The 72089-nt window shown below is 40.2% G+C and overlaps 4 protein-coding genes and 2 long non-coding RNA genes across 6 annotated transcripts; all 6 read right to left on the bottom strand.

Annotated features, from left to right (window-relative positions):
- Nucleotides 1-20593: 20593 nt before the first annotated feature.
- On the bottom strand, nucleotides 20594-21347 carry LOC146556293 (uncharacterized). Its single transcript, XR_014888937.1, has 3 exons — nucleotides 21184-21347; nucleotides 21049-21105; nucleotides 20594-20616 (listed from the first exon to the last, which is right to left on the bottom strand). It is a non-coding gene; the product is annotated as an uncharacterized LOC146556293 (long non-coding RNA).
- A 13848-nt stretch (nucleotides 21348-35195) lies between these two features.
- Nucleotides 35196-36107, bottom strand: LOC146556292 (olfactory receptor 6N2-like). The gene has a single exon (XM_085248920.1). The coding sequence runs from the start codon at nucleotides 36105-36107 to the stop codon at nucleotides 35196-35198; it is 912 nt and encodes a 303-aa protein (XP_085105046.1).
- Nucleotides 36108-40897: 4790 nt separating this feature from the next.
- On the bottom strand, nucleotides 40898-41929 carry LOC146556291 (olfactory receptor 6N2-like). The gene has a single exon (XM_085248770.1). The coding sequence runs from the start codon at nucleotides 41843-41845 to the stop codon at nucleotides 40898-40900; it is 948 nt and encodes a 315-aa protein (XP_085104896.1). The 5' UTR covers nucleotides 41846-41929.
- Nucleotides 41930-50561: 8632 nt separating this feature from the next.
- On the bottom strand, nucleotides 50562-52009 carry LOC146556290 (uncharacterized). The gene is made up of 3 exons (XR_014888898.1): nucleotides 51152-52009; nucleotides 51017-51073; nucleotides 50562-50584 (listed from the first exon to the last, which is right to left on the bottom strand). It is a non-coding gene; the product is annotated as an uncharacterized LOC146556290 (long non-coding RNA).
- Nucleotides 52010-53820: 1811 nt separating this feature from the next.
- On the bottom strand, nucleotides 53821-65601 carry LOC146556289 (histone-lysine N-methyltransferase set-1-like). The gene is made up of 6 exons (XM_085249679.1): nucleotides 65499-65601; nucleotides 65253-65415; nucleotides 64942-65134; nucleotides 57535-57591; nucleotides 57219-57324; nucleotides 53821-53846 (listed from the first exon to the last, which is right to left on the bottom strand). The coding sequence occupies exons 1-6, from the start codon at nucleotides 65599-65601 to the stop codon at nucleotides 53821-53823; spliced, it is 648 nt and encodes a 215-aa protein (XP_085105805.1).
- Nucleotides 65602-68529: 2928 nt separating this feature from the next.
- On the bottom strand, nucleotides 68530-69441 carry LOC146556288 (olfactory receptor 6N2-like). Its single transcript, XM_085248772.1, has one exon. The coding sequence runs from the start codon at nucleotides 69439-69441 to the stop codon at nucleotides 68530-68532; it is 912 nt and encodes a 303-aa protein (XP_085104898.1).
- Nucleotides 69442-72089: the final 2648 nt, after the last annotated feature.

Raw genomic sequence — 72089 nt, 5'->3', positions numbered from 1 at the left:
ACGACACTTATCAAGAAGGCTAAGTCAGAATATTATTTATCTGTTACTACAGAAAACCTCAATAACCCTCAGAAATTTTGGAAAGTAATTAAGTCCTTATCTATAAATAAAATATCACAGGCTCTTCCAAAATTCATTTTAAAAGATTCTGTCCCAGTTTATGACCAGTGTTGGTCAAGTTACTTGAAAAAAGTAATCAGTAACTAATTACTGATTACTTCCCCCAAAAAGTAATCCAGTTACTTTACTGATTACTTATTTTCAAAAGTAATTAATTACTTAGTTACTTTTTAAAAACACGATTTACAACCTGAATAGGTGATAAAGCGATAGATCTTTCAGCCCAATTCTACTTTTTCTGCATAATCCATCACACAAAATGTAATCAAATGGAAAAGTCCCTTTTTAAAACTTGTTTTATTAGTTTTAATCTTTTAACTTTATGCATCAAGCTATAATTTTATTATATGCAACATTCTCTGACTGGAAGAAATTTGTTTAATATTTAAACCTATTTTCTGCATATTCCAGCACATAAAATAATTTTTTTTGTGTGTTTACACTCACTCTTTCAAATAGATGCAAGTAAAACACAACAGAAAATAAATAAAGTCAAAGACTAGCGGTCCTTTTGCTCTATTTTCACCTGTAAAGCAGGAGCGGGGTAGGCGGAGGTTTATCCTGGTGCAGGTGTGCCGCAGCAGTCAGTTAAAGAATCCGCGAGTTTCCCTGTGAGTTTCCCATTACGTTGTAGCGTACTCGGTGCTTGCTTGGACGTTTAGGGGGGGTTTTTTCGCAGTAGAAAGAAGTTTTCTTCCCATGCACAATGCTAATGGACGCTAATGTTTTTGTCACTTTTTATGGAATCAAACTCAAAGTAAGGTCAGTACTTCCACGCTTTCATACTCTCTCCCACGCTCGATATATGATCCACTGTTGATCTGCACACAGCTGTTGTCACGAACGTGGCACTTGCTTATGCTGGGCAGACACTGTGCGATTTTTTTCAGTCGCGCGATTCAGCTCCTGCTCAAACTGTACGATTGACTCGCAGGAGTTAGAAGTTCATAGGTCACGATGCAGGGTCTCACACTATACGGCCCGATGCTCTGATGCGACCTGAGTGCTCACACTGTGCGTCCATAAAATGAAGGTTATAACAGAAATTCTGTCGCTCGCTCTCCCTCTCTGTCTTTCACTCACACAGACACACCACCACCATCAACTTTGCTAAATTGCTAATGAAAAACATTGAGCAGCAGTGTAGATCCAACTATTTTCAAGGTTGTTGTGTCGTGATAATTTTGTGAGGCCACATCGAAAAGGCTCGGATGAGCTTTCCAAAGTTCTACAAGTTGTACCTCCATCGCTTGTGTCCAGATCACATGCTGCACTGCCGTGCTGTGCCGTCTTTTTCACTGACATTTGTGTTTGCGCGTGCGCAGTGTGACAAACTGCGGTGACACCCTCACAACGGTCGCGAGGATTTCAAACCTGTTTGAAATCCTCGCGACCGTCGTGAGCGATTGATGATCGGGAGCTCGTCGTGAGGTGTTAATCGCGTCTCGTTACCCCATGTATACTACACGATGCACGACGAAGGCCAAAATTGGGCCGATCGCCAAAACGGTCGCACGACTCAAAAATCGGCTCAAAATGGGCCAAAAATCGCACAGTGTAAGCCCAGCATTACATCACTGTCATGAGACATTCTCGCAAAAAAATCACGGTTTTAGTAACGCAGTAACGCAGCGTGCCTACGGCAAAGTAACGGTAATCTAATTACCGTTACTGCCCATCTCTGTTTATGACATAAAGCTCTTAAAGCCTTAGATCACAGGAAACCCCCAGGGCCAGACTTAATAGAGCCCTATTTTCTGAAAATAGCAGCTGATTACATTGCACAACCTCTTACGATCGTTTTTAATCTTTCAATCCAAAATAAAGAAATTCCACTTGTTTGGAAGTCTGCTTTTGTTACGCCAATATTAAAAGGAGGCGACCCAGCCATTCTGACTAATTACAGGCCAATATCAAACTTGTGTGTCTTGGCAAAAGTCCTCGAGTCTCTCGTCAGTGAGCAATTAAAAGAGTTCTTGTACTCTAATGAAGTTCTCTCAAAACTGCAATCTGGGTTCAGAAAACAGCATAGTGCAGTTACGGCTGCCACAAAAGTGATAAATGACATACTTGTTGCTCTTGATAAAAAACAGCACTGTGCTTCTCTCTTTATCGACCTGTCAAAAGCTTTCGACACTGTGGATCACGCCATTTTAAAGCACAGGCTTCTTTCTTTGGGGCTGTCTAGACATGTCCTCTCCTGGTTCACTAACTATTTGAGTGACAGGACTCAATGCATTAAATGTGAAAATCTGTGCTCAGAACTTTTGAATATTCATACTGAGGTGCCACAGGGTTCAATTTTAGGACCTCTGTTGTTCATCATGTATATAAATGATTTGGGACAAAATGTGTCCAATGCTAGTATGCATTTTTATGCTGATGACACAGTTATTTATTCCTTTGGCTCAAACCTTGAAAAGGCAATAGAATCTTTGCAGAAAGCTTTTGACGTGGTTCAGCACACACTTCTAGAGCTGAAATTGGTTCTCAATGCTGAAAAGACAAAGCTAATGTTGTTTTCAAACATGAAGAGATTTCCTCAAACTGTCCCTTTGGTGTCCACTCTTGAGGGAAACCTCATAGAAGTGGTGCATACGTATAAATATCTTGGCTTTTTAATTGATGATTCTCTGACCTTTAAATCTCACATAGACAATCTTGTGAAAAAACTCAAACTAAAATTGGGATTTTTCTTTCGAAACAAATTTTGCTTTTCTTTTGAGACAAAAAAGCGTCTTGTAAATGCCACATTTTTTATCTGTTTTAGATTATGGTGATCTGCCTCTTTACGGTTTATTACAAACTGTAGGGCCTTGACCCATTGTTGTGATCTGTACGCTCGAGTGGGATGGCCTTCGTTGTCCTCCAGGAGGTTTGTTCACTGGTGCATCTTTATTTATAAGGCCCTGCTTGGACAAATGCCCACCTACATTTGCGATCTGCTCACACGGAGAAGTACTGTTTCTTACAGCCTGCGTTCAAGTGATCTTTTTTTGCTCAATGTTCCATTTGTCAGAACTGAACTGGGAAAGAGGGCTTTTACTTATGCTGCCCCTTTCACATGGAACATGATGCAAAAAGACTGGAAGATAGCAGATCTTATTTCATTAAATGCTTTTAAGTCCAGATTGAGAGAGCCAGAGAAAAATGTTTTTAAAATGTAATTGTTACTTATAATATCTATGTAACTTTGTAATTTCAACATGTTGTCGCCTCTTGGCCAGGACTCCCTTGAAAAAGAGGTTTTTAATCTCAATGGGACTTTTCCTGGTTAAATAAAGGTTAATAAATAAAGAAAAAAGAAAAAAGTTATATTTTTCACTGTAACAAACACAAACATTAACAAAACATTTTCATAACCTGAAATGCAAATATAAATGGTAAATTTTTAAAACGTATGCACAAGTCTTGCAAACCACAAAGTTATTTGTAGCTATGTACCTAAAAATGCAGCCAAGGCATTTTTTTAAATCACCATTTCAAACTATTTACAGAACAGTCAGACATTCTGCATCAAATAAGATGCCACACAAATTATTTGTTTCACTCCAAAAAATTATTTCTGTTCACTATAAGATAAAGGAGCCATCACTAGCCTAATACCTGTAGATGGTGTATCACTGCAGTCTGTCTTTGGTGGCTTTTTGGCAGCAAGTGCGACATTCAGCAGTTGCCTCATTGTTCTAACATACAAAAAAACAAAACAAAACTATTGGTTACACTACACACTAACTATACAACACACTAGCTACACACTCCAAACAAGCTAAAAGTCACAAATCTCTCACATCTCCATCTCTCATTACTCCATAAACTTCCCCCTCTTCAATGAAATGCCACATGTTGCCATACCATTTTTTGATTGTTTGGCATTGTAAATCTTTACACCAATAGGAACTGGTGGGTTTTTGTGTTTTTCTTGCAAGCAGAGAGTGGTTTAAAGTGCTTTCCTTAGAAAATGCTGTTTTCACAGTTTCTTCCTGCAGTAGACATAGCGATAGTATTCAGGAAAAAACATTGTGTATAATTTTTTAATCATAACTCTGGTTTTACGTGGCCTATCAACGTAATTTAAAAACAGGTATATACAGGGAGTGCAGAATTATTAGGCAAATTAGTATTTTGTCCACATCATCCTCTTCATGCATGTTGTCTTACTCCAAGCTGTATAGGCTCGAAAGCCTACTACCAATTAAGCATATTAGGTGATGTGCATCTCTGTAATGAGAAGGGGTGTGGTCTAATGACATCAACACCCTATATCAGGTGTGCATAATTATTAGGCAACGTCCTTTCCTTTGGCAAAATGGGTCAAAAGAAGGAATTGACAGGCTCAGAAAAGTCAAAAATAGTGAGATATCTTGCAGAGGGATGCAGCAGTCTCAAAATTGCAAAGCTTCTGAAGCGTGATCATCGAACAATCAAGCGTTTCATTCAAAATAGTCAACAGGGTCGCAAGAAGCGTGTGGAAAAACCAAGGCGCAAAATAACTGCCCATGAACTGAGAAAAGTCAAGCGTGCAGCTGCCAAGATGCCACTTGCCACCAGTTTGGCCATATTTCAGAGCTGCAACATCACTGGAGTGCCCAAAAGCACAAGGTGTGCAATACTCAGAGACATGGCCAAGGTAAGAAAGGCTGAAAGACGACCACCACTGAACAAGACACACAAGCTGAAACGTCAAGACTGGGCCAAGAAATATCTCGAGACTGATTTTTCTAAGGTTTTATGGACTGATGAAATGAGAGTGAGTCTTGATGGGCCAGATGGATGGGCCCGTGGCTGGACTGGTAAAGGGCAGAGAGCTCCAGTCCGACTCAGACGCCAGCAAGGTGGAGGTGGAGTACTGGTTTGGGCTGGTATCATCAAAGATGAGCTTGTGGGGCCTTTTCGGGTTGAGGATGGAGTCAAGCTCAACTCCCAGTCCTACTGCCAGTTTCTGGAAGACACCTTCTTCAAGCAGTGGTACAGGAAGAAGTCTGCATCCTTCAAGGAAAAACATGATTTTCATGCAGGACAATGCTCCATCACACGCGTCCAAGTACTCCACAGCGTGGCTGGCAAGAAAGGGTATAAAAGAAGGAAAACTAATGACATGGCCACCTCATTCACCTGATCTGAACCCCATTGAGAACCTGTGGTCCATCATCAAATGTGAGATTTACAAGGAGGGAAAACAGTACACCTCTCTGAACAGTGTCTGGGAGGCTGTGGTTGCTGCTGCAAGCAATGTTGATGGTGAACAGATCAAAGCACTGACAGAATCCATGGATGGCAGGCTTTTGAGAGTCCTTGCAAAGAAAGGTGGCTATATTGGTCGCTGATTTGTTTTTGTTTTGTTTTTGAATGTCAGAAATGTATATTTGTGAATGTGGAGATGTTATATTGGTTTCACTGGTAAAAAAAAATAATTGAAATGGGTATATATTTGTTTTTTGTTAAGTTGCCTAATAATTATGCACAGTAATAGTCACCTGCACACACAGATCAATCAATCAGTCTTTATTCATAAAGCACTTTTCATACAAAAAATGTAGCACAAAGTGCTTTACATAGTTGAAAACAGCCCACCCCACCCTCCAACTCACTCCCCACACTCTCATTAACATAAATGATGTGAATACACACATATCCCCCCCCCACACACACACACACACACACACACGTGCGCACACGTAAAGAGTAAAAATTGGGCTGGGCTCGCATGAGCCAAGTGAGGAAACACTATAACAGGGAGCCGTCTGCACTGGGAGCCGGTCACAGACCACAGCCTCCAGGCTGGGCACACAGCAGGAGGGAGGCAAAGGAGCCCCCCAGCCAGGCTGAGAGGACCCCCAGAGACCCAGCAGCCACGGTCGATCACAGTCCCGGTGCAGAAAGCCCCCTCCGAGGAAACACTGGAGATATGACACAATACGATGTATACAGGGTAAAATGATAAAATAAATAAGAACGGGATACAATATAAATATAAATATAAATAGAGTAAGAAGATTAAAAAATTAATAACAATAAAATCAATAAATATTAGGTAAAGCCTAAATTAATAATAGAATAACAGGATAGAATAAATAAGCATAAAATTAATAAACGCTAAGTAAAAGCTAAATTAAAAAGGTGGGTCTTGAGCCTGTTCTTAAAAACATGTACGTTCTCTGCAGCCCTGAGGTCCTCCGGCAGGCTGTTCCACAGACGAGGACCATACCACTGAAAAGCTGCCTCTCCGTGAGTATGTGTTCTTTAGGGACAATCAAAAGGCCAGCACCAGAGGACCTCAGGGTCCGCGAGGGTTCATATGGTAAAAGCAGATCTGAGAGATAAGAAGGCCCAAGACCATTAAGACATTTAAAAACCAATAAAAGATCCTGAAACACACGGGGAGCCAATGCAGCGATTCTAAAACCGGTGTAATGTGGGCCCGCCCTCTGGTCTTCGTCAGCACACGAGCTGCCGAGTTTTGCAAAAGTTGTAAAGTTGAAATATTCTTCTTAGGAAGACCAGAGAGCAGGGCATTACAGTAATCAATGCGACTGGTAATAAAAGCATGCATCAGCATCTCTGTGTTGGCCCAAGAGAGAATAGGGCGGACTCTGGCTATATTTTTTAGATGATAAAATCCAATTTTGGTTACATGTTTAATATGTGGGATAAAACCAAGCTCAGAGTCAAAAATAACACCCAGGTTTTTCACTTGTAGCGAAGGACATAGTGAAAATGCCTCTAATTTAGACAACAGTTTCTCTCTCTGAGCCTCGGGACCGACGATTAAAACTTCAGTCTTGTCCTGGTTAAGCTGTAAAAAGTTTTCTGCCATCCAAGATCTTATATCTAAAATACAGTTAAAAAGGGCATCCATTGGTCTGGTGTCATCAGGAGACATAGAGATGTACAGCTGCGTGTCATCAGCGTAACTGTGAAAGTTCACTCCATGCCTCCTGATGACACTGCCGAGAGGGAGCATATATAAATTAAAAAGTACAGGGCCTAAAACTGACCCTTGAGGCACACCACATGTCATTTTATGGATCTTAGAGGAGCATGTGATTATGCGAACATGCACCCGGTCAAATCTTTCTGCTCACCGGATCTGGAGTACCTGATGGTTAAGTGCCGGCCATTCTGGCTACCGAGGGAATTTACAGCAGTGATTATTACGGCTGTTTACATTCCCCCACAAGCCGACACTGACCGAGCACTCAGGGAACTGTACAGCGCGATCAGCAGCGAGGAAACCGCACACCCAGAGGCAGCGTTTATCACGACCGGGGACTTTAATAAGGGAAACCTGAAGAAAGTCTCACCAAAACTCCACCAACACATCCACTTCAACACTTGTGGAGACCGGCTACTTGACCACTGCTACACCTCTTTCCGGGATGCGTACAAAGCCCTCCCCCGCGCCCCATTCGGCCAATCCGATCACCGCTCCATCCTGCTCCTGCCCGCCTACAGGCAGAAGCTGAAACAGGAAGCTCCAACCCGGAGGGCGGTGCACTGTTGGACGGACCAATCGGAGTCTGCGCTGCGGAACTGTTTTGATCACGCGGACTGGGAAATGTTTCACGTGGCTGCTAGGGACATTGATGAGTACACAGACTCAGTCTGCGGATTTATCAGGAAATTCGTGAAAGATGTCGTCCCATCCAGAACAGTTAAATCCTTCCCAAATCAAAAACCCTGGATTAACGGAGATGTTCGCGCGGCACGGACCACCGCCTTTGCCTCCATAAACACATCGGACTACAAACACGCACATTACCAACTCCGGAAGACGATCAAAGCAGCCAAACGTGAGTACAGGGACAGGGTGGAGCAACAGTTTGACAACCCTCGGAGTATGTGGCAGGGACTAAACACGATCACAGACTTTAGAGGGAAACCCAGCACACCGCAGACCACGGCCTCTCTGTGTGAGGATCTAAACGTATTCTACGCTAGATTCGACACAGCGAACACCATGAGACCGGACAGTGTGCGCACCACGGATGACGTCAGTGCGCACACTGTGTCTGAGGAGGATGTGCGGAAGTGCTTCAGGAAGGTGAACGCACGCAAAGCTACTGGTCTGGACGGGATTCCCGGCCGCGTCCTCAAGTCATGCGCGGCTCAGCTGGCTGGAGTGTTCACACACATCTTCAACCTTTCCCTCTCTCTGTCTGTAGTCCCAGCCTGCTTCAAAATGGCCACCATCGTCCCTGTACCCAAGTCCTCCACCATCTCCTCATTGAACGACTGGCGACCTGTAGCCCTGACCCCCATCGTGAGCAAATGCTTCGAGAAGCTGGTCAGGGACTTCATCCGCTCTGCACTACCCGACTCACTGGACCCTCTACAGTTCGCATACCGCCACAACAGGTCCACTGATGATGCCATAGCCCTGACACTACATACTGCCCTGTCACACCTGGAGAAGACAGACACGTATGTGAGAATGCTGTTTGTAGATTACAGCTCAGCATTCAATACCATCGTTCCCTCGAAGCTGGACAGGAAACTGCAGGATCTAGGACTGAGCAGCTTCCTCTGCAGCTGGATCCTTAGCTTCCTGTCTGACAGACGCCAAGTGGTCAGACTGGGCAGCATCACCTCATCCTCCATCACACTGAACACTGGTGCTCCACAGGGGTGTGTACTGAGGCCTCTCCTATACTCACTCTACACCTACAACTGCACAGCCACTAACAACTCCAACATCATTGTGAAGTTTGCGGACGACACTACAGTGGTGGGTCTTATCACCAATGGTGATGAGACGGTTTACAGGGAGGAGGTCAGCGCCCTGACCCACTGGTGTCAAGACAACCATCTCACCCTCAACGTCGCAAAGACAAAGGAGTTGATAGTGGACTTCCGGAGGTGCAGAGAAGTACACACCCTCATCACCATCAACGGCGCTGCTGTGGAGAGAGTGAGCAGCTTCCGGTTCCTTGGTGTACATCTGGCTGAGGATCTTACGTGGTCAGTACACACAAACAAAACAGTGAAGAAGGCGCAGCAGCGCCTCTTCTTTCTCAGGAGACTGAAAAGATTCGGCATGAGCCCCCGCATCCTCAGGACCTTCTATCACTGTGCCATTGAGAGCATCCTCACTGGATGCATCACCACCTGGTATGGCAACAGCACCGCCTACAACTGCAAAGCTCTCCAGCGAGTAGTGCGGTGCTCTGAACGGATAATTGGAGGTGTGCTTCCCTCCCTCCAAGACATCTACAGGAAGCGGTGCCTGAGGAAAGCGGGGAGGATCATCAAGGACTCCAGTCACCCCAGCCATAAACTGTTCAGACTACTTCCATCAGGAAGGAGGTTCTGCAGCATCCGGTCCCGTACCAGCAGACTGAGAGACAGCTTCTTCCACCAGGCCATCAGACTGCTGAACACTTCATAGACACCTCACCTTCACTACTGGAACTTTAACATTATGCACTCCATACTGTACAGTAATGCCACTGTTTTGCACATGTCTCAACTCTGTATATTTTTATATATTTTATTTATTGTTTACTCTATTTAACTTGTAAAATATGTGTACACACACACACACACACACACACACAGAAAAATATTTAGTATACACATCCAGGAATGCATATACTATTATATATTGTACATATATTTATTAGTTTCAGATGTAGCCATTCTTGTATTTTGCTTGTTTACATTCTTGTATTTTGCACAACTCTGTTGCTTGTGAAGCTCGCACACAAGAATTTCACTCACATGTACTGTACCAATGTACCTGCACATGTGATGTGACAATAAAAGTGATTTGATTTGATTTGTATCCATACTCACCATAAAAGTTCTGTCAGAGAGATAGGAAGTGAACCAGTTGTGTACAGCACCAGAGAGGCCCACCATGTGTTTCAGTCTGTTTAAAAGAATAGCGTGGTCTACTGTATCAAAGGCTGTGCTTAGATCCAGTAGTAGAGCTTTTGGGCGTCCCAGTTACATCTAAGATCATTTAAAACCTTTAGGAGAGCAGTCTTTGTGCTGTGGTTCACCCTAAATCCAGACTGGAATATCTCCAGGATCTGTCTATCATTCAAAAAGTCATTAATCTGAGTAAAAACAAGTTTTTCTAAGATTTTACTTAAAAATGGTAAGTTGGATACAGGTCTGTAGTTATTAAAATCATTACAATCCAAATTGCTCTTCTTCAGAAGGGGCCTCACCACCGCCGTTTTAAAGGCAGCAGGGAAGACACCCAACTGAAGAGAGCAATTCATCATGTATAAAAGCTCAGCCTCAAAAAATCCATAAAGTGTTTTAAAGAGTGAAGAAGGGATTGGATCTAAAAGACATGTGGTGGGTCTCACTGTGGAGAAAACTTTCTGAAGGTTCTCAGCATTAACCAGGACAAAGCTGTCCAGTGTCTCCTCAGCTACAATCGAGCCCTCAGATGTGTTTACAAACATATCGCGATTAGATAAAATATCAGATCTGGTGGCGCTGATTTTTCCCCTGAAGTGGTCTGCAAACTGCTCACAGAGCGAGTCTGTGGGGGTTCTTTGGGAGCTGTTAAAATCAGGGTTAAATAAATGATCCATGGTGGAAAAGAGGACCTTGGGATTATTTTTGTTATTACTGATTATTTTGGCGAAGTATGAATTTCTTGAATTCCTTAATGTATTATTGTACATTTTAAGTTGCTCGGAAAATATTTGATGGTTGATAGTATTTTTATTTTTCCTCCATCTCCTTTCTGCTGCCCTGCAATTTCTTTTGAGTTTTTTGACTTCTTCGTTTCTCCAGGGTGATACATGTTTTACGTTAATCTGTTTGGTGGTGAGTGGAGCAACGGAGTCAAGGCTTTTCTTCAGTTTGCTGTTGAAATGATTAAAAATCAAATCACAGGGTGCAGGTAAAATCACAGGGGGGCATTCGTCTAAAGCCCTGGTAAAATTTGCAGCCACTTCAGAGGCTAGATAGCGCCGCCTCACAGTTCGCACCGAGGTCTCCCGCTGAATAAAACCGGTGATGTTAAAAAACACACAGTAGTGGTCAGAGACAGCCCAGTCAACAACAGAGGACACGCTGGTGGACAGCCCATGGGTGATGACCAGGTCCAGAGTGTGTCCTCTGTTGTGAGTCGGCTGTGTGACGTGCTGGGTAAAATCCAAACAGTGAAGAATGTTTAAGAATTCTTTTGATGCAGGGTCAGAAGGATTATCTATGTGCAGGTTAAAATCACCGGTTAAAATTATCATATTATATTTTGAATGTATGTTTGTTAAAAATTCTGAGAATTCCTTGATAAAAGCAGCGCTGTCTTTAGGTGGTCTATAAATTGTGACAGATAAAACTGGAGGGCTGCTGAAAACAATAGCATGGAATTCAAAAGTGGTAAAATGATCAAATAAAATTTGTTTGGAGGTGAGTGTGTTGTTGGCTAAAGATGCAGTCCCACCACCTCTCTTACCACTTCTAATAGAAAAAGAGAAATTAAAATTTGGTGGGGAGGCCTCAGTGAGAACAACTGGTGCATCCGAACCCAGCCATGTTTCAGTTAAAAATAAACAGTCAAGTTTATTATCTAAAATTAAATCATTAATAATAAAAGACTTGTTCAACAGAGAGCGGACATTTAAAAGTGCCATACTGCCAGGTGGATTTTTGACAATAGAGTTGAATGGATGTTGATATTTTTGAAGAGGCCGGAGGTTATTAATGTCTTTGGAGTTACTGGATTTATGATAATTCTGTTGCTCTCTGTTTGTGATTATGACGGGTATTGTGTTGACTGTGGGAAAGAGAGGTCCGAGTCCAGAGTTTTGTGTATTACTGTTAAAAGTGGAACAAATATAGGAGCTGGGACCATGGGAACATCAGTCAGTGGCAGACAGATCTGCAGGTAATGTCAATTTGGGGTAGTGACAGGGCGATGTGCGGGAGTGCTGTACGCCAAATGCCAAATTGGCGGACAGCAAATGGCGTCCTCAGGCGTTGAGGTGGAGCCCGTCTGCCCCAAAAAGATGCCTCCTCTCCCAGAAGGCATCAAAATTGTTAATAAAACCCACTCCGTGGGAGACACAGGCGGAGGAAAGCCAGGTGTTAAGGCTGAGCAGCCGGCTGAAACGGCCTATCCCTCTGCCACAGGTGTGGGTGGGCCCGGAGATAAAAGCACTCACCTGCAACTGACCAAGGAGGCTGAAGAGTTGGAGGAAGTCCAACTTCAGCAGCTCAGATTGCTGTTCGGGGATGTCATTGGTGCCGATGTGGATGATGAGCCGGTTAACCTGTGGGTGGGATGCCAGAATGTTGGGAATTCTGTCCACTATGTCAACAACAGTGGCTCCCGGGAACGACAGCGTGAGCGCCCCCCTCATCCGCACGTTCCTGACGATGGAATCCCCGAGGACCAGCGTGGAGAGACGAGGTACCACCGGGGGTTGCTGGTATCCCCCTAAAATAGCTAAAACTAAAAACAAACTAAAAACTAGTTTGTTTTAAAGAAGTCCAGACGCTTTTCTTTGCAAGCTCCTTTGAAAACTAAAAACTACTTCCAAAAACATTGAGCTTTGATATTAATGAATTTTTTGGGTTCATTGAGAACATGGTTGTTGTTCAATAATACAATTATTCCTCAAAAATACAACTTGCCTAATAATTCTGCACTCCCTGTAGTTGACATAGCATTGTGTTGCTATATGATCTTAAATTGGTCATATGATTGGTTTACCATGGCTACTTCTTCCTCAGCCAATCAGCGTGGGGGAAGTGAATCAAACCGGAGCCCTTAGAGCTGGAGGGTAGTGCAGATTGTACAGAGTTGGCCAAACAAAACAGACTCCAGCTACTTATGTTATTGCCAGATCAGACCATATGGAGGTTATGTTTTTCCAGCCAGGAATAACCTAAGATGAGGGGTTTGTCAGGCGAGAAGAAGGTGAAGAAGGAGATGGATTCACAGTGGCAGACGAGACTAAACAAATGGGCCAATATTATGCAGCGGACTGCTGCATAATATTGGCAAACACCAGTTTGTGCAGTGGTAGGAATGGGAGGTTCCATGGAGTCAGAGGCCTACATGGTTGAGTAATTTGTAATCAATGAGGTTCTGTTCAGCACGGGATCAAGGAGAGCAGAAACAAACCCAAGCATGGAAATCCTCTCTCTCCTCTGGAGTCAAGCACAAATGCTCGATTTGCATGTGCTGCAGCTCTAAAGAGGAACAGGAGGACACTGAAACTGAAACAATAGCTGGAGATGAGATAGTTGGGGCAGACGGGCTAAAAGAATTCTACCAAGGTCTTAGAACTCTTTTCTGCCTCCCTGTCTCCCAGCCAGTTGTTGATTGTGATGGGAGAGAGATTAGCTCCTCAAATATAAAGCCTGGAGAAATACTGTGTAAAGCATAATCTGGCCAGCCTGCCTCAGTGGCATTGGTGTGAAACTCAACTTAAAACTCACCTACTCAGCAGTTTCCCTGGTGGAGATTAAGCAATTTTTTTGGCTGAACTGAATCTCAGACACAGGATGAGCAAATGCGCTTCAGGAAAACATCATATGGAGAGGTAGAAATGAACAAAACCTTAACAAGCCTCGGCCCATGACAGTGCTCTTTCCCTTAATAAATTGCTTACATGGAACAGCTGAGTGGCATCACTGGGGAAACATTGTCCTGACTTACAGGAGAATGTTTCGGGTGTGTGAAAAATAGTGTCACATAATACTGTGCCAGAAACCATGAAGTTCGCATTGGGAAATAACTGGGTGGTGGCTTTACGTGAGTCAGACTGGGATTGGGCCATAGCTGGTGGATCCTATGCAGAGGCAAGGGGTTACACTAGAATACATCTCTTGAACTAAAGCGGGTAGTTCCTCCTGCTTATCAATGATAGTTTGCCATTTCTTATCTAGGACCTGGAGAGCCTGTTTAAAAATTATGGTACGTGTTGGGTCCGCTTGGTTTATCCCTTGCCAGATTATATTATCAAGGCTGTGCAGCCAAGTGTGCAGGTTGGACCCAAAAGCAGACACAATAGACTGAAAATTCCAAACAGTGAAACGTTTATTGAAGACAGTGATCTCAGGGATAGGGGATAGGGGATAGGGGCAGGGACACAGCGAAACAGACACAGGGAGACAAAGTTTAGCACAGGAAAGGTTAGGAAGATTACATAATAAACATGGAAAATTTTTTTAATTAGAATCTTACTTTTATTGTCATGTTTCTGCATAGACAACACTGCCTTGAGTTTCCACCCAGGAACTATGTCTTGTTTTATGCCTTGTCAACACAACGGTATGTTGCTATTTTTTATTTTTTATTTTTTGCCTGTCCCGTTCAGCACTGAAGCAATCAGAATTGTTGTCTGAAGGCCAAGAAAGATGCCCAATGGATATATTATTCCTTTTTTTTTTTTTTGCCTGTCCCATTTGGTTATGGATATATTTTTCCAAGTGGATCATTATGGCTTTGCCAAACTGGTCAACTTGATATTTATTCATTTTAACTTTTAGTTATTACAACTATTTGATAGAGGGTGTGGGGAGTGTTACAGGTTCAAATATTGAGGGTGAGCACAAAAACAACAGAAGAGTTAAGTCAAACGATGATTTTTAATGAACACACGCATGGAGAGATGAACACTGCACACACCAGCATCGATCTCCGCCAAATGATACACAAGCAGTTGTTTTTATAACATCAGGGTATTATTTATGACGCCCCCTCATGCTTCAAAGCAGATACAAGGCCTATCTCCCCTCACCACACTCCCTGCCGGTGACTGATGCCCTCAGGGGTCGGTGCATTGGTGGTTCTTGGTGTCCGGGGCTGGGCACTCAGGTATGTACCAGCTCACTCCCGGTGGCTACCTGGCGGGGCCTGGCACCTGTTGCTCGGTCAGGCCTCCTCCTACTTAAACATAAACAATGAATGTCAAAATATAAGAAAACTCAAAAACACTGGACAGGACAGGACTGTTTCTCCAAATAATTTTTGGCTCTGTGAAAATAGTGCACTGTGTAAAAACAATGGGTGTAATTGACAAACAGCACAATACTCATTTACCCTCTGGGATAATATCTGATAATCGCATGGCCAATTTAAGATGAACAAGTAGAAAGCAGGAACCTCGCTGATTCTCCGCTGTCAGTAACTTTGACAGTTTGATTAACTCCACCAAATTAATAGATTGAAGCCAACTTAATGAGGCATCAAAACATGTCGTGGACACATCTTACTGTAAATAACACTAAGATTTTTTATATATTGTATCATTATGTGATAATGACACTTTTAAACTAAGCAGAATAATATAAAAGCAAAATTGTTCCTATTCACATTTATTATATTTGAGTGTACTGAGTGTCATCTCAATACATATTCGGGATTCAAGTATTCATTTTAGTTGGCTATTGCAGAGCACAGTCTGCTAGCAATGATTGTTGCTGGGTATGGGGGAGGGTTAGGGTTAACACCAGAGGCGGAGGGAGACACTTGATACACCCGGGGTAGTATGCATGTGGGATTGGTGGGGGGGGGGGGGGGGGGGGTGTTAGAAATGACTGAAAGAATAATAGGCTCTGTTTTGAGTTTTGTTCAAAAGTTATGCAAAAGTTATGCAGGCTTGTTGTGCAAACAAGCCTGCATAACTTAATAAATATGGAATTTGAAAAATAACAAACCTAAAAAGAAACTCTAGGTACGAGATACATGAGTACCTATGATACGGTGATACTTTTGGTAAACAACCATTTGACTAACATGTCTGTCTCACCTGGCTCTTGTTCCCTCTCTGTTCTGTCCTCGTTCTCCATCTCCCTCTCTCTCCCTCTCTGTTCCTCTCTCTCCCTCTTTGTGCTGACAATCAAGCCAAACACCAACATCATAGAGTTGAAACCAGATATTTACAAACTCTTCAGATAAAAACACAAACACTTTTTTAATTGTAACATAAAATCAGGCTAAATGTTTATTTTTTTTAGGTTGATAAATATAAAAAGCACATTTGTTAACTTTAAGAGTAAAGAGAGAAACTATCTGTATTTCTTAATTGTAAATGGCACCAAATTGTATTCAAAATTGAGCCACACTTATGGAGCTCCACAGTTCTTTTCCTGGTGTTTTGGTTGATATCTCTTGATTTTCCTATGTCAAAGAAACAGGCTCTGTGTTTTGCCTTATATGCATCCACAGGTGTGCCACCAGTTTACTCACATGGACTCTACTAACCTATCAGAAGCTTCTTCAGCTCAGAATGGAATCGTCTGGAGTTTTCTTATTAATTAACAATAAACTTAGTGTATATGTACTCCTAAATTTGATGAAAGTGATAAAAAACATAGACAGCTCTCTTTATTCTGACATGTAACTAATTCAAAAGATATTTCAATATTTATTTATCCAAAACAAAACAAGTTTACTCTAAATTGATGTTGTACAGTAAAAAAATGTTCTTGTTTTATGTTTTCCATAAAGTGTATGTAAATATCTGGTTTCAACTGTGAATATCCTGCTGTGTATTGAAATTCCTCTTGTTTTGCATAGAAATATACTGAACAACATACAAAGCATAATATATAAAATAACATCTACCTGAGTGTTTTCTTTGAAAGAAGCCCCTTATGTCCATTCTTGTATTCTGAAACCAATTTATTTAGCCGTGGAGGGTAACAACTGAAAATATGAAATAAACACAAATGTAAGCTAAGACTCTCTAAAGAAACAACATTGTTGTTGTTCGGCTTTTCATTTCGCCATTTGTTGATTCACTTGAAGAACAAGTAATGTAATATGGGTCAAGTGATCAGTTTGATATCAATCTTTCGTGATACACTGTCATATTTACATTGTTTGTACAGTATGAATGATTTGCTTTGGTACCTGGTCAAACTTCAGTTCTCCTCTGTCTGCCTGGCTCCACTTCTCCAACAGCAAACTCGCAGGCAGCAGCTCCCCACAACCGAGATGACAGACCTTGCCGACCGTACATACAATACACAAACATCACATTGGGGAGACAGGTCAGGCTAGGTAGCAAGGAAAAAAACATCAAAATGCGTAACACAAAAGGATAATACAGGAATGCACAGATATTAACACACCATAGCACAATAAACACAGACAAGCAACAAGTGTTCCAGTGTGTACATCTGATCTGGGACCGCTGCAATCTTCGACTGCGCCTCCAGCTGACCCGATGTCCACATCAGAGGGGAGGTAAGCGTTGGAGGTGGCGTTGGATCCGGGGTAGGGAGGGTGATGTGTCAGCGAGTGCTTATCAGTATCAGTATATGTATGTGTGTGCGTGTCCATAGTTCAGCTGAGACCGCGTCCTTCGCCCTGCCAGGCCCTGCCAGGCCCTGCCAGTGTGCACTATGTGCTTCAAATATTGTGTGTAGTTTTTGTTTTATACAGTTGTCAGCCAGGCATCTAACTATGAAAAAATTACACTCCAAAAGACCCTGAGCTTCTGAAAAAACAACCCGGGCTTAAGCCCAGTAAGCCACCCCGCCACTGGTTAGCACATGTGATAACTTTGACTTCAGAAGGTAAAACTTGTTCAAAATCTGTGCTTGAATCACATCTTGTTTATTTAAAATCCATTATACTAGTTTACACCATAGTCAGGTACGCTTCGAAGGCTACTCTTTAAATCTCCTATTTCTGATAATTAATACCAAACTTTTTAATACAAGGCAAGTTTAATTGCTCTCTTAGGCCAAAAGACAAAATGGCTTGTTGACCACTTTATCCTTTTGACAGTTACGTCTGTGATAGTTACAACTTAGTGACACATTGTGGAGGCCATTGAAATAATAAATTCTCTCCTTCTCTCTCTTCTCTCTGGTGTGAAGACCCAAAGGTACTGGATGTTTGTTGTGATATACTACATTAGATCAGGTTCACGGATCCTGCTAATGACAGTGATACATGGGAAAACATCCCAAAAGTCCTTCATAGTAGCTACTGTGAGATAATTAGTTGTTTAGAGACTGGCTGTAGTCAGGCCACTCCTGTGAGGCTTGGCCTGTTGTTTTACACAGTGCAGGTGGGATGCAAGCTCACTAATGATACTCATTACAGTAACCTTATATCACCTATGGACTGTCAACTTAATTTCTGTCACCTAATCCTGAAGTAAAATTGCATAAACATACAGTTGGAACTTACTTTTTTCTTCTAAGACCACACACACACACACACACACGGGTCTATGTGGTATGGAGGGACTATCCTACGTCAATCCGCCCGGTGGTGGTTTAAGTGGACTACCCTTTTCAAAGGACTTAGAGCCAAGGGAGTGAGGTTAAAGTGTTCGAAAAAATCTGAAAAAAATTTGGGTCACTTCAGACCTCATACACTCCCTATAGAAGTCTAGATACACTGATACACACCAACCAGACTCTATTGTGTTTTCTGGAGACATTGTCCACTTGACAACAATGTGTTTTATGAGGTCCAAAAAAACAATATTGGGTCTTTAAAGGGACAATGATGTAATATTTAAATAGCTCATCATTACCATAAATACACATCTGACAGGACACAGGATTACTGGAACATCATTTTATTAGTGTTCTTGGATCTGAACATTAATTTTAACCATAAATAAAAAAAGAAATCTATGGACAAAAATGCCCACGCTTCCCACAGAAATATAAAAATATAGAAAACAGAAAAATTAAAAACATTTAAAATGAATTTTAATAGTTTAAAGGTAAATATTAAGGGGAGAAAATATGCATTTATAATTTTTTATTTTAAATATAACCCGTCAAAAAAAAAACCCTAAATAAATTAAATGTAAAAATTATGAAATACAAACTGCTTCTGTATTTAACAAGAACTTTTTTTTTTTCTTTAAACAGAACATCAGTGTTAACAACAATTGGCAATCTGACCAAGATGTAAAACCACATCTGGCTAAACAGTTATTTTAGTTCATTTTTTTTCTGCCTTCTTGCAGTTAATCCTCTGTTTCTTACAAAATCTCTTATGTTTTGAACTGTTCTTCCTGCCAACACCGGATCTTCTACCAATTTGCAATGACTGCATTCATTTTTGGTGGCTAGTTTCCCTTCGTTTATGTGGTCTTTAAAATGCCTCATCACTGCAGCAACCTCAGCCTTGGACCACATGTTTTTGGGAGCTCTTCGGGAATTGTTGTTGCTCGTTGTTGTTTGATGTTTCTCAAGTACTTAAACTCATACTGTTCGCAGATGACACCAACATATTTTTCAGTAGCGATGATTATACTGATCTTGTAATGACTGTAAACAGGGAGCTAAAATTAATAAAAAAATGGATGGACATAAATAAATTATCATTAAATATAAATAAAACTAAAGCAATGTTTTTTGGTAATTTAAAATATAATATAGAATTACCAATTATCATTGAAGGTGTACCAATTGATAATGTGAGTGAAAACAAATTTTTGGGAGTTATAATTGATAACAAAATTTCATGGAAACCCCACGTCAGACACATAAAAACCAAAATTTCCAGAAGCCTCGCAGTTTTGAACAAAGTGAAACAATTCCTTGATAAAGATGCACTTCGTACTCTGTACTGTACCCTGGTTCTTCCATATCTTACATATTGTGTGGAAGTGTGGGGAAATACATATAAAAATACAACTAATCCATTAGTCACAGTACAGAAACGAGCACTGCGTATTATTCACAAGGCTGGTTATCTAGATCATACTCACAAATTCTTTCTTCAGGCAAAGTTACTTAAATTCCAGGATCTGGTTAATTACAATACATCCATAATTTTGTATAAAGCTTTTACTAAACTTTTACCGGCAAATTTACAAACTAGATTTGAAATTCGAGAAAAGGTTTATAATGTGAGAGGCTTTGGAGAATTCAAATTACCCAGAACTCGAACAACCCGTAAAGGCTTTTGTGTGTCTGTATGTGGTGTGAAAATCTGGAACAGTCTGAGTTTACAATTGAAACAATGCAAAAATATTCATAGATTTAAATTTCTCTACAAACAGTTGGTCTGGTCACAGTATACTCAATAATGGGTTTTAGTGTGCTCTGTAATGTCTGTCCTCTTACCATTGCTGGTATGGATTCCAAAATAAAAAATAAAAAAATAAAGTGTGCGTATGTATGTACATATATGTACTTGTGTGTGTAGATATATATGTATGTATATGTATGTGTGTCTGTTACTTGTAGTTATTACTGCCTGTTACCTGTGGTAATGCAATTTATAATTTATATATTCTGTATTCAGTTATGAAGGCTCTAATTGTTGGTTGCGAGCTGCCGCTTAGATGCTTGTATCTGCCCGGGGCTGTTGATGGGTCTGTATGCAATGATGGGCGTAGCTGTGGGAAGTTTATTGGTTTTTTTTGTTGATGAGTGAGTATAGGGGTGGGATTTAATAAGTTTTCTTCGTCCCACTCCTTTTTCAGGCAAGTTTTGTTTTTTGTTTTGTGTATTTTATGTTCAATATAGGTATTTGTTGTGCCTGAAAATGAATAAATAAATGAAATGAATTGTGGGATTGAGCAGCATTTTTCTCTGGAAGATATATAAAGTAGTAGTAGTTAAAACAAACAAAAAACCAAACAAAAAAAACAAAAAACATTTGCTTGTTAAAAGAATGGATGCTACCCTGTATTAACTTCTGAAATGTGTTGCTACCATCAATATCAAAACGAGCTAAAATTCTCTTTGAAAATTTATCAAATTTCTAAAATGAGACAACATTTAGTGTTCCGCTGTGAATAAAAGACTAAATAAAAAGTTGAATAAAAGTCTCTTGATGCATGCTCAATCATCCAGGTAAGTAAATCCCAAAATGTTGATTCTGTTAATCTGGACGTAGCGTTTTCAGTGGGAGAAACATTTTGTCACTCATCCAAGTGACTTTTTGCCACCACTCTGCAGTTTGCCATATGTTGCAAAGTGATGAAACAATAATACGCTTAGAGAACCAACTGCACCCCTTACCTTCAGAGGGAGCAGCAGTCTCACTTGCTGCAGGCATTGTGAGTGGTCCTTCATCTGCTGATTACACAATTTGATTAAGTTTTAATATTTGTAACAAACATTTTATCCACAGAAACCAAGCTAGTGGTAACTTACCACAATCTACAGTGTCTTGGAGCTGCGCTGTGTTTGTGGAATCAGCTACTGCATGTACAGGCTCACTGGTGCCACACGCCGACATTGTGAGTGCTGTGTCATCATCATCTGATTCACTCTCACTGTCCTTTGTTTCAGCATCACTTAATGCAATTTCATCTGAGAAATTGTGGGGGGGGGGGAAAACAAAACAAAAAAACAAACAAACACAACCCCCCCAAAAACCTCACATTAACAACAAGATATGACAAAATACAGAACAAATACTGGAAATTATAGTACATAGTTTTACTATTTAAGGCCACCACTCTGCAGTTTGCCAAATGTTGCAAAGTGATGAAACAATAGACTTCAAGAACCTTAAATCATGGACATTTAACAGAATGGTCTGTGCTTTTAGGTTTTAATTCTGTTGATAAAGCATAATATTCAACTACTGCCCTAATATTTGCTCCTTTCAATACAAACCTTCTATTTTGATCTCATCCAGTGATTTCCCCTGGATCTGGGAAAGATGTCCTTTTTCCAGTGTTAAAAGCAGTTTGGAAATCTTGGCCAGCTGTGTTGTGGGAACTGGTAATCTGTAGAATTCGCGGTGAACGCGGATATCATGACCCAGGAAATCTGCAACCTGATCAAGTTCGTTGTTTTTCAAATTAAGGACTTGTGAGAGTGTGGCAACATGTTTTCTGAGCTGTGTCGATCTTAGATACTCAGGCTGCTTTGCTCCACACTGGTGTGCATGAACACGCAAGGAGTCCATTCCTCTGTAATGACTCATTGATCGGGGTCTTGCAAAGAGGTAGATATTAGTGGCACAAATACCACAGTCAGGCCTCCTACTAACCAGTAGTGACAGAGCATCCAGCATGCTTGGTGTTAGCAGAACCGGAACATTTCTGTCCCTTTTCCCCATTATTTCTATTCTACAGAAATAGTTACAGAGTCTCTGTTCCATTTCTGAGAGCCCCATGGCAACATCTGTGTGGAGTGCTGTTTTGTCTCTTTCAAGAAAACTTTTGAGGCGCATCTTTGAAACCTCTCCAGAACGTCTTCGGTTGAACACAATGATTTGTGAGAGTGTAACTTGTGCAAGTTGGGCATAATTCTGAGCTGTGGCTTCGTTCTCCAAGCTGCAAAAGGCACTTTCTGCAGATTTTTGAAGGTAGTGATGGAGAATCCGAACATCTTCTGTAAAGGGCAATGTTGATGGCTTGTTAAACTTTGCCTCACTCAATGTGTTCAAGGCACGGTGAGACACCATCTTGGACCATTTGGAGACATACAACTTCTTGAACGCATCAGTGGACTTGATTAGGGCTTCATCCTCTGTCATGAGGGCACGACAATGGATAATGTCAGACATTTTATGCAGTGTATGTCCCAGTTTCAGCGCAAGGCTTGGAGTTTTGTATGACAGTGTCTCTTCATCAAAACCTGAAACTTTCTTTACTGCTTGCACAACTCTCTGGAAATTAGCAGGCTTAATAGCTTCTTCCATGTTATGCACTGAGAATTCTGTGCGCAGACACAACAACAAACGTCCCGCTTCACGAAGCTTCTGTCGTATATAATCATACTTTGTAGGGTCTTGTCCATGTTTATTGTAGAGGGACTGGGCAAAGTGAATAACAGTAAAGTCATTTCGCACAGCTGAGGCAATCTCATCTTGTTTCATAACAGCAAGAACCTTCCAGACTCCACTTGACACCTGCGGATAACACTGAGACTCCAGAGTTAAAGCCAGGCCGAGTACTTTGGTTCTTCCAGGTTCTTTATCCGTGTCATCTTTTGGTTTGTTCGGACATCTGCGGACATGTCTCCAAAGATCCTTGCGAACATACATCCCTTGACAATAAAAGCAATGAGCGAACTTTCCCTCTACTGCTTTAATCTTGGGTCTTCTCTTCACTTTCAGTGGTCCCACTCCACCATGCAAAACTGCAGCATTATGCTTAAAATTTCCCTTATTTCTCAATTTCTCTAACAGACTTTTACGCTCGTTTGAGTCTCTAGGCAGGGAAAATGCATGCACAACATCAGGAGCCGTTTTGTGCGTTTTCAGGTGGCGGGAAATTTTAGCTTGTGGTTTGCCACAAAAATAGCAGTAATTTCTTTTACTTAAAGTCATTTTTTCTGATTCAGTTTCGCAAAGCTCACTTTTATCTTGTGGCTTGTCCTTTGTCAAGTTGTGGATTAAATTCATTGAATCTGATTGTTCATGCGCTTTGGAGATGTCATTTTGGCATAGCAGACCTTTTGATGTGCTTGGCAATAATGAGATGTCTTCATCTGAATCTTCATCATATGACTCTGAATCTGGCACATATTCTTCTTCTGATATGCTGTGGTTGCCATCATCATCGCTTGATATTTGATCCTGAACTGAATGTGGCAATCCATCCTCCCCTGAATATTCAGAAATTTCTTCTTTCTGGAATGTAAGAACAAAAGTTATTTTAATTGATCAATACTTTAGACAGGTAAAAAATAAACTGAAAAACAAAGTCAAGCCAAATATGAATGGGATACACACCTGTGTTGACTGGTGGCAATTCTGATTTGCCAATTTTGCAAGGCAAGATTTGTGCCAGACCCCTAAACAAACTGAAACACGGGCGATCGTGGCTCAAGAGTTGGGAGTTCGCCTTGTAATCGGAAGGTTGCCGGTTCGAGCCCCGGCTTGGACAGTCTTGGTTGTTGTGTCCTTGGGCAAGACACTTCACCCGTTGCCTACTGGTGGTGGTCAGAAGGCCCGGTGGCGCCAGTGTCCGGCAGCCTCGCCTCTGTCAGTGCGCCCCAGGGTGGCTGTGGCTACATTGTAGCTTGCCATCACCAGTGTGTGAATGTGTGTGTGAATGGGTGGATGACAGGTTGTGTAAAGTGCTTTGGGGTCCTTAGGGACTAGAAAAGCGCTATACAAATACAGGCCATTTACCATTTTACCATTTAATTTAGCTTTGCAGTTCTATTTAAGTGAAGTAGTTTTTTGTCAAAGCATTGCAGTAATGTCAAATGCTGAAAAAAAAAAAAAAAACCAAACTGTTCACACTTAAGGATATTTTAATGACTACACATACACTGCTAATCCCCCCCCCCCCCCCCCAAAAAAAAGGACATCCCAGATGTGAATGAAGGAATTATTCTTATTAAATACTTTGTTCTTTAGGTAGTTGAATGGCATGAAAGTGTGTAGTTGAATGTGTGTGGCCTCCAGATGCCTGTATGACTTCCCTACAATGCCTGGGCATGCTCGGGATGAGGTGGCGGATGGTCTCCTGAAGGATCTCCTCCAAGACCTGGACTAAAGCATCTGCCAACCCCTGGACAGTTTGTGGTGGATGGAGTGAGACATGATGTCCCAGATGTGCTCAATTGGATTCAGGTCTGGGGAACAGGCGGGCCAGTCCATAGCATCAATGCCTTTGTCATGGAGGAACTGCTGACATACTCCAGCCACATGAGGTCCAGTGTCGTCTCGCATTAGGTGGACCCCAGGGTCAAACGCACCAGCATGTGGTCTCACAAAGGGTCCGAGGACCTCATCTTGTTACCCAATGACAGTCAGGCTCTCTGGCAGGTACAGAAATGCCACCCCTCACCATTACTGACCCACTGCCAATATGATCATGCTGGAGGATGTTGCAGGCAGCAGAACGTTCCCCACGGCATCTCCAGACTGTCACGTGCTCAGTTTGAACCTCCTTTCAGCTGTGAGGAGCATAGGGTGCCCGTGCCGAAGTTGCCAAACTTTGTGTTTTCTGGCAAATGCCAAGCATCCTGCATGGTGTTGGGCTGCAAGCTCAATCCCCACCTGTGGACGCTGGACCCTCAAGCCACCCTCATGAAGTCAGTTTCTGACCATTTGAGCAGACAGATGCACATTTGTGGCCTGTTTGAGGTCATTTTGCAGGGCTCCTCTTGTTCCTCCTTGCACAAAGGTGGAGGTAGCGGTCCTGCTGCTGGGTTGTTGCCCTCCTATGGCCTACTCCACATCCAGGTAGCACCTCCATGCTCTGGACACTACACTAACAGACACAGCAAACCTTCTTGCCACAGCTCACATTGATGTGCTACGCTAGATGAGCTGCACTACCTGAGCCACTTGTGTGGGTTGTAGACCGTCTCATGCTACCACTAAAATGAAATCACGGCCAGCATTCAAAAGTGACCATAACATCAGCCAGAAAGCATAGGTACTGAGAAGTGGTCTGTGGTCACCACCTGCAGAACCAGTCCTTTATTATGGTGAATTGACTATAATTTCCACTTGTTGTCTACTCTATTTGCAAAACAGCATGTGAAACTGGTTGTCAGTGTTACTTCCTAAGTGAACAGTTTGATTTCACAGAAGTGTGTTCTGACTTGGAGTAACATCGCATTGTTTAAGTGTTCCCTTTATTATTTTGAGCAGTTTATGTTATGGAATGGGGGATTGAGGACAATCCCAAGTATACCATTTTTACAAGGTCCTGCACCAATGAGGTAATACTACATTTCTTTAATTAGACGTGACCACCCATTAATTAAAAAGGGAGCAGTGTTCATTTCAGCTAGTCTTAACTTGTTGAACTCTATTAATGCTTTTTACTATACACTGTACCTATTCACTAAATGTCTCACCTTTGCACTTATAGCCAAGCCACTTGAGGGAGGAAACCGGTCCCACACACTGAATGCACTTGTCCAAAGATGATATTGTTGTGCACACCAGACGATGATTGTGACACTGTTAGCAAAATATTGCAACATTTATTTGTTTTGGACAGTTGGAAAGGTGAGGTGTTTTCAATTCAGTTGCAGATATCAACTAATAAACTTCGTCCATGTAAATCACATCACACCCAGGTGACTGCCAAACACACACACACAGCATCCATAAAGAATGATGATAGATTAAATTATTAGTTCATTAAGTGGTACACTGGATTATATTTACCCTTTCAGGCTCTGGATGTTTCAGGTCCAGATCATTGTTTGGAAAGCTGTTTGGTTGCGGCTTTAGGCAGCTCAGTCTTCTGAATCTGGCTGGTCTCAGTCTTCGTGTGTAACAGATAGAAAATGAAGACAAAAGAACAGTAATCTGACAGTTACTAAAAATGCATCACTCAAGAGGATGAATAAACCATTTCACTATCGGCAAATAGCGTAGGGTACACATCGTGCATGAGAAACATTCATTAAAATCTGTCCTAGGTCAATGTTACCTCTTCAAAATCTTGCACTGAAGAAGAATGCATGGCTTCTGAGCCTTGCTGAGGCATTTCTTCATCAAGATCCTGCAACAAAGAAAAGATGGCACAAAGATTAGACCAAGTGCTCTTCTTGCAACTGTACTGGGCAGGCCTGTGCTTCTGTTTTTAATTTGCATGTGTGTGTGTGTGTGTGTGGGGGGGGGGGGGGGGGGGGGCTTTCCGCTCAAGAAATGTTTTCTTCTGAAAAAAATACTGGGTACAATAATTAACAACTGATTCCTTTGCAATCATCCATCCTCTTCCACTTATCCTTATCAGGATTGTGGGGTGGCAGGTTTGGGGCCTATACCAGCTACCATAGGGCAGTACAACCTGGACAGATCACCAGTCTAACATGGAAGGACAAGCATTTGCATTCACACCAAAGGGCAGTTTTGAATCACCAGTTAACCTAACCCCATAAGCTACATCTTTGGACTGTGGGAAGAAGCCAGAGTACACAGCCAGAGAGAACCCATGCACTACAGCAGTAAAAAGTGCCTAAAACAAGTTAAGAAGTTGTATAGTACTATCTATCTTAATGTTCAAGCCTGAGTTTCAAACCATTTCAACATAGACACAAAGCACATGTAGTCAGTTCTGCATGCTGTAGGTCAAACTGTCAAAAAATACAAGAAGACCCCTCCTAAAACCAGAGTGATGTCACCATGAAGCAAACTTTGACAGAGTCCCCCAATAACAGTGTGGTCCTCCTAAGTCACATTTGGGTGGTTAACACACACACACACAGATGTTATCCAGACTTGCACTTTGAAACAATGAAAAGGACCTACAAGCCACGGTCCATGTAAATCACATCACACCCAGGTGACTGCCAAACACACACACACAGCATCCATAAAGAATGATGATAGATTAAATTATTAGTTCATTAAGTGGTACACTGGATTATATTTACCCTTTCAGGCTCTGGATGTTTCAGGTCCAGATCATTGTTTGGAAAGCTGTTTGGTTGCGGCTTTAGGCAGCTCAGTCTTCTGAATCTGGCTGGTCTCAGTCTTCGTGTGTAACAGATAGAAAATGAAGACAAAAGAACAGTAATCTGACAGTTACTAAAAATGCATCACTCAAGAGGATGAATAAACCATTTCACTATCGGCAAATAGCGTAGGGTACACATCGTGCATGAGAAACATTCATTAAAATCTGTCCTAGGTCAATGTTACCTCTTCAAAATCTTGCACTGAAGAAGAATGCATGGCTTCTGAGCCTTGCTGAGGCATTTCTTCATCAAGATCCTGCAACAAAGAAAAGATGGCACAAAGATTAGACCAAGTGCTCTTCTTGCAACTGTACTGGGCAGGCCTGTGCTTCTGTTTTTAATTTGCATGTGTGTGTGTGTGTGTGTGTGTGGGGGGGGGGGGGGGGGGGGCTTTCCGCTCAAGAAATGTTTTCTTCTGAAAAGAATACTGGGTACAATAATTAACAACTGATTCCTTTGCAATCATCCATCCTCTTCCACTTATCCTTATCAGGATTGTGGGGTAGCATGTTTGGGGCCTATACCAGCTACCATAGGGCAGTACAACCTGGACAGATCACCAGTCTAACATGGAAGGACAAGCATTTGCATTCACACCAAAGGGCAGTTTTGAATCACCAGTTAACCTAACCCCATAAGCTACATCTTTGGACTGTGGGAAGAAGCCAGAGTACACAGCCAGAGAGAACCCATGCACTACAGCAGTAAAAAGTGCCTAAAACAAGTTAAGAAGTTGTATAGTACTATCTTTCTTAATGTTCAAGCCTGAGTTTCAAAAAATTTCAACATAGAAACAAAGCACATGCAGTCAGTTCTGCATGCTGTAGGTCAAACTGTCAAGAAATACGAGAAGACCCCTCCTAAAACCAGAGTGATGTCACCATGAAGCAAACTTTGACAGAGTCCCCCAATAACAGTGTGGTCCTCCTAAGTCACATTTGGGTGGTTAACACACACACACACTCAGATGTTATCCAGACTTGCACTTTGAAACAATGAAAAGGACCTACAAGCCACGGTCCATGTAAATCACATCACACTCAGGTGACTGCCAAACACACACACACAGCATCCATAAAGAATGATGATAGATTAAATTATTAGTTCATTAAGTGGTACACTGGATTATATTTACCCTTTCAGGCTCTGGATGTTTCAGGTCCAGATCATTGTTTGGAAAGCTGTTTGGTTGCGGTTTTAGGCAGCTCACAGTCTTCTGAATCTGGCTGGTCTCAGTCTTCATGTGTAACAGATAGAAAATGAAAATACAGTGCATTTTTGAAGACGCTTTTGAAACATTAAATAGCGATAATAACAAATAGCGTAAGGTACACATCGTGCATGAGAAACATTCATTAAAATCTGTCCTAGGTCAATGTTACCTCTTCAAAATCTTGCACTGAAGAAGAATGCATGGCTTCTGAGCCTTGCTGAGGCATTTCTTCATCAAGATCCTGCAACAAAGAAAAGATGGCACAAAGATTAGACCAAGTGCTCTTCTTGCAACTGTACTGGGCAGGCCTGTGCTTCTGTTTTTAATTTGCATGTGTGTGTGTGTGCGCGTGGGGGGCGGGGGGGGCTTTCCACTCAAGAAATGTTTTCTTCTGAAAAAAATACTGGCTACAATAATTAACAACTGATTCCTTTGCAATCATCCATCCTCTTCCACTTATCCTTATCAGGATTGTGGGGTAGCAGGCTAACACTGAGCAGTGCTGATTTTCTAACACTGGAATATTTCTAACATTTTGAGTTATTTTCCAGTGTTAGAAAATCAGCACTGCTCAGTGTTAGCCATTGTTAATCTTCAAAACTGACTAGGTTACTTTTAAACATATAACACTGTCAAAAGTGTTAATTTAACACTCAACAGTGTTGTATTTAACACTCAGAGGTGTGGACCCTTATAGACACTCTCCAGTGTTAATTTAACACTGGAGATTTTGCTGTGTAGAATCACATTAAACATCAATCACTGTTAAAATTTAGAAACCGAAAGCCATTTTTTATTTCTGCATACCTGCTGATATTTTTTTAGTGCTTTTAGAGGGCTTTGATGTGGCAGCCATCACAATTGCCTGTTTTCCATTAGTACCTACCCCTGTTTTTCCAGTAGGTTATAGTACCATGTAGTTTTTCAGTAACTACTGCACCAAGGTTCCAAGTGATCCAAAGTGATCAGAAAATTTGACATAGACTGAATGCCACCAGGTGGCTGGTCAATGGTGTCACTCGATAAGTTATGAGTGCGCCTCCTTCGTGAAAATCCAAGCCATCATTTTTGAAACTCTGAAATGTTTGAAATAGCGACCAAAATTAACAGCGTGATCCCTGAATTGAACACTAAAGTATAGACTGAGCAGGCATTTTGTCACCTTGACGTCCATGCTTGCTGTGGCATTTATATCACTGGATGCTCGGCTGCATTGCTATAGTGACCCCAGGCACAGTAGGTGATACTCAATTTCAGTGAAAAACTAGATGCCCTAAGTCACGTTAAGCCAATTTGAGTAGGTACAAATGTAAAAATGGCTTACGGTATGCAATTTATCAGTTCCAAAAAGTACAATTGTAGAAATACCTTGCATCTCCAGAGCCAATCCGAGTCACCATAATTATAGTCTATTTCTTCGCCTGGACTTATGTCTCTGCTTGCAAATAAGCATAGATGGGGCTTTCCATTGATATTTAATATTTTCATCTTAGCACTTGGACTGATGTGGTTGTCGTTGACAAGTCTGCCTAATGACCCATCTTCTTGAGATGCATCCACACTGTGGGGTTAGGCAAAAAAGTATTAGCTTAACTAGTTAGTTAGGAAGCTTTTTTTTTCATAAATCAAAAGCAATGTGTAATTTAATCTTAATCAAACTACACTGATATAATACGCACCACCAGAGTTTTCCATCAAACTTGAATTCAAACATGAACACCTTCAGGCTGTCATGATAAACTCTGGGTCTCCGCTCACATTCTTCTTTTGTTATGAGTTTACCTCTGTATTCCAAAAGGAAGTCTCCTTTTTGGAATGGAACAGTCGTGAAAATGCCCCGACCTGAATTGCAGAGGCATACCAAGTGAGTGACAAAAGACAAAGTGACAAACTCCAAATCTAATCCAAACTAAAGACCAACTTACCTTTGAAGGCATTTATGTAGTGGATATCAAGTCCCAGTTTGTCCCTTCCAGCAGAAACATGACAGACTGCATCCTCCCGTGGAGGAATGCGTCTCCTTCGCATGTTCTCCTGTACGTTTTGATTGGCTGCATTACCAAAGCATATAAAGTATTACGATTATCGTCATCATTGTCATCATCATCAGTAGTAGCAGAACTAGCAGTAGTGTAGTTTACAGCATAAACACAGCTGACTTATTCATAGTCCTAATTTATGCCTTCTTTTAAAATGTTAAAGGCCTAGTACTCAAAATGGCGACATGTGACATTTCTGTAATGGCGACTGCAGAGAGTGATACAAGTACTGAGAAAGCTTAGGCATCAAAACTGTAAGAAGTTTTTTCTTCAGGCATATAAATAAATACACGACTAAATACACTTATACCCTTGCTTTTATTTTAGGGCTGTCAGCAGAATGGACAGACATTGGACAAACTGCCCGAAATTAGCTAACAGCGACATCAGGGATTTTGACTCAGACTGCGCTGGTTTAATTGTTAATCGCGTTAGTCGCGATGTCGGCATTAACACGTTTAAGCCACAATAATGCTTTAACACCGAGTAAATCCTGACACGGGTTAGCCCGCTTTATCGCGTTGACGCGGTTAGTCGTCAGCCCTATTTTATTTACTCAATGACAAACGCTGGGGCCGTTTTACTTCTTCAAAGACTCACTAACAGTCCATAAAGCATAAATTAAACCAGTTTAATATAGGCCTGTGCACCTATAATTTCATATAGTATTAAAGTCATGGTGCATTTTACATTAAAAAAGGCTTACCTTTGTGTTTTTAATCCGTCTTCGTATTGCCGTCGACATACACTTGTTAAAGGGCGCGCGCGCGAAAGTTGTGGCGCCGTTTCCTGTAGGTACCGCCTATATATATAGCCTACCAATCACAATGACTTCCGGCCGTGTGTATTGAAAATGTGTATTCAATTGCAGTACCTACACACATCCACTCTAACTCGAAACGTCGCTGTGCAATACACTGGAATACACAAAAATCAGGTGAGGGGTATAGGTGGACTTTTAAGAAAATCAGAAAATCTTTTAATTATAGTTTAATAAATGAATTTACACTACAGTTTAAGCAAATACAGGTCAAAAGATAAATAATGACCTCATAAGAAGTAGAAAAAATTATTATTTAGACACTTAAAAATGCATTTACAAGTCATGTTTTAGGGGGACACATGAATACACAGCAAAAAGTCGAAATGTCCCCGGAGCCCAGGTACAGCGCAGGTCAAATGTCAATCCATACCACATAGACGCACTCACACACACACACACACACACACACACACACACACACACACACACACAAACCACAAGCGCACACAATATAACCTTACATAAGAATATATAACCTTTGTTTGGCTCCAAAATTTTACAGCCCTACAGGAATAAATCTAAAAAAATCATCAATTCATCAGTGGAAAAAAATAAAAAAATGAAACTAGTTGTAAACCAATTACATAAAAAGAGCACTGATCGAAAGAGCGTCCATTTAATATTGGAAAATTATTTGGTGATGAGTATATTATGAGTATTATGAGTGATAACCTTAGTGTGTGAAATTTAAATTTACTGCATTGAGGTAAAGCAGGACAACCACAGAGATGAGTTGACTGTCAGAGGCCATTAGAAAATAATTTGTAACCTTCACCAAAGCTGTTTCTGTCTTGTGATGAGCTCTGAAACATGACTGAAACTGTTCAAATAAACAATTTCTCTGACGATTAACAGTTACATATTTTACAACTATTTTTTACAATTACGACAATTTTTGAGATAACAGTAAGGTTGCCTATTAGTCTATTATTAGCTAAAACATCTAAGTGAAGAGATGGTCTTCTAAGTACTACTTCCAGCTTAGAGGTCTGTGGTACACAACCGATTAATAGTGTAATACTGAAATATATCTAACATTCATTTAGAAACTTCTTTTTATTATAGTTATTTTTAGACTGTTTTTTCCTGTATTTGATTATGTGAATTTAGAAATTCAGTAAAATATATTTACTGGCTATATTATAAAATGTATTTAATTCAAATGTTTACTTTCATGTGAGGTAATTAAAACAAAATCCTTTAAACTACTCTGAAGAGTTACAAGATTTGACCATTATATCTCCATAAAAAAACTGCTCATTTCGCAATAGTCACACCACATAATGAAATTCAGAATCACATAAACCTACATATAAATCAAACGGAAAATACAGTGGGGCAAAAAAGTATTTAGTCAGCCACCAATTGTGCAAGTTCCCCCACCTAAAATGATGACAGAGGTCAGTAAGTTGCACCAGAGGTACACTTCAACTGTGAGAGACAGAATGTGAAAAAAAAATCCATGAATCCACATGGTAGGATTTGTAAAGAATTTATTCGTAAATCAGGGTGGAAAATAAGTATTTGGTCAATAACAAAAATACAACTCAATACTTTGTAACATAACCTTTGTTGGCAATAACAGAGGTCAAACGTTTACTATAGGTCTTTACCAGGTTTGCACACACAGTAGCTGGTATTTTGGCCCATTCCTCCATGCAGATCTTCTCGAGAGCAGTGATGTTTTGGGGCTGTCGCCGAGCAACACGGACTTTCAACTCCCGCCACAGATCTTCTATGGGGTTGAGGTCTGGAGACTGGCTAGGCCACTCCAGGACTTTCAAATGCTTCTTACGGAGCCACTCCTTTGTTGCCCGGGCGGTGTGTTTTGGATCATTGTCATGTTGGAGGACCCAGCCTCGTTTCATCTTCAAAGTTCTCACTGATGAAAGGAGGTTCTGGCTCAGAATCTCACGATACATGGCCCCATTCATTCTGTCCTTAACACGGATCAGTCGTCCTGTCCCCTTGGCAGAAAAACAGCCCCATAGCATGATGTTTCCACCCCCATGCTTCACAGTAGGTATGGTGTTCTTGGGATGCAACTCAGTATTCTTCTTCCTCCAAACACGACGAGTTGAGTTTATACCAAAAAGTTCTACTTTGGTTTCATCTGACCACATGACATTCTCCCAATCCTCTGCTGTATCATCCATGTGCTCTCTGGCAAACTTCAGACGGGCCTGGACATGCACTGGCTTCAGCAGCGGAACACGTCTGGCACTGCGGGATTTGATTCCCTGCCGTTGTAGTGTGTTACTGATGGTGACCTTTGTTACTTTGGTCCCAGCTCTCTGCAGGTCATTCACCAGGTCCCCCCGTGTGGTTCTGGGATCTTTGCTCACCGTTCTCATGATCATTTTGACCCCACGGGATGAGATCTTGCGTGGAGCCCCAGATCGAGGGAGACTATCAGTGGTCTTGTATGTCTTCCATTTTCTGATGATTGCTCCCACAGTTGATTTTTTCACACCAAGCTGCTTGCCTATTGTAGATTCACTCTTCCCAGTCTTGTGCAGGTCTACAATACTTTTCCTGGTGTCCTTCGAAAGCTCTTTGGTCTTGGCCATGACGGAGTTTGGAGTCTGACTGTTTGAGGCTGTGGACAGGTGTCTTTTATACAGCTGTTGAGTTCAAACAGGTGCCATTCATACAGGTAACGAGTGGGGGACAGAAAAGCTTCTTACAGAAGACGTTACAGGTCTGTGAGAGCCAGAGATTTTCCTTGTTTGAGGTGACCAAATACTTATTTTCCACCCTGATTTACGAATAAATTCTTTACAAATCCTACCATGTGAATTCATGGATTTTTTTTTCACATTCTGTCTCTCACAGTTGAAGTGTACCTCTGGTGCAAATTACTGACCTCTGTCATCATTTTAAGTGGGGGAACTTGCACAATCGGTGGCTGACTAAATACTTTTTTGCCCCACTGTATATACTTTAGTCAGACCTACAATTTTTTGGTGATGTCAATCCATATGTTTTCAATATGCATTCTGAACCCTATTTCATTTATAGAGGGCTGCAATACAGATAAAAAAAACCTCGGCATGTTAATTCTCTCGCTTCCTTATGTACTTGTCCTCATGTCAAACTACTTCCTCCATATTTTCAGTTATCTTCATACATAGTCTCAGCTTTTGGATTTGATTGTGAGAACCAATAAATATGAAATCACAGTATAAAATTATGAACACATTTCTTTATTCAGAAATCTATATGGGAAAAGTGATATCAGACAGGTAGGATCTTGCTATTTTCTTACTTTCATTTAGAATTTTAAATAATGATCCGCTCTCTGTTGCACAAGGAAAAGGCCCAGTTTTTGAATCTCACACTATGACCACAGAAATCTGTGATATTATAATACAAAAGAGAAAAAGCTATATATTTTTGGTTTTCATTCAATCAATCATTTCAAATGTCCTTAAACTGTATATGAAGAAACAATATTATGAATAGGAGTAATGATAGTAATATTTTTTAATGAATAATCCAAAAATTACTGAACAGAATCACATGCTTTGAATAGCTGGAGAAGTTTATCAGTTTTTACACTGAAAAGAAAATGTCTCAGAAATGATAGGTCTTATTAAAGACCTACCAAAGATCAGATATCATTTAACACCTCTTAAATAAACACTAAAAAACAATTTTTAACAAAAGACTATAAAAGTCTACAATAGTTTACATTAGTTCAAGAGAACAACCTTTTGAGGTTTTTAGAGATTTCTTTCATTTTTAGTCCATATATTATTGGATTGCAAAGAGGGTTATATGTTATAAATTGCAATGTCATTATAAAACGTGCAGTTTTAGGAAACTCTGATTCCAGTCTAACTATAACCATATCATAAGTAACCAAACAAGAATAGTTAATTAGAACTAGCACATGAGGCAAACAGGTTTGTGCAGCTTTTTTTCTGACATTTCCACAACTCTGACAGGCAACTATAATTATCTTTATGTATGTAAAAAGTATAAAAAGCATGGGGAAAAGTGCACCATTAAATAGAACAACCATACCATATATAGATAGTTCTTTTGAAGTTACACAATAAAGATGATTTACAGAATTGTTACAAAATATACCTTTCAAAGTAAAGTTACAGAGTGGTGTAATAGAATTTCTTAGTACTGGCACTACAATCTGAATAGCAGGTAAAAACCAGGACATTATCAGGAAAATACTGACTCTTGTTCTTCTCATGATAGTTGGATATTGCAGAGGTTTACATATAGACACATATCTGTCATAAGCCATAGCTGACAGCAGTAAGAATTCTGAACTGCTTAAAACATAAAACATGAATACTTGAAAAAGACAGGCGTGATACAAAATAATCTGTTTTTCAGATAAGAAGTCAATCAAAAGCTTCGGGTAGATGACAGTGCTCAAAACAACAGAATTCACTAACAAAGCAGCAATGAAAATGTACATAGGCTCATGAAGGCTTTTTTGAACTATGATGACCCACACAATAGTGGAATTGCTGCAAATTATTAGACCGTATACCATAAACATAATTACAAAATAAATATATCTGTATTTCTCCACTTCCACATGACCACCAAAAGTTATATATGTTATATTCATTTCAGCATTCATGAAAATCAGATATTACAAACTAAAATTTTAAACAGGCAGAATGTTTAAAACTAGTACATATAAAATATTATTATTCATAGATACCTAAACTTGGTGTGTGTTCATCTTTAGAAAGTGAACTGTTCAAATCAGACCAAATATGTGATGAAATGAAACTTCAAGCTCCATATATCTCATTCAACTCTCCACAAAGACCTATTACCATGTTCAACCTCTGGAGACATAAGCCGACAGTGGTTAGCCCTTACTTACACGGGTACATTTTCTGGCTCCTCCTCTTTTACTACATACATACGTGGGTATTAATTGAAAAACAAATTTTAAAGAAGAAAAAATTAGTTGACCGGCAGAAATGATAATAAAATAACAGCAAATATAGTCCTATATTTAAATATGTAATTCTGTTCAGGCTAAGAGAATTTCATGTAGATCGACATCATGCACACTGCAATGCAATGTGGGGAGAAAAAATAGTTAATGCACTTTAAGATAATTTCTGTTTCTGTTTTCTTTTTTCCTATTTCCATTGTGTTTTGTGTGCTTTTACAGCGTTTTTCTTATTGCTGGTGTTTTCTTAAGTTGCAGTCCGTTTGGCCTCTCAGGGCCACTGTAACAATTCCATAATTTACACAAATTTACTTTAGAGAATATAATTATTTGACAAATTTGTAGAACAGTGAGGGTTCTTTTTAGAACACACCAATTTTTTCAATTATTTATTCCAATTCAAGTCTTTCAAGTCCAATAAATAGCTTGAAAGGTTACAAAGGTAAGTGATGAACTCCAAGAGGTTAAAAAAAAGGTAGGGTTTCCCAAAATCCTGTGTTGCAGAAAGTAGTGTGTTGCACAAAAAAGGTGAGAAAAAAGCAATTAACAGTGGAAGAGAGACAGACCAGCATAACACTTAAAAATTTAGGTCTTTCCTACAAAGAAATTGCAAAGAAAGTCAAGGTGTCAGTAAGTACGGTTCCCTTCACCATCAAAAGGCACTCAGAAATTTGGGGCAAACTCTGACAGGAAGAGGTCAAGCAGACCCCAAACCACAACTGAATCAGAGGACAAGTTCCCTAGAGTTAACAGCTTGCATGATAAGTGGTTCAATGGACAATAGCTTCAAGCACAGCTTAGTAGTAAGCTGTAATAGTAAGCATGTCTCCATTTCAACTGTGAAGAGAGGACTTCGAGCTGCAGGTTTGACAGGACTAGCTGCAGCCAAAAAGCCATTGCTAAGACATCAGAATAAGACAAAGAGGCTTGCCTGGGCCATGAAGCAGACTACTGAAGACTGGAAGAAGGAATTATGGACTGATGAATCATAATTTGAAATACAGTACATCACGTAGGATCTTTGTCTTCTCTGGGCTACTCCATTTTGGGGCTGCCAGTGTCGATTATCTGTCTCCACCTCACTTCATTTCGAGCAAGATCCTCTGTCACACCAACCCTCCACATATCCTCCTTCACTATATCCAAGATCCTTCTCTGTGAACTTCATTTTTGTGTTCTGGCTGTTAGCTCCACATTCAACATCCCCTTTCCATCCTTTTATATCCACTATCCCTCCTCATCACATGTGCAGATCATCTCAATCTTGAATCTCTAGCTTTGCCTCCGAACTGCTTAACTTGACCTGTCCTTCTAAGATACTCATTTCTAATTTTGTTGCTCCTGGTCATTCCCAGTGGAAATCTTAGCATCTTCAACTCTACCATTTCACCTTCTGTCTTTTTTATCAGAGCCACCATCCCCAAAACATACATCAACTCTGCACTCTCTTCTCACCTGTCTTGGGTAGTGCCCATTGCTTTGAATGGTTGATCCCCTGTATTTAACTTATTTATCCTTGTGATTTCTTACATGTTCACCTTTCTCTCTCTTATTTACACACATGTATTCTGACTTTTTTCTACCGACTTTCATTCCTCTTCTAACCAGTCTATACCGCCATCTCTCCAGACTGTCTTCCAGTTATTCTCACTACACATCACAATGTCATTTGCGAACATTGTAGTTCATCCTGCCTTGCCCCATTTACCAACCTACCTATTCTTGTTAACAAGAAAGTGGCTCAGAGGTGATCCCTAGTGCAACATCCACCTTGGCTTGACCATTGTCTTGATGTTTTCCAAAAATTGTTTTCAAAATCTTTGATTAAATTAAATAGCAAAATGTTCCTTTAGAGTTCTTTGAGCGCTTTCTTTTTAGCACCACTCCTGTGGGTGGTGGCCTGTAAGCTCATCACATGCAGGAGGTGCCGTCTCCTGTAGTCCCACCACGCGCAGTAGGTGCCATAGGGGTCAGGTGCAATGTGTGCTGGGCAGCAGCCAGGGGCAGAGACCCTCAACTCTCACTCTGGCAGAGCTTCAACAGCATTCCTAGGGAGGTTGGAGACATTGAGTCCAAACGGACAATGTTCAGCACCTCCATTACTGAAGCTGCTGTACTGAGCTGCGACCACAAGGTGGTTGGTGCCTGTCGTGGTGGTAACCCCTGGACCAGATGGCAGGCACCAGAGGTAAAGGGAACCATGAGGCTGAAGAAGGAGTCCTCTTGGGCTTAGTTAGCCTGTGGGACTTCAGAGGCAGCTGATAGGTACTGACGGGCCAAGCGGAACGTGGCTTGGGCAGTGGCTGAAGCAAAACTGGGTGCGAGAGAGTTCGGAGAGGCCATGGAAACAGACTTTCAGACTGCCTTGAAGAGATTTTGGCTAACCAACAGCAGCTCAGGAGGCAAAAGCGGTGCTCTACTTGCACTGTGTAGGGGTGGAGGTGCTGACTTCGACTGAGGATATTGTCGGGCAGTGGAAGGAGTACTTCAAAGACCTCCTTAATCCCACTGAGACTTTAGGTACAAGGGGGATGCCTTGTCTATGTCCAGGAAAGAGGTCACGAAGGCAGTTAAAAAACTCCTTGGTGGAAGGCCCCTTGGGGTTACCCTGAGTTCCTGAAGGCTCTCAGTATTGTAGGGCTGTCTTGGTTCACCGGGATGGTGGTTCAAATGTTCAAGAAGGGGGACCAGAGGGCATGCTCCAACTATAGGAGGATCACACTTCTCTGCCTCCCCGGGAAAGTCTAGTCTAACTCCAGGGTGCTGGAAAGGAGAGTCGGTTCATTAGGCAAACCTCGAATGCAGAAGAAACAATGCAGTTTTTGTCCCAGTCCTGGAACCTTGGACAAGCTTAACCTCTCGAGGATACATGAGGGTGCATAGGAATCTGCCCAACCAGACTATATGTGTTTTTGGATTTGGAAAAGGCATTTTGGTATACTGTTGGAGGTGCTTAGGGAGTATGGGGTATCTGGCCCAATGCTACAGGCCATTTGATCCTTATACACCTGTTGCAAGACCTTGGTCCCCATAGATGGCATTAACTTGCATTAATTTCTCCTGGGTGTTGCACTTTGCCAGGGCTGCCCTTTGCCCTTTTTCTGTTCATAATTTTTATGGACAGTATTTCTAGGCATAGCCAAGTGGCTCCCACTTGGGTGGTCTCAGAATCTCAATTCTGCTTTTTGCAGATGATGTGGTTCTGTTTGCTTCATCAGGTGATGGCCTCCAGCTCACACTGGAATGGTTGGCAGCCGAGTGTGGAGCGGTGGGAATAACAATCAGCACTTCCAAATCTGAGGCCATGACCCTTAGCCAGGAAAGGTTGGAGTGCCCACTATGTGCCAGGGACAAGTTCCTGCTTTAAGTGGGGGAGTTTAAGCATCTTGGGAGGGGCACAGAGTAGAGTCGCTGCTCCTTCACATTGAAAGGAACCAACTGAGGTGGTTCAGGTATCTGACAAGGATGCCTCCTAGATGCTTCCTGGGTGAGGTGTTCCAGGCATGTCCCACTGGGAGGAGGCCCTGGGGCAGACATGCTGGAGAGATTATATTTCTCGGCTGTCCAGGGAATGCCTTGCTTTTCCCCCAGACAAGCTGGGGGTGGCTGGGGACAGGAGGGTATGGGCTTCTCTTTTTAGGCTGCTGCCCCCATCACTCTGCCATCGATAAGTTGAAGAAAATGGATGGATGGTGGATTGCTTTTCCAGCCATTTTTTTGCTCACATCCTATCTTTTTTTAGGATGAGCTAATATATTGTAAAATAAGTAGTAATCTCATGTTAAGCATTTTACACGTTTGTTACTGTGATCTATGAATAATTAATCGGTGGTAAATAATCTGCAAATTATTGGATTCTTTTCTTATATGACAACTTTTTTGGAATTAGGGTTGTACTTTTTCAAATGTTTTATGCACATTCAAGATAGACGGCAATAAATTACACTGGCCCATGATTTGTGACAAGGGAGGAAGATGTAGTTATTATAAAGCTATTGCAGCTATCACAGTTTTATAAAGCGTTACCACCCATTCCTTTAGTGGAAAATCTCTATTACACAGCATATATAAGAACCACCAATAATGTTATAAAAATCCAAAATAAAATATGAAAGTCTGACAAAATTAATCTGATAGTTTATTTGATTACTTATCCTCTTACCTATCTTGGAATTGGTGAACCTTTCATAAAAGAAGGCAATTTATATTTGTATTTAAATACAAATATAAATTGTATTTAAATATGTCACCAAAAGCTGTTAATGTAAATTAACCATAGGTCTTAAACAGACTTCAATACACTTTAATAATAATATTATGTTCAATTTATTTACAAATATAGATGAACACGGCATGGTTTATTTTTTCCTGTACTTTTCTGAATAATAGTTTGAATTACTTTATTAAATGAAAAGCATTTTCAATGATGGCAAGAAAATTATTACAAAACAAATTGTGGCACCTTAGCATTCAGAGTTAATACATGAAATGATTTTAGCATGATAGAAAAATCTTTTTAGCTGTTTAGAAATTTCCTTCATTTTGAGCCCATAAATGAATGGATTAAGCAATGGATGATAGAGCACTATTTGTAATGTCATTATTAATCGCGCAGTTTTGGGAAAATCTGATTCTACTCGAGCTATGCTTACATCATAGATACTTAAACAGGAGAAGCTAAATAAAACTAACAAATGGGGTAAACAGGTCTCCAAAGCTTTCTTCCTCACGTCTTTACAGCTTTGATAAGTGAGGATAAAAATGTTTGAGTATGTAAAAACTATGAAGAGCATAGGTAATATTACAAGATCTATTAAAGCAACTACTCCAAATACAGTAATTAATCGTGACTTGACACACTGAAGAGTGTAAACTGCATTATTACAAAATATTCCTTTTAAGTTAAAGTTACACAATGTTGCTTCAGCACTCCCAGCTGTTAAGACTGCAATGTGACAAACAGGTACAAGCCATGCTACAGCCAAGAAAATACTCACAGTGGTTTTACTCATGATAGTTTGATATTGCAGAGGTTTACAAATAGCCACATATCTGTCATAGGCCATGGCTGCCAAGAGAAAGAACTCTGAACTGCCTAAAGTGTAAAACATAAAAAACTGAAAGAGACAGGCTGAATATGTTGTGACTTGTTTTTCAGATAAAAAGTCAATCAGCAGTTTGGGGTAAACAGTTGTGCTGTAAAGAACACAGTTCAGCAGCAAAGCAGCAATGAAAGTGTACATCGGCTCATGAAGGTTTTTATGAATCCAGATTATGTACACAATAGTAGAATTACTGCAGATTATTAAACTATATAATATAAAGAAAATGAAAAAATAAACATATCTGTACTTGTTAACTTCAACATACCCATCTAGAGTTAAATATGTAGCATTTAACACCTCATCCATTAATACTTTGAAAAAAAATTATAAAACCAGCAGTGTTAATGAAGAATAACAAATAACAAAACAAAACTGCACCAATATGCAACCTATGTTGTCTTTCCTTCATTCATTTACAGGTATTTGAACTTGAAATATATCTTGGAGTACATTCATCAGTCAAATGTGCACAGTGAATCATCTTACTCTGTGAAAGGTTTTATTAGGTTGCTTTGTCCACCAGGGAATTGTACTGTGAAGGTCACAGTAAATCAAAACTGGATTATAGATGGCAGACAGTTGGTGTCGTAAGCCACCGCCTCTGTTCAAAGATGGTCGCTCATAGTGGACATAAATGGCTTCTTTCACTACTCTTTCAAACCATATGTCTTCTCTGTCCAAAAAGAGAAGACAGATAGATTTCTGTCTATGTAAGCTGCTACACTTGTTTTTCGACAATTTACCACACATGACTTTAGCATATACCAATGTTAAACATTGGAGTAGTTCTTACAGAACAAAGCATACAGTTAGGGCTGGATCAGGTAATACAACATCCTCCCTTTGTTATGCTGCAGTAGGCCTAGAATCTTGGGGGCTTTCCATAATGCACTTTTCCTTTACTCACCTCTTTTCACTCACTATGTGCTTGTACATCACTCTGCATTTAAAGAGTTATTATTAATCTCTGTCTCTCTTCTACAGAATGACTTTTGTACTGTCTTCCTCCCCTCACCCCAACCGGTAATGGGTAGATGGTTGCCCCTACGTAAGCCTGATTCTTCTTGTTTAAAGGGGGTTTATTTTCTTCCTGTCACCAGGTGCTTGCGCATAGGGGTCACCTGATTGTTTGTGTGTATTGTTGTATTGTATTATCTTTACCTTACAATATAAAGCATTATGGGGCAACTGTTAATATTGGCAAAATCTGAATTAAATGGAAATGAGACGATTCTAGGGAAGTGAGTGACCGCCTGTCAATTCTGAACTCCTTACAGGAACACAGGACAAAGTTCAGATGGGCAAGCAAAAAGTTTTGAAAGTTAACTAGGAAACAGGCAAGGAAAGCAGACTGCACAATGGAAAATGGCAGGACTTAGGAGATTAGAATCAGTAAGTCTATTTGCAGGCAACTATAGTGGTGTAAAAAGTGTTTGGCCCTTCTTGATTTCCCATTTTTTGTATTTTTGTCACACCTAAATATTTCAGGTCATCAAACCAAATGTTAATATTAGACAAAGATAACACAGATAAACAAAAAGGGAAGTTTCCTAAATATAGGTGGCCCCCTTCAAACTCGGGTCTTCTACAAGAGGCCTGGAAGCTTCAGGGTCCTGCACAATATCTTTGCTGTTCCTATGATTGCACTCCTAGGAACAGCATCTGACAGAGATCTCAGATGATGTTCCCAGGATCTGCTGGAGCCGCTCGCCTAGCTTGGGAGTCACTGCATTGAGTGCTCTGATTACTACTGGCACTACTGTTACATTCACCCTCCACATCTTCTTAAACTCTCTGAGCCCTTGGTACTTCTCAAGCTTCTTGTGTTCCTTTTTCCTAATGTTGCTGTCATTTGTTATCATTTCGACTATCACTACGCCTATTTTCTTCTGCTTTTCTACCACCTCTATGTCTGGTTGGTTAGCCATCACCATTTTGTCCGTCTGTATCTGGAAATCCCACAGGATCTTAGCTTGGTCATTCTCCAACACCCCAGGGGGCGTCTCACATTTTGACCTCGGGACTTCGACGTCATATTTGGCACAGATGTTTCTGTTTACTATGCCAGCCACTTTGTTATGGCGGTCCATATATGCCCTGCCCGGCCAAATTACATTTGGCCCGCAGGCCAGAGTTTGACACCTATGTGCTAGATTGTCTCAGGGGCATCTTTACACTTTCTGCATCTGAGGTCTTACCTTGTGCAGTAGACCCCAGCCCGATGGATCTTGTGCTCAGAACTTGTTCTTGTGCTGCCACAGCGGTGTTCTTAGCCCTCAAGCTTTTTTGTCTGGTACTGAAGGGCCAGCATTTCCTAGTCAGGACCAACAATTCAACAGTGATCTTTTACATAAACAGGCAGAGAAGAAACCTGTTATGGTGCATGGGTGTCTCTAAGAGTCACCCATGCTCTGGGCCATCTGAACCTGGGAGTAGAGGGAATGGAGGTTGCACCCTTTGATAGTGGCCCAGATTTGGGATCTTTTTGCCTCCCTCTTCAGGTAGGAGGAGAAGTGATTCATCCATGCACAGATCTGTGGTGTTAGAAATGACTGAAAGAATAATAGGCTCTGTTTTGAGTTTTGTTCAAAAGTTATGCAAAAGTTATGCAGGCTTGTTGTGCAAACAAGCCTGCATAACTTAATAAATATGGAATTTGAAAAATAACAAACCTAAAAAGAAACACTAGGTACGAGATACATGAGTACCTATGATACGGTGATACTTTTGGTAAACAACCATTTGACTAACATGTCTGTCTCACCTGGCTCTTGTTCCCTCTCTGTTCTGTCCTCGTTCTCCATCTCCCTCTCTCTCCCTCTCTGTTCCTCTCTCTCCCTCTTTGTGCTGACAATCAAGCCAAACACCAACATCATCAAATACACAGCAAATCCAGCATGTCCAAATTAACACTGTCGGATTTGATTTCAACACTATTAAAGTGTCTATATGGGTCCACACCAGAGAGTGTTAATTTAACTGTTTTTGGAGGGTTGGTACGTTAACTCTGATTTAGTGTTAAACACCAAATCTGTCTGGAGTTGATAATTTAACACTTGGTGTTAAGAGTTTATATATTAACTCTCAAAGAGTATTTTAGTTTAACTACGTAAGAGTTATCTTCTAATTCATTCTAAAAAGCGGGAAATTTACTGTTCTGAACTTCTAGAAATTTCTTTTGGAAATAAACATTTACTAAAAAGACGCAATGGTTTTTGAAAAACATTTATTCTGAACTGTGCACCACAATTTCAAAACATTTTCTGAAAGATGTAACAGTGTACATATTCTCACTTTCATTAGAATTTTGTTTATCAAAAGGTCTGACATGGTAAATGCAAATAACAGCATTCTCAACACTTATTTCTTCAATACAATATGCATGTCCTTCATTCATCCTTTGTGGAACTTCAACGCACTTCTGCTCTCCCCCATATTCCATCTTTACAGGCATATCCTGTGCGGAGATTGAATAACAATTAGTTGACACTAATTAATGGCACAAATAATCCAGTAAACAATTGCAGCACAGTAAAAAAAAAAAAGGAATCCTCTTTGAGACATTACTTGTGTAAAGTATTTTCCCCAAAAGACAAGGACACAGGCAACAGGTAATACTGAACTAAATGTAAAACCTCAACCTTTTTAATTTTTACCTAAACCGTGTGCACAAAATTCTGGAGGGATCTATGCTAACGTAGAATCCAGTCAGGATGCCTGCTACTGCTGTTTGCTCGTTTTTTTTTTTTATGGGAGATCGTTTTCAGGCTTCAAGCAGCACCATTATACCAACATTTCACATTCTAGACATTGTTTTAGGTGTATTTGACCAAAAGTTTGACTGAAAATTCACATCCAAGCTTTTTTTCAAGGCTGTGGTATTTGCCCGCAAACAATACCTTTCAGCTAGCTAAAACAGAATATTATGCTATCACCGAGCAACATGGCTAATGCCTTTCACACAGCTTTGTCTCAACTCCAAAGAGCCACAGAAGTAAAAGCTAATAATAATAATTGAAACAATCTTTGAAAAAATGACTTACCAAGCATGGCAAACAACTCAAATATGTAGAGCAAAATGTTCTGAAATGGCTTCACTTCAGCTTCGATTGGAGCCGTGCTGGGGGCGGAGTCTGTCAATTTACTCTATTGGTGTCATAGCCTCTGTAGGAGTTCAGAGTTAAGAGGTCAAGAGTTAATGTTTCCATTGTAACACCTCCAGATTTGACAGAGAAACGCTCATTTTTAACACTCAATTTTAACTACTATCATTTTACACCTCAGAGTTACATTAAAAGAATGTGACTCTACTTAGAGTAAAATTAACTCTACTTTTGCAAGAAGACTCTTAACACCAAAACATTTAACACTTTTGAATTTGCTGTGTATACAGTTGAAACCAGATATTTACAAACTCTTCAGATAAAAACACAAACACTTTTTTAATTGTAACATAAAATCAGGCTAAATGTTTATTTTTTTTAGGTTGATAAATATAAAAAGCACATTTGTTAACTTTAAGAGTAAAGAGAGAAACTATCTGTATTTCTTAATTGTAAATGGCACCAAATTGTATTCAAAATTGAGCCACACTTATGGAGCTCCACAGTTCTTTTCCTGGTGTTTTGGTTGACATCTCTGGATTTTCCCTTTTCAAAGAAACAGGCTCTGTGTTTTGCCTTATATGCATCCACGGGTGTGCCACCAGTTTACTCACATGGACTCTACTAACCTATCAGAAGCTTCTTCAGCTCAGAATGGAATCGTCTGGAGTTTTCTTATTAATTAACAATAAACTTAGTGTATATGTACTCCTAAATTTGATGAAAGTGATAAAAAACATAGACAGCTCTCTTTATTCTGACATGTAACTAATTCAAAAGATATTTCAATATTTATTTATCCAAAACAAAACAAGTTTACTCTAAATTGATGTTGTACAGTAAAAAAATGTTCTTGTTTTATGTTTTCCATAAAGTGTATGTAAATATCTGGTTTCAACTGTGAATATCCTGCTGTGTATTGAAATTCCTCTTGTTTTGCATAGAAATATACTGAACAACATACAAAGCATAATATATAAAATAACATCTACCTGAGTGTTTTCTTTGAAAGAAGCCCCTTATGTCCATTCTTGTATTCTGAAACCAATTTATTTAGCCGTGGAGGGTAACAACTGAAAATATGAAATAAACACAAATGTAAGCTAAGACTCTCTAAAGAAACAACATTGTTGTTGTTCGGCTTTTCATTTCGCCATTTGTTGATTCACTTGAAGAACAAGTAATGTAATATGGGTCAAGTGATCAGTTTGATATCAATCTTTCGTGATACACTGTCATATTTACATTGTTTGTACAGTATGAATGATTTGCTTTGGTACCTGGTCAAACTTCAGTTCTCCTCTGTCTGCCTGGCTCCACTTCTCCAACAGCAAACTCGCAGGCAGCAGCTCCCCACAACCGAGATGACAGACCTTGCCGACCGTACATACAATACACAAACATCACATTGGGGAGACAGGTCAGGCTAGGTAGCAAGGAAAAAAACATCAAAATGCGTAACACAAAAGGATAATACAGGAATGCACAGATATTAACACACCATAGCACAATAAACACAGACAAGCAACAAGTGTTCCAGTGTGTACATCTGATCTGGGACCGCTGCAATCTTCGACTGCGCCTCCAGCTGACCCGATGTCCACATCAGAGGGGAGGTAAGCGTTGGAGGTGGCGTTGGATCCGGGGTAGGGAGGGTGATGTGTCAGCGAGTGCTTATCAGTATCAGTATATGTATGTGTGTGCGTGTCCATAGTTCAGCTGAGACCGCGTCCTTCGCCCTGCCAGGCCCTGCCAGGCCCTGCCAGTGTGCACTATGTGCTTCAAATATTGTGTGTAGTTTTTGTTTTATACAGTTGTCAGCCAGGCATCTAACTATGAAAAAATTACACTCCAAAAGACCCTGAGCTTCTGAAAAAACAACCCGGGCTTAAGCCCAGTAAGCCACCCCGCCACTGGTTAGCACATGTGATAACTTTGACTTCAGAAGGTAAAACTTGTTCAAAATCTGTGCTTGAATCACATCTTGTTTATTTAAAATCCATTATACTAGTTTACACCATAGTCAGGTACGCTTCGAAGGCTACTCTTTAAATCTCCTATTTCTGATAATTAATACCAAACTTTTTAATACAAGGCAAGTTTAATTGCTCTCTTAGGCCAAAAGACAAAATGGCTTGTTGACCACTTTATCCTTTTGACAGTTACGTCTGTGATAGTTACAACTTAGTGACACATTGTGGAGGCCATTGAAATAATAAATTCTCTCCTTCTCTCTCTTCTCTCTGGTGTGAAGACCCAAAGGTACTGGATGTTTGTTGTGATATACTACATTAGATCAGGTTCACGGATCCTGCTAATGACAGTGATACATGGGAAAACATCCCAAAAGTCCTTCATAGTAGCTACTGTGAGATAATTAGTTGTTTAGAGACTGGCTGTAGTCAGGCCACTCCTCTGAGGCTTGGCCTGTTGTTTTACACAGTGCAGGTGGGATGCAAGCTCACTAATGATACTCATTACAGTAACCTTATATCACCTATGGACTGTCAACTTAATTTCTGTCACCTAATCCTGAAGTAAAATTGCATAAACATACAGTTGGAACTTACTTTTTTCTTCTAAGACCACACACACACACACACACACGGGTCTATGTGGTATGGAGGGACTATCCTACGTCAATCCGCCCGGTGGTGGTTTAAGTGGACTACCCTTTTCAAAGGACTTAGAGCCAAGGGAGTGAGGTTAAAGTGTTCGAAAAAATCTGAAAAAAATTTGGGTCACTTCAGACCTCATACACTCCCTATAGAAGTCTAGATACACTGATACACACCAACCAGACTCTATTGTGTTTTCTGGAGACATTGTCCACTTGACAACAATGTGTTTTATGAGGTCCAAAAAAACAATATTGGGTCTTTAAAGGGACAATGATGTAATATTTAAATAGCTCATCATTACCATAAATACACATCTGACAGGACACAGGATTACTGGAACATCATTTTATTAGTGTTCTTGGATCTGAACATTAATTTTAACCATAAATAAAAAAAGAAATCTATGGACAAAAATGCCCACGCTTCCCACAGAAATATAAAAATATAGAAAACAGAAAAATTAAAAACATTTAAAATGAATTTTAATAGTTTAAAGGTAAATATTAAGGGGAGAAAATATGCATTTATAATTTTTTATTTTAAATATAACCCGTCAAAAAAAAAACCCTAAATAAATTAAATGTAAAAATTATGAAATACAAACTGCTTCTGTATTTAACAAGAACTTTTTTTTTTTCTTTAAACAGAACATCAGTGTTAACAACAATTGGCAATCTGACCAAGATGTAAAACCACATCTGGCTAAACAGTTATTTTAGTTCATTTTTTTTCTGCCTTCTTGCAGTTAATCCTCTGTTTCTTACAAAATCTCTTATGTTTTGAACTGTTCTTCCTGCCAACACCGGATCTTCTACCAATTTGCAATGACTGCATTCATTTTTGGTGGCTAGTTTCCCTTCGTTTATGTGGTCTTTAAAATGCCTCATCACTGCAGCAACCTCAGCCTTGGACCACATGTTTTTGGGAGCTCTTCGGGAATTGTTGTTGCTCGTTGTTGTTTGATGTTTCTCAAGTACTTAAACTCATACTGTTCGCAGATGACACCAACATATTTTTCAGTAGCGATGATTATACTGATCTTGTAATGACTGTAAACAGGGAGCTAAAATTAATAAAAAAATGGATGGACATAAATAAATTATCATTAAATATAAATAAAACTAAAGCAATGTTTTTTGGTAATTTAAAATATAATATAGAATTACCAATTATCATTGAAGGTGTACCAATTGATAATGTGAGTGAAAACAAATTTTTGGGAGTTATAATTGATAACAAAATTTCATGGAAACCCCACGTCAGACACATAAAAACCAAAATTTCCAGAAGCCTCGCAGTTTTGAACAAAGTGAAACAATTCCTTGATAAAGATGCACTTCGTACTCTGTACTGTACCCTGGTTCTTCCATATCTTACATATTGTGTGGAAGTGTGGGGAAATACATATAAAAATACAACTAATCCATTAGTCACAGTACAGAAACGAGCACTGCGTATTATTCACAAGGCTGGTTATCTAGATCATACTCACAAATTCTTTCTTCAGGCAAAGTTACTTAAATTCCAGGATCTGGTTAATTACAATACATCCATAATTTTGTATAAAGCTTTTACTAAACTTTTACCGGCAAATTTACAAACTAGATTTGAAATTCGAGAAAAGGTTTATAATGTGAGAGGCTTTGGAGAATTCAAATTACCCAGAACTCGAACAACCCGTAAAGGCTTTTGTGTGTCTGTATGTGGTGTGAAAATCTGGAACAGTCTGAGTTTACAATTGAAACAATGCAAAAATATTCATAGATTTAAATTTCTCTACAAACAGTTGGTCTGGTCACAGTATACTCAATAATGGGTTTTAGTGTGCTCTGTAATGTCTGTCCTCTTACCATTGCTGGTATGGATTCCAAAATAAAAAATAAAAAAATAAAGTGTGCGTATGTATGTACATATATGTACTTGTGTGTGTAGATATATATGTATGTATATGTATGTGTGTCTGTTACTTGTAGTTATTACTGCCTGTTACCTGTGGTAATGCAATTTATAATTTATATATTCTGTATTCAGTTATGAAGGCTCTAATTGTTGGTTGCGAGCTGCCGCTTAGATGCTTGTATCTGCCCGGGGCTGTTGATGGGTCTGTATGCAATGATGGGCGTAGCTGTGGGAAGTTTATTGGTTTTTTTTGTTGATGAGTGAGTATAGGGGTGGGATTTAATAAGTTTTCTTCGTCCCACTCCTTTTTCAGGCAAGTTTTGTTTTTTGTTTTGTGTATTTTATGTTCAATATAGGTATTTGTTGTGCCTGAAAATGAATAAATAAATGAAATGAATTGTGGGATTGAGCAGCATTTTTCTCTGGAAGATATATAAAGTAGTAGTAGTTAAAACAAACAAAAAACCAAACAAAAAAAACAAAAAACATTTGCTTGTTAAAAGAATGGATGCTACCCTGTATTAACTTCTGAAATGTGTTGCTACCATCAATATCAAAACGAGCTAAAATTCTCTTTGAAAATTTATCAAATTTCTAAAATGAGACAACATTTAGTGTTCCGCTGTGAATAAAAGACTAAATAAAAAGTTGAATAAAAGTCTCTTGATGCATGCTCAATCATCCAGGTAAGTAAATCCCAAAATGTTGATTCTGTTAATCTGGACGTAGCGTTTTCAGTGGGAGAAACATTTTGTCACTCATCCAAGTGACTTTTTGCCACCACTCTGCAGTTTGCCATATGTTGCAAAGTGATGAAACAATAATACGCTTAGAGAACCAACTGCACCCCTTACCTTCAGAGGGAGCAGCAGTCTCACTTGCTGCAGGCATTGTGAGTGGTCCTTCATCTGCTGATTACACAATTTGATTAAGTTTTAATATTTGTAACAAACATTTTATCCACAGAAACCAAGCTAGTGGTAACTTACCACAATCTACAGTGTCTTGGAGCTGCGCTGTGTTTGTGGAATCAGCTACTGCATGTACAGGCTCACTGGTGCCACACGCCGACATTGTGAGTGCTGTGTCATCATCATCTGATTCACTCTCACTGTCCTTTGTTTCAGCATCACTTAATGCAATTTCATCTGAGAAATTGTGGGGGGGGGAAAACAAAACAAAAAAACAAACAAACACAACCCCCCCAAAAACCTCACATTAACAACAAGATATGACAAAATACAGAACAAATACTGGAAATTATAGTACATAGTTTTACTATTTAAGGCCACCACTCTGCAGTTTGCCAAATGTTGCAAAGTGATGAAACAATAGACTTCAAGAACCTTAAATCATGGACATTTAACAGAATGGTCTGTGCTTTTAGGTTTTAATTCTGTTGATAAAGCATAATATTCAACTACTGCCCTAATATTTGCTCCTTTCAATACAAACCTTCTATTTTGATCTCATCCAGTGATTTCCCCTGGATCTGGGAAAGATGTCCTTTTTCCAGTGTTAAAAGCAGTTTGGAAATCTTGGCCAGCTGTGTTGTGGGAACTGGTAATCTGTAGAATTCGCGGTGAACGCGGATATCATGACCCAGGAAATCTGCAACCTGATCAAGTTCGTTGTTTTTCAAATTAAGGACTTGTGAGAGTGTGGCAACATGTTTTCTGAGCTGTGTCGATCTTAGATACTCAGGCTGCTTTGCTCCACACTGGTGTGCATGAACACGCAAGGAGTCCATTCCTCTGTAATGACTCATTGATCGGGGTCTTGCAAAGAGGTAGATATTAGTGGCACAAATACCACAGTCAGGCCTCCTACTAACCAGTAGTGACAGAGCATCCAGCATGCTTGGTGTTAGCAGAACCGGAACATTTCTGTCCCTTTTCCCCATTATTTCTATTCTACAGAAATAGTTACAGAGTCTCTGTTCCATTTCTGAGAGCCCCATGGCAACATCTGTGTGGAGTGCTGTTTTGTCTCTTTCAAGAAAACTTTTGAGGCGCATCTTTGAAACCTCTCCAGAACGTCTTCGGTTGAACACAATGATTTGTGAGAGTGTAACTTGTGCAAGTTGGGCATAATTCTGAGCTGTGGCTTCGTTCTCCAAGCTGCAAAAGGCACTTTCTGCAGATTTTTGAAGGTAGTGATGGAGAATCCGAACATCTTCTGTAAAGGGCAATGTTGATGGCTTGTTAAACTTTGCCTCACTCAATGTGTTCAAGGCACGGTGAGACACCATCTCGGACCATTTGGAGACATACAACTTCTTGAACGCATCAGTGGACTTGATTAGGGCTTCATCCTCTGTCATGAGGGCACGACAATGGATAATGTCAGACATTTTATACAGTGTATGTCCCAGTTTCAGCGCAAGGCTTGGAGTTTTGTATGACAGTGTCTCTTCATCAAAACCTGAAACTTTCTTTACTGCTTGCACAACTCTCTGGAAATTAGCAGGCTTAATAGCTTCTTCCATGTTATGCACTGAGAATTCTGTGCGCAGACACAACAACAAACGTCCCGCTTCACGAAGCTTCTGTCGTATATAATCATACTTTGTAGGGTCTTGTCCATGTTTATTGTAGAGGGACTGGGCAAAGTGAATAACAGTAAAGTCATTTCGCACAGCTGAGGCAATCTCATCTTGTTTCATAACAGCAAGAACCTTCCAGACTCCACTTGACACCTGCGGATAACACTGAGACTCCAGAGTTAAAGCCAGGCCGAGTACTTTGGTTCTTCCAGGTTCTTTATCCGTGTCATCTTTTGGTTTGTTCGGACATCTGCGGACATGTCTCCAAAGATCCTTGCGAACATACATCCCTTGACAATAAAAGCAATGAGCGAACTTTCCCTCTACTGCTTTAATCTTGGGTCTTCTCTTCACTTTCAGTGGTCCCACTCCACCATGCAAAACTGCAGCATTATGCTTAAAATTTCCCTTATTTCTCAATTTCTCTAACAGACTTTTACGCTCGTTTGAGTCTCTAGGCAGGGAAAATGCATGCACAACATCAGGAGCCGTTTTGTGCGTTTTCAGGTGGCGGGAAATTTTAGCTTGTGGTTTGCCACAAAAATAGCAGTAATTTCTTTTACTTAAAGTCATTTTTTCTGATTCAGTTTCGCAAAGCTCACTTTTATCTTGTGGCTTGTCCTTTGTCAAGTTGTGGATTAAATTCATTGAATCTGATTGTTCATGCGCTTTGGAGATGTCATTTTGGCATAGCAGACCTTTTGATGTGCTTGGCAATAATGAGATGTCTTCATCTGAATCTTCATCATATGACTCTGAATCTGGCACATATTCTTCTTCTGATATGCTGTGGTTGCCATCATCATCGCTTGATATTTGATCCTGAACTGAATGTGGCAATCCATCCTCCCCTGAATATTCAGAAATTTCTTCTTTCTGGAATGTAAGAACAAAAGTTATTTTAATTGATCAATACTTTAGACAGGTAAAAAATAAACTGAAAAACAAAGTCAAGCCAAATATGAATGGGATACACACCTGTGTTGACTGGTGGCAATTCTGATTTGCCAATTTTGCAAGGCAAGATTTGTGCCAGACCCCTAAACAAACTGAAACACATTTTGATAGACTTAATTTAGCTTTGCAGTTCTATTTAAGTGAAGTAGTTTTTTGTCAAAGCATTGCAGTAATGTCAAATGCTGAAAAAAAAAAAAAAAAAAAAAAAAAAACTGTTCACACTTAAGGATATTTTAATGACTACACATACACTGCTAATCCCCCCCCCCAAAAAAAGGACATCCCAGATGTGAATGAAGGAATTATTCTTATTACCGTATTTTCACGACCATAAGACGCACTGTACTAAAAGGCGCAGTCTCAGTTATGTGCGCCATTACTGTATTTAACACACACATAAGGCGCACTGGATCATAGGGCGCAGACAAGTACCGTATGCGTATTTAAAAATAAAGCGGGAGCAAACCCGAGTTCGGTACCTTACTCACATTTTTATTACCAGTAATCATCATCATCAACAACACACAAGCATACAAGTGTGCATATTTAAAAAATAAAGCAGGAGCAAAACAAAGTTTGGTACTCACATTTTTATCATCAATCAAACCTATCGAAGTCCTCATCCTCTGTGTCTGAATTGAACAGCTGCGCTAAATCTCCACCAAACATGCCAAGTTCACTTTCTTCACTGTCAGAGTCACTTTCCGTGCCGTGCGGCTCCTTGGAAATGATGCCAGCTTTTGCGAAAGCTCGAACAACAGTGCCAGCAGACATGTTAGCCCAAGCATCTACAATCCATTGGCAAATTGTGGCGTGACTCGCCCGGCGCTGCCTTCCACTCTTGGTGAAACTGTGGTCTCCATCGGTCATCCATCGCTCCCAGGCCGCTCGCAGCCTTACTTTGAACGGGCGGTTCACACCGATGTCCAGCAGTTGGAGTTCCTTTGTCAGGCCTCCCGGAATGACAGCAAGCTCACAGTTCATTTGTTTCACTAGTTTTTTCACATCGGCTGTGAGATGGGCACGCATAGAGTCACAGATTAAGAGCGATGGTGATGCGTGGAAAAAACCACCTGGTCTCCTTACATACACCTCCCTCAGCCACTCTTTCATCATTTCCTCATCCATCCAGCCCTTTTCATTTGCCTTAATGATGATTCCTGCTGGAAACTTCTCTTTAGGCAAAGTCTTTCGCTTAAAAATCACCATAGGCGGCAGTTTCTGTCCATTAGCATGGCAGCCAAGCACAACAGTAAAAGAAGACTTTTCATACCCCGTTGTGCGTATAGCTACCGTGCTGGTCCCCTTCTTCTCCACAGTGTGACTCACCGGGATGTCAAAAGTGAGCGGGACCTCGTCCATGTTTGTGATGTGGCTGGGCTGGATGTGTTTGTCACCGATGTGTTTGCTGCAGTAGGAGCGGAAGATGGCCAGCTTTTCATTATAATCCGCTGGAAGTTGCTGCGCTACCGTAGTCCTGGTCCGGATGGAAAAATGGCACCGTTTCATAAAACGAAAGCACCAAGACGGACCTCCTTGGAAATGTTCAATGTTCATCTCTTCAGCTAGTGAAACTGCTTTTAGCCGAATGGTGACCGTCGAAACGCTTCTCCCGCTTTGCTCGATGATCCACCGCTTGAGTCTTTCGTCCAACTCGGGCCACCTCGCCTTATGTCCGCGGAAACTCAGCTGCATTTTCTTGACCTGCCGGAGCTTGTTTTCTAGCTTCCTCCATTTGCGAACCATCGATTCGTTAATCTTAAATTCTCTCGCCGCTGCTCGATTTCCATGTTCCTCCGCGTAGCTGATGGCCTTCAGTTTAAACTGTGCTTCGTAAGCGTGTCTCTTTGCCATTTTCAGGGTTGTTAAAACAACGATGTCCTGCATAATACACATACCTGTTCTTTTATACAGGTATGTGTGATAAAGTCAACGCATACACTTCACCCTTTAGCGTTCTCATGGTGTTTTCTACTACGGCCTCATTACAACACACAGGGCGCACTGCGCTATAGGGCGCGCCGTACGTTTTGAAGAAAATCTAAGACTTTTAAGTGCGCCTTATGGTTGTGAAAATACGGTAAATACTTTGTTCTTTAGGTAGTTGAATGGCATGAAAGTGTGTAGTTGAATGTGTGTGGCCTCCAGATGCCTGTATGACTTCCCTACAATGCCTGGGCATGCTCGGGATGAGGTGGCGGATGGTCTCCTGAAGGATCTCCTCCAAGACCTGGACTAAAGCATCTGCCAACCCCTGGACAGTTTGTGGTGGATGGAGTGAGACATGATGTCCCAGATGTGCTCAATTGGATTCAGGTCTGGGGAACAGGCGGGCCAGTCCATAGCATCAATGCCTTTGTCATGGAGGAACTGCTGACATACTCCAGCCACATGAGGTCCAGTGTCGTCTCGCATTAGGTGGACCCCAGGGTCAAACGCACCAGCATGTGGTCTCACAAAGGGTCCGAGGACCTCATCTTGTTACCCAATGACAGTCAGGCTCTCTGGCAGGTACAGAAATGCCACCCCTCACCATTACTGACCCACTGCCAATATGATCATGCTGGAGGATGTTGCAGGCAGCAGAACGTTCCCCACGGCATCTCCAGACTGTCACGTGCTCAGTTTGAACCTCCTTTCAGCTGTGAGGAGCATAGGGTGCCCGTGCCGAAGTTGCCAAACTTTGTGTTTTCTGGCAAATGCCAAGCATCCTGCATGGTGTTGGGCTGCAAGCTCAATCCCCACCTGTGGACGCTGGACCCTCAAGCCACCCTCATGAAGTCAGTTTCTGACCATTTGAGCAGACAGATGCACATTTGTGGCCTGTTTGAGGTCATTTTGCAGGGCTCCTCTTGTTCCTCCTTGCACAAAGGTGGAGGTAGCGGTCCTGCTGCTGGGTTGTTGCCCTCCTATGGCCTACTCCACATCCAGGTAGCACCTCCATGCTCTGGACACTACACTAACAGACACAGCAAACCTTCTTGCCACAGCTCACATTGATGTGCTACGCTAGATGAGCTGCACTACCTGAGCCACTTGTGTGGGTTGTAGACCGTCTCATGCTACCACTAAAATGAAATCACGGCCAGCATTCAAAAGTGACCATAACATCAGCCAGAAAGCATAGGTACTGAGAAGTGGTCTGTGGTCACCACCTGCAGAACCAGTCCTTTATTATGGTGAATTGACTATAATTTCCACTTGTTGTCTACTCTATTTGCAAAACAGCATGTGAAACTGGTTGTCAGTGTTACTTCCTAAGTGAACAGTTTGATTTCACAGAAGTGTGTTCTGACTTGGAGTAACATCGCATTGTTTAAGTGTTCCCTTTATTATTTTGAGCAGTTTATGTTATGGAATGGGGGATTGAGGACAATCCCAAGTATACCATTTTTACAAGGTCCTGCACCAATGAGGTAATACTACATTTCTTTAATTAGACGTGACCACCCATTAATTAAAAAGGGAGCAGTGTTCATTTCAGCTAGTCTTAACTTGTTGAACTCTATTAATGCTTTTTACTATACACTGTACCTATTCACTAAATGTCTCACCTTTGCACTTATAGCCAAGCCACTTGAGGGAGGAAACCGGTCCCACACACTGAATGCACTTGTCCAAAGATGATATTGTTGTGCACACCAGACGATGATTGTGACACTGTTAGCAAAATATTGCAACATTTATTTGTTTTGGACAGTTGGAAAGGTGAGGTGTTTTCAATTCAGTTGCAGATATCAACTAATAAACTTCGTCCATGTAAATCACATCACACCCAGGTGACTGCCAAACACACACACACAGCATCCATAAAGAATGATGATAGATTAAATTATTAGTTCATTAAGTGGTACACTGGATTATATTTACCCTTTCAGGCTCTGGATGTTTCAGGTCCAGATCATTGTTTGGAAAGCTGTTTGGTTGCGGCTTTAGGCAGCTCAGTCTTCTGAATCTGGCTGGTCTCAGTCTTCGTGTGTAACAGATAGAAAATGAAGACAAAAGAACAGTAATCTGACAGTTACTAAAAATGCATCACTCAAGAGGATGAATAAACCATTTCACTATCGGCAAATAGCGTAGGGTACACATCGTGCATGAGAAACATTCATTAAAATCTGTCCTAGGTCAATGTTACCTCTTCAAAATCTTGCACTGAAGAAGAATGCATGGCTTCTGAGCCTTGCTGAGGCATTTCTTCATCAAGATCCTGCAACAAAGAAAAGATGGCACAAAGATTAGACCAAGTGCTCTTCTTGCAACTGTACTGGGCAGGCCTGTGCTTCTGTTTTTAATTTGCATGTGTGTGTGTGTGTGGGGGGGGGGGGGGGGGGGGCTTTCCACTCAAGAAATGTTTTCTTCTGAAAAAAATACTGGCTACAATAATTAACTGATTCCTTTGCAATCATCCATCCTCTTCCACTTATCCTTATCAGGATTGTGGGGTAGCAAGCAGGTTTGGGGCCTATACCAGCTACCATAGGGCAGTACAACCTGGACAGATCACCAGTCTAACATGGAAGGACAAGCATTTGCATTCACACCAAAGGGCAGTTTTGAATCACCAGTTAACCTAACCCCATAAGCTACATCTTTGGACTGTGGGAAGAAGCCAGAGTACACAGCCAGAGAGAACCCATGCACTACAGCAGTAAAAAGTGCCTAAAACAAGTTAAGAAGTTGTATAGTACTATCTATCTTAATGTTCAAGCCTGAGTTTCAAACCATTTCAACATAGACACAAAGCACATGCAGTCAGTTCTGCATGCTGTAAGGCAAGGCAAGGCAAGGCAAGTTTATTTGTATAGCACAATTCAACAACAAGGTGATTCAAAGTGCTTTACAGAGACATTAGAAACAAGAACAAATAAAAAGCATGATTTAAAATTGATTAAAACAAGCAAATAAACTAACTAACTAATTAACAAACAAACAAACAAACAAACAAACAAACAAACAAACAAACAAAACAGTATATAAAATCAAAACAGATAAAATCAGAACAGTAGATAAAATCAGTAGTTAAATGTAAGTTTTGAAATTTAAGCTTAAAGTGTGGATTTGGTGCTTTATTCAAATGCAGCTGAGAACAGGTGAGTCTTCAACCTGGATTTAAATAAACTGAGTGTTTCAGCTGATCTGAGGCTTTCTGGGAGTTTGTTCCAGATATAAGGAGCATAAAAGCTGAATGCAGCTTCTCTGTGTCTGGTTCTGACTCTGGGAACTGATAAAAGACCGGATCCAGATGACCTGAGGGATCTGGAAGGTTCATACTGGGTCAGGAGGTCATTGATGTATTTTGGTCCTAAACCATTCAGAGCTTTATAGGCCAGCATCAGAACTTTAAAGTCTATCCTCTGACGGACAGGCAGCCAGTGTAAAGACCTCAGAGCTGGACTGATGTGGTCCACTTTTTTGGTCTTAGTGAGGACTCGAGCAGCAGAGTTCTGAATGAGCTGTAGTTGTCTGACTGATTTTTTAGGTAGACCTGTAAAGATGCTGTTACAGTAATCAAGCCTACTAAAGATGAATGCATGGACTAGTTTTTCCAGGTCCTGTTGAGACATCAGATCTTTTATCCTTGAAATATTCTTGAGGTGATAGTAAGCTGACTTTGTTATTGTCTTAATGTGTTTTTCTAAGTTTAGGTCTGCATCCATCACTACACCCAAATTTCTCGCCTGGTTTGTGGTTTTTAGATGTATAGATTGAAGTTCTCTGGTGACCTGTAATCGTTTTTCTTTGGCGCCAAAGACTATTACCTCAGTTTTGTTTTTGTTTAGCTGGAGAAAATTGTGGCACAACCAGTCATTGATTTCCTCAATGCATTTACCAAGAGCCTGCACAGGGCCTCGGTCTCCTGGTGACATTGTGATATATATTTGTGTGTCATCTGCATAGCTGTGATAGTTTATTTTGTTGTTGTTTATAATCTGTGCCAGTGGGAGCATGTAGATGTTAAACAGAAGGGGTCCCAAGATGGAACCTTGGGGAACTCCACATGTGATACTTGTCTGCTCAGATGTGAAGTTACCTATTGATACAAAGTATTTCCTGTTTTCTACGTATGTTTTGAACCAGTTTAGTACAGTTCCTGAAAGACCTGTCCAGTTCTCCAGTCGTTTGAGTAATATGTTGTGGTCAACTGTATCAAATGCTGCACTGAGATCCAGTAAAACTAGGACTGACATTTTTCCACTGTCTGTATTCAGACATATGTCATTAAACACTTTGGTCAGAGCAGTTTCAGTGCTGTGGTTCTGTCTAAAACCTGACTGGAAGGCATCGTAGCAATTATTCTGTTTTAAGAAGTAACTGAGCTGTTGAGAAACTGCTTTTTCAATGATCTTACTTAAAAACGGGAGATTTGAGATCGGCCTGTTTTAAGAAGTAACTGAGCTGTTGAGAAACTGCTTTTTCAATGATCTTACTTAAAAACGGGAGATTTGAGATCGGCCTGTAGTTGTTCATTTGTGTCTTGTCAAGATTGTCCTTTTTCAGTATAGGTTTTATTACAGCAGTTTTTAGTGATTCTGGAAACACGCCTGATAATAAAGAAAAGTTGACGATCTGTAACAGGTCTGACTCTAAAGTCTTTGAGACCTTTTTGAAAAAACTTGTTGGCAGGACATCTAAACAGCAGGAGGAGGAGTTCAGTTGACCTAAGATGTCCTCCAGGTCTTTGCTGTTAATAGGTTGAAACTGTTTCATGGTGTTTAAACAGTTTTTTGGTGGACACAGTACATATCCTGGATCTGCTGTTGATGTACCAATTGCTTGTCTAATTTTTTGGATTTTTTCAGTGAAGAATTTGGCAAAGTCATTGCAGGCCATGGTCGAATGAAGTTCAGCTGCCACTGACACAGGAGGGTTTGTTAGCCTGTCAACTGTAGAAAATAAGACCCGAGCATTATGGCTGTTTTTAGTGATGATGTCAGAGAAGTAGGACCTCCTTGCATTCCTCAGTTGTAAATAATAATTGTGAAGTTTCTCTTTATAAATGTCATAATGAACCTGGAGGTTTGTTTTTCTCCATCTGCGCTCAGCTTTCCTACACTCTCCTTTTTTCATTTTTCACCAGTGTGGAGTTTCTCCATGGAGACTTTTTCCTTCCAGAGATAACCTTCACCTTAATGGGAGCAATAGTGTCCATTACATTTAACATGTTAGCATTGAAGCTATTGACGAGCTCATTGACTGACCCTCTGGGCAGGTCAGGTGTTAATGGGAAGACCTGGTTAAAAATTGCACTACTGTGTTCAGTTATACACCGTTTTGTGATCACTGTTGTTGATATATTTGTGTGGGCTGAGATTTTACTTTCAAAGAAAACACAGTAATGATCAGACAGGCCCACATCAGACACAGTAACCTTTGAAATGCTCAGGCCTTTGGAGATCAGTAGGTCAAGAGTGTGTCCTCTATTATGTGTGGCCTCTGTTACATGCTGAGTCAGCCCAAAGTTGCCCAGAGTGTTACTCAGGTCTTTAGTCCCTTTGTCCTGAGGGTTGTCCACATGAATGTTAAAATCCCCAACAATAATTACACAGTCAAAATCAACACAGATCACAGACAGCAGTTCACTGAGGTCATTAAAAAAGTCTGTGCAGTATTTGGGAGGCCTGTAAACATTAAGAAACACAACTTTGGATGGGGCCTTCAGCTGTAAAGCCACATATTCAAAAGACTGAAAACTTCCAGGAGATAGCTGCTTACATTGAAATGATTCATTAAATAAGACAGCAACCCCTCCTCCTCTCCTGCTCGCCCTGACCTCACTGATAAAACTGTAGTTAGGAGGGGTCGTCTCGATGAGAACAGCTCCACTGTTACTTTGGTCCAACCAAGTTTCAGTTAAAAACATAAAATCAAGGCTGTGTTCAGTGATTAAATCATTAATTAAAAATGTTTTCCCAGCTAGAGATCTAATGTTTAATAAAGCCAACTTAAGTGTTTTAGAGGTATTACTTGTCCCCTCGTGTTTGGGAGCAGTCTGTGGCACACAAGGTATGTTTACTATGTTTAAAGATCTTTTAGAGTGCAGCTCTCTGTGTTTTGACCAGGCCACATGTCTCCTGTCACCTAAAAGTACAGAGATTTTAAAACCTTCTAGTAAACAGGGTCCCAGCTTCTCCTGGGAAAAGTCATCACTGCCATAATCCTCACAGCCCGGACCCTTCACACATCACGCATCAGACTGCGGAGACAGGGCATGAAGAGGAACTAAGGGGGGCGAGGCTGGGCAATGTGACTTCGATTGCTCTGTTGAGGGTGGGGCTCGATGGCGAACCTTTGGCCGCTCTGGTGGGGGGTTTATGGGGGACAAAAAGGGATTGGGACGGGGGGTAGGTCAAACTGTCAAAAAATACGAGAAGACCCCTCCTAAAACCAGAGTGATGTCACCATGAAGCAAACTTTGACAGAGTCCCCCAATAACAGTGTGGTCCTCCTAAGTCACATTTGGGTGGTTAACACACACACACACAGATGTTATCCAGACTTGCACTTTGAAACAATGAAAGGGACCTACAAGCCACGGTCCATGTAAATCACATCACACCCAGGTGACTGCCAAACACACACACACAGCATCCATAAAGAATGATGATAGATTAAATTATTAGTTCATTAAGTGGTACACTGGATTATATTTACCCTTTCAGGCTCTGGATGTTTCAGGTCCAGATCATTGTTTGGAAAGCTGTTTGGTTGCGGCTTTAGGCAGCTCAGTCTTCTGAATCTGGCTGGTCTCAGTCTTCGTGTGTAACAGATAGAAAATGAAGACAAAAGAACAGTAATCTGACAGTTACTAAAAATGCATCACTCAAGAGGATGAATAAACCATTTCACTATCGGCAAATAGCGTAGGGTACACATCGTGCATGAGAAACATTCATTAAAATCTGTCCTAGGTCAATGTTACCTCTTCAAAATCTTGCACTGAAGAAGAATGCATGGCTTCTGAGCCTTGCTGAGGCATTTCTTCATCAAGATCCTGCAACAAAGAAAAGATGGCACAAAGATTAGACCAAGTGCTCTTCTTGCAACTGTACTGGGCAGGCCTGTGCTTCTGTTTTTAATTTGCATGTGTGTGTGTGTGTGTGTGGGGGGGGGTCCTTTCCGCTCAAGAAATGTTTTCTTCTGAAAAAAATACTGGCTACAATAATTAACAACTGATTCCTTTGCAATCATCCATCCTCTTCCACTTATCCTTATCAGGATTGTGGGGTAGCAGGTTTGGGGCCTATACCAGCTACCATAGGGCAGTACAACCTGGACAGATCACCAGTCTAACATGGAAGGACAAGCATTTGCATTCACACCAAAGGGCAGTTTTGAATCACCAGTTAACCTAACCCCATAAGCTACATCTTTGGACTGTGGGAAGAAGCCAGAGTACACAGCCAGAGAGAACCCATGCACTACAGCAGTAAAAAGTGCCTAAAACAAGTTAAGAAGTTGTATAGTACTATCTATCTTAATGTTCAAGCCTGAGTTTCAAAAAATTTCAACATAGAAACAAAGCACATGCAGTCAGTTCTGCATGCTGTAGGTCAAACTGTCAAAAAATACGAGAAGACCCCTCCTAAAACCAGAGTGATGTCACCATGAAGCAAACTTTGACAGAGTCCCCCAATAACAGTGTGGTCCTCCTAAGTCACATTTGGGTGGTTAACACACACACACTCAGATGTTATCCAGACTTGCACTTTGAAACAATGAAAGGGACCTACAAGCCACGGTCCATGTAAATCACATCACACTCAGGTGACTGCCAAACACACACACACAGCATCCATAAAGAATGATGATAGATTAAATTATTAGTTCATTAAGTGGTACACTGGATTATATTTACCCTTTCAGGCTCTGGATGTTTCAGGTCCAGATCATTGTTTGGAAAGCTGTTTGGTTGCGGCTTTAGGCAGCTCAGTCTTCTGAATCTGGCTGGTCTCCGTCTTCGTGTGTAACAGATAGAGAATGAATATACAGTGCATTTTTGAAGACGCTTTTGAAACATTAAATAAACTGTATGAGAAAGATAAGTTTCAAGCTAATGTCTTTAAAATATTCACTGTCATGTATAGAGAATTTAAGGCCCTATGATTAAGAGACAAATAGTCAGTGTGATTTCTTTATTTTTTAAGCCATTGCTAAAGGAGTAAAACAATCACCTGTAGCAGCAACGAACTGTCACTAGGGCCCATTTATCTTCGAGGGCCAAAATTTAAAATGAATCTAACTAAAGAGGCTACACAGCAAAATCTCCAGTGTTAAATTAACACTAGAGAGTGTCTATATGGGTCCACACAACACTGTTGTGTGTTAAATGAACACTTTTGACAGTGTTATATGTTTAAAAGTAACCTAGTCAGTTTTGAAGATTAACAGTGGCTAACACTGAGCAGTGCTGATTTTCTAACACTGGAATATTTCTAACATTTTGAGTTATTTTCCAGTGTTAGAAAATCAGCACTGCTCAGTGTTAGCCATTGTTAATCTTCAAAACTGACTAGGTTACTTTTAAACATATAACACTGTCAAAAGTGTTAATTTAACACTCAACAGTGTTGTATTTAACACTCAGAGGTGTGGACCCTTATAGACACTCTCCAGTGTTAATTTAACACTGGAGATTTTGCTGTGTAGAATCACATTAAACATCAATCACTGTTAAAATTTAGAAACCGAAAGCCATTTTTTATTTCTGCATACCTGCTGATATTTTTTTAGTGCTTTTAGAGGGCTTTGATGTGGCAGCCATCACAATTGCCTGTTTTCCATTAGTACCTACCCCTGTTTTTCCAGTAGGTTATAGTACCATGTAGTTTTTCAGTAACTACTGCACCAAGGTTCCAAGTGATCCAAAGTGATCAGAAAATTTGACATAGACTGAATGCCACCAGGTGGCTGGTCAATGGTGTCACTCGATAAGTTATGAGTGCGCCTCCTTCGTGAAAATCCAAGCCATCATTTTTGAAACTCTGAAATGTTTGAAATAGCGACCAAAATTAACAGCGTGATCCCTGAATTGAACACTAAAGTATAGACTGAGCAGGCATTTTGTCACCTTGACGTCCATGCTTGCTGTGGCATTTATATCACTGGATGCTCGGCTGCATTGCTATAGTGACCCCAGGCACAGTAGGTGATACTCAATTTCAGTGAAAAACTAGATGCCCTAAGTCACGTTAAGCCAATTTGAGTAGGTACAAATGTAAAAATGGCTTACGGTATGCAATTTATCAGTTCCAAAAAGTACAATTGTAGAAATACCTTGCATCTCCAAGGCCAATCCGAGTCACCATAATTATAGTCTATTTCTTCGCCTGGACTTGTGTCTCTGCTTGCAAATAAGCATAGATGGGGCTTTCCATTGATATTTAATATTTTCATCTTAGCGCTTGGACTGATGTGGTTGTCGTTGACAAGTCTGCCTAATGACCCATCTTCTTGAGATGCATCCACACTGTGGGGTTAGGCAAAAAAGTATTAGCTTAACTAGTTAGTTAGGAAGCTTTTTTTTTCATAAATCAAAAGCAATGTGTAATTTAATCTTAATCAAACTACACTGATATAATACGCACCACCAGAGTTTTCCATCAAACTTGAATTCAAACATGAACACCTTCAGGCTGTCATGATAAACTCTGGGTCTCCGCTCACATTCTTCTTTTGTTATGAGTTTACCTCTGTATTCCAAAAGGAAGTCTCCTTTTTGGAATGGAACAGTCGTGAAAATGCCCCGACCTGAATTGCAGAGGCATACCAAGTGAGTGACAAAAGACAAAGTGACAAACTCCAAATCTAATCCAAACTAAAGACCAACTTACCTTTGAAGGCATTTATGTAGTGGATATCAAGTCCCAGTTTGTCCCTTCCAGCAGAAACATGACAGACTGCATCCTCCCGTGGAGGAATGCGTCTCCTTCGCATGTTCTCCTGTACGTTTTGATTGGCTGCATTACCAAAGCATATAAAGTATTACGATTATCGTCATCATTGTCATCATCATCAGTAGTAGCAGAACTAGCAGTAGTGTAGTTTACAGCATAAACACAGCTGACTTATTCATAGTCCTAATTTATGCCTTCTTTTAAAATGTTAAAGGCCTAGTACTCAAAATGGCGACATGTGACATTTCTGTAATGGCGACTGCAGAGAGTGATACAAGTACTGAGAAAGCTTAGGCATCAAAACTGTAAGAAGTTTTTTCTTCAGGCATATAAATAAATACACGACTAAATACACTTATACCCTTGCTTTTATTTTAGGGCTGTCAGCAGAATGGACAGACATTGGACAAACTGCCCGAAATTAGCTAACAGCGACATCAGGGATTTTGACTCAGACTGCGCTGGTTTAATTGTTAATCGCGTTAGTCGCGATGTCGGCATTAACACGTTTAAGCCACAATAATGCTTTAACACCGAGTAAATCCTGACACGGGTTAGCCCGCTTTATCGCGTTGACGCGGTTAGTCGTCAGCCCTATTTTATTTACTCAATGACAAACGCTGGGGCCGTTTTACTTCTTCAAAGACTCACTAACAGTCCATAAAGCATAAATTAAACCAGTTTAATATAGGCCTGTGCACCTATAATTTCATATAGTATTAAAGTCATGGTGCATTTTACATTAAAAAAGGCTTACCTTTGTGTTTTTAATCCGTCTTCGTATTGCCGTCGACATACACTTGTTAAAGGGCGCGCGCGCGAAAGTTGTGGCGCCGTTTCCTGTAGGTACCGCCTATATATATAGCCTACCAATCACAATGACTTCCGGCCGTGTGTATTGAAAATGTGTATTCAATTGCAGTACCTACACACATCCACTCTAACTCGAAACGTCGCTGTGCAATACACTGGAATACACAAAAATCAGGTGAGGGGTATAGGTGGACTTTTAAGAAAATCAGAAAATCTTTTAATTATAGTTTAATAAATGAATTTACACTACAGTTTAAGCAAATACAGGTCAAAAGATAAATAATGACCTCATAAGAAGTAGAAAAAATTATTATTTAGACACTTAAAAATGCATTTACAAGTCATGTTTTAGGGGGACACATGAATACACAGCAAAAAGTCGAAATGTCCCCGGAGCCCAGGTACAGCGCAGGTCAAATGTCAATCCATACCACATAGACGCACTCACACACACACACACACACACACACACACACACACACACACACACACAAACCACAAGCGCACACAATATAACCTTACATAAGAATATATAACCTTTGTTTGGCTCCAAAATTTTACAGCCCTACAGGAATAAATCTAAAAAAATCATCAATTCATCAGTGGAAAAAAATAAAAAAATGAAACTAGTTGTAAACCAATTACATAAAAAGAGCACTGATCGAAAGAGCGTCCATTTAATATTGGAAAATTATTTGGTGATGAGTATATTATGAGTATTATGAGTGATAACCTTAGTGTGTGAAATTTAAATTTACTGCATTGAGGTAAAGCAGGACAACCACAGAGATGAGTTGACTGTCAGAGGCCATTAGAAAATAATTTGTAACCTTCACCAAAGCTGTTTCTGTCTTGTGATGAGCTCTGAAACATGACTGAAACTGTTCAAATAAACAATTTCTCTGACGATTAACAGTTACATATTTTACAACTATTTTTTACAATTACGACAATTTTTGAGATAACAGTAAGGTTGCCTATTAGTCTATTATTAGCTAAAACATCTAAGTGAAGAGATGGTCTTCTAAGTACTACTTCCAGCTTAGAGGTCTGTGGTACACAACCGATTAATAGTGTAATACTGAAATATATCTAACATTCATTTAGAAACTTCTTTTTATTATAGTTATTTTTAGACTGTTTTTTCCTGTATTTGATTATGTGAATTTAGAAATTCAGTAAAATATATTTACTGGCTATATTATAAAATGTATTTAATTCAAATGTTTACTTTCATGTGAGGTAATTAAAACAAAATCCTTTAAACTACTCTGAAGAGTTACAAGATTTGACCATTATATCTCCATAAAAAAACTGCTCATTTTGCAATAGTCACACCACATAATGAAATTCAGAATCACATAAACCTACATATAAATCAAACGGAAAATATATACTTTAGTCAGACCTACAATTTTTTGGTGATGTCAATCCATATGTTTTCAATATGCATTCTGAACCCTATTTCATTTACAGAGGGCTGCAATACAGATAAAAAAAACCTCGGCATGTTAATTCTCTCGCTTCCTTATGTACTTGTCCTCATGTCAAACTACTTCCTCCATATTTTCAGTTATCTTCATACATAGTCTCAGCTTTTGGATTTGATTGTGAGAACCAATAAATATGAAATCACAGTATAAAATTATGAACACATTTCTTTATTCAGAAATCTATATGGGAAAAGTGATATCAGACAGGTAGGATCTTGCTATTTTCTTACTTTCATTTAGAATTTTAAATAATGATCCGCTCTCTGTTGCACAAGGAAAAGGCCCAGTTTTTGAATCTCACACTATGACCACAGAAATCTGTGATATTATAATACAAAAGAGAAAAAGCTATATATTTTTGGTTTTCATTCAATCAATCATTTCAAATGTCCTTAAACTGTATATGAAGAAACAATATTATGAATAGGAGTAATGATAGTAATATTTTTTAATGAATAATCCAAAAATTACTGAACAGAATCACATGCTTTGAATAGCTGGAGAAGTTTATCAGTTTTTACACTGAAAAGAAAATGTCTCAGAAATGATAGGTCTTATTAAAGACCTACCAAAGATCAGATATCATTTAACACCTCTTAAATAAACACTAAAAAACAATTTTTAACAAAAGACTATAAAAGTCTACAATAGTTTACATTAGTTCAAGAGAACAACCTTTTGAGGTTTTTAGAGATTTCTTTCATTTTTAGTCCATATATTATTGGATTGCAAAGAGGGTTATATGTTATAAATTGCAATGTCATTATAAAACGTGCAGTTTTAGGAAACTCTGATTCCAGTCTAACTATAACCATATCATACGTAAGCAAACAAGAATAGTTAATTAGAACTAGCACATGAGGCAAACAGGTTTGTGCAGCTTTTTTTCTGACATTTCCACAACTCTGATAGGCAACTATAATTATCTTTATGTATGTAAAAAGTATAAAAAACATAGGAGAAAGGGCAACATTAAATAGAACAACCATACCATATATAGATAATTCTCTTGAATTGACACAATAAAGATGGTTGACCGAATTGTTACAAAAAATACCTTTCAAAGTAAAGTTACAGAATGGTGTATTTGCATTTCCTGCTATTGGCACTGCAACCTGAATAGCAGGTAAAAACCAGCACAAAAGCAGGAAAATATTGACTCTTGTTCTTCTCATTATAGAAGGATATTGCAAAGGTTTACATATAGACACATATCTGTCATAAGCCATAGCTGACAGCAGTAAGAATTCTGAACTGCTTAAAACATAAAACATGAATACTTGAAAAAGACAGGCGTGATACAAAATAATCTGTTTTTCAGATAAGAAGTCAATCAAAAGCTTCGGGTAGATGACAGTGCTCAAAACAACAGAATTCACTAACAAAGCAGCAATGAAAATGTACATAGGCTCATGAAGGCTTTTTTGAACTATGATGACCCACACAATAGTGGAATTGCTGCAAATTATTAGACCGTATACCATAAACATAATTACAAAATAAATATATCTGTATTTCTCCACTTCCACATGACCACCAAAAGTTATATATGTTATATTCATTTCAGCATTCATGAAAATCAGATATTACAAACTAAAATTTTAAACAGGCAGAATGTTTAAAACTAGTACATATAAAATATTATTATTCATAGATACCTAAACTTGGTGTGTGTTCATCTTTAGAAAGTGAACTGTTCAAATCAGACCAAATATGTGATGAAATGAAACTTCAAGCTCCATATATCTCATTCAACTCTCCACAAAGACCTATTACCATGTTCAACCTCTGGAGACATAAGCCGACAGTGGTTAGCCCTTACTTACACGGGTACATTTTCTGGCTCCTCCTCTTTTACTACATACATACGTGGGTATTAATTGAAAAACAAATTTTAAAGAAGAAAAAATTAGTTGACCGGCAGAAATGATAATAAAATAACAGCAAATATAGTCCTATATTTAAATATGTAATTCTGTTCAGGCTAAGAGAATTTCATGTAGATCGACATCATGCACACTGCAATGCAATGTGGGGAGAAAAAATAGTTAATGCACTTTAAGATAATTTCTGTTTCTGTTTTCTTTTTTCCTATTTCCATTGTGTTTTGTGTGCTTTTACAGCGTTTTTCTTATTGCTGGTGTTTTCTTAAGTTGCAGTCCGTTTGGCCTCTCAGGGCCACCGTAACAATTCCATAATTTACACAAATTTACTTTAGAGAATATAATTATTTGACAAATTTATAGAACAGTGAGGGTTCTTTTTAGAACACACCAATTTTTTCAATTATTTATTCCAATTCAAGTCTTTCAAGTCCAATAAATAGCTTGAAAGGTTACAAAGGTAAGTGATGAACTCCAAGAGGTTAAAAAAAAGGTAGGGTTTCCCAAAATCCTGTGTTGCAGAAAGTAGTGTGTTGCACAAAAAAGGTGAGAAAAAAGCAATTAACAGTGGAAGAGAGACAGACCAGCATAACACTTAAAAATTTAGGTCTTTCCTACAAAGAAATTGCAAAGAAAGTCAAGGTGTCAGTAAGTACGGTTCCCTTCACCATCAAAAGGCACTCAGAAATTTGGGGCAAACTCTGACAGGAAGAGGTCAAGCAGACCCCAAACCACAACTGAATCAGAGGACAAGTTCCCTAGAGTTAACAGCTTGCATGATAAGTGGTTCAATGGACAATAGCTTCAAGCACAGCTTAGTAGTAAGCTGTAATAGTAAGCATGTCTCCATTTCAACTGTGAAGAGAGGACTTCGAGCTGCAGGTTTGACAGGACTAGCTGCAGCCAAAAAGCCATTGCTAAGACATCAGAATAAGACAAAGAGGCTTGCCTGGGCCATGAAGCAGACTACTGAAGACTGGAAGAAGGAATTATGGACTGATGAATCATAATTTGAAATACAGTACATCACGTAGGATCTTTGTCTTCTCTGGGCTACTCCATTTTGGGGCTGCCAGTGTCGATTATCTGTCTCCACCTCACTTCATTTCGAGCAAGATCCTCTGTCACACCAACCCTCCACATATCCTCCTTCACTATATCCAAGATCCTTCTCTGTGAACTTCATTTTTGTGTTCTGGCTGTTAGCTCCACATTCAACATCCCCTTTCCATCCTTTTATATCCACTATCCCTCCTCATCACATGTGCAGATCATCTCAATCTTGAATCTCTAGCTTTGCCTCCGAACTGCTTAACTTGACCTGTCCTTCTAAGATACTCATTTCTAATTTTGTTGCTCCTGGTCATTCCCAGTGGAAATCTTAGCATCTTCAACTCTACCATTTCACCTTCTGTCTTTTTTATCAGAGCCACCATCCCCAAAACATACATCAACTCTGCACTCTCTTCTCACCTGTCTTGGGTAGTGCCCATTGCTTTGAATGGTTGATCCCCTGTATTTAACTTATTTATCCTTGTGATTTCTTACATGTTCACCTTTCTCTCTCTTATTTACACACATGTATTCTGACTTTTTTCTACCGACTTTCATTCCTCTTCTAACCAGTCTATACCGCCATCTCTCCAGACTGTCTTCCAGTTATTCTCACTACACATCACAATGTCATTTGCGAACATTGTAGTTCATCCTGCCTTGCCCCATTTACCAACCTACCTATTCTTGTTAACAAGAAAGTGGCTCAGAGGTGATCCCTAGTGCAACATCCACCTTGGCTTGACCATTGTCTTGATGTTTTCCAAAAATTGTTTTCAAAATCTTTGATTAAATTAAATAGCAAAATGTTCCTTTAGAGTTCTTTGAGCGCTTTCTTTTTAGCACCACTCCTGTGGGTGGTGGCCTGTAAGCTCATCACATGCAGGAGGTGCCGTCTCCTGTAGTCCCACCACGCGCAGTAGGTGCCATAGGGGTCAGGTGCAATGTGTGCTGGGCAGCAGCCAGGGGCAGAGACCCTCAACTCTCACTCTGGCAGAGCTTCAACAGCATTCCTAGGGAGGTTGGAGACATTGAGTCCAAACGGACAATGTTCAGCACCTCCATTACTGAAGCTGCTGTACTGAGCTGCGACCACAAGGTGGTTGGTGCCTGTCGTGGTGGTAACCCCTGGACCAGATGGCAGGCACCAGAGGTAAAGGGAACCATGAGGCTGAAGAAGGAGTCCTCTTGGGCTTAGTTAGCCTGTGGGACTTCAGAGGCAGCTGATAGGTACTGACGGGCCAAGCGGAACGTGGCTTGGGCAGTGGCTGAAGCAAAACTGGGTG

The sequence above is a fragment of the Mchenga conophoros genome, linkage group LG16 (genome assembly GCF_057382185.1).
Source record: "Mchenga conophoros isolate Kocher_MC1m ecotype Shallow Benthic linkage group LG16, M_conophoros_male_GT1.1, whole genome shotgun sequence".
Taxonomy (NCBI): Eukaryota; Metazoa; Chordata; class Actinopteri; order Cichliformes; family Cichlidae; genus Mchenga; species Mchenga conophoros.
This window is presented reverse-complemented; position numbering and strand designations above follow the sequence as displayed.

What these genes read in the sequence shown, in the direction of transcription:
- LOC146556288 (XM_085248772.1), bottom strand. Translation starts at nt 69,441, where the DNA reads ATGAATGCTGAAATGAATATAACATATATAACTTTTGGTGGTCATGTG.
- LOC146556289 (XM_085249679.1), bottom strand. Translation starts at nt 65,601, where the DNA reads ATGCGAAGGAGACGCATTCCTCCACGGGAGGATGCAGTCTGTCATGTT. An exon ending in TTTGATGGAAAACTCTGGTG is followed by an intron (nt 65,135 to 65,252) that starts GTGCGTATTATA and finishes CTAACCCCACAG; the next exon opens with TGTGGATGCATCTCAAGAAG. An exon ending in ATTGGCCTTGGAGATGCAAG is followed by an intron (nt 57,592 to 64,941) that starts GTATTTCTACAA and finishes TGCCTAAAGCCG; the next exon opens with CAACCAAACAGCTTTCCAAA.
- LOC146556292 (XM_085248920.1), bottom strand. Translation starts at nt 36,107, where the DNA reads ATGAATGCTGAAATGAATATAACATATATAACTTTTGGTGGTCATGTG.
- LOC146556291 (XM_085248770.1), bottom strand. Translation starts at nt 41,845, where the DNA reads ATGGATGAGGTGTTAAATGCTACATATTTAACTCTAGATGGGTATGTT.